Genomic DNA, 72,089 nt, shown 5'->3' on the forward strand with positions numbered 1-72,089 from the left:
TTCATGTTACCTTTCACATTAAAAAAAGCATTCCAGAGCGTTAGGTTGTAACGTGTTTTGGAGCTTTTCATCGTCCAGCCGTGGCATTTCCCCATCAGGTAAATTAGAGCTAGTGTCACCGATTAGCATTGAACCACAACTTCCCAACGTCACGCCGTAGGTCATAATGCGTGCACGAAATCTGGTTCATGCACACGTTATGTAATGTGAAAGAGGCCTAAGGCCTGTGAGGCTTTCAGTTCAGTCTCTATGCCCCAATCTCCAATGCAGTCTTCGCTCTATGTGGCACATTCCCGCTCAGTCTCTGGGGACAAGTTGTGTCTACCCAGCGCACGGTTACACCCAGGCCTTATTGCGCAAGTTATAGAGATGAAAAGAGGGAAGAAAGAAAGAGATACTACCGGAACCCACTAGGCAAAGACAGGGATTATTGGGTAATGTCAAAACGAAGTGTGGGATGCACTGTGGAGGAGCCAGATCAGTTTACAGCAGGAGTAGACAGACAAGAAAAAAGGAGGATAGTTCTTGATGCATTACAACCAGTGTGTGTTGGTAATTCAGCTATGAACATGCTTGCTGAGCTGGGCCAAACATGTCTATATAGTGGAGGAAAGGGAAAATAGCAATAAGCAATTCCTGGTTACATTCTTTCTCAGAGAAAACAGTATGGATTGGTCAATCTAAAGGACCTTAGCTGATTGCTTATTTATTGAACAACTCAGTTGAGAGAAGTCACGGTATTCCTTAATGGACAGATATTTTCCAAGTACAATGATTTTGTTGACAACCATGTGATGATGTCTATGCACCACTTTAGTTGTAATGATTTCTTACAAGACCTAAAAACACTACAAGATAATAATATAACTTCTGATAAGGTCACCTCACAAGGATGAAAATACATTCTAGGTATTTAATTGGGACAAAGCATTGTATTGACTGCTACTACTGGCTATTGTCCTGAACTATAACTTAGGCAGGTGTACTAAACTTTTCCGGTAAATGATGCTGCCCAATACAACCATAGATAATCTATTTAGAGTTGGTTTTCCATAAACTTACAGGTTTATTAATACACATTTATTAATACACATTCAGCCAACATTTTTTTTTAGAACATTTTTTCCTTGAGGCCAGTGACATACTACCGGTACCTGCTGGACGCATATCACTAGGATTCCCCAGTTTACCCATTGTATTCCAGTTGTTACCCACATGTGAGCTGCACCGCTGCCGCCAACTTGTTTTAACTGCCTGCATCTCACATCGACTTACATTACTTCTGCCGTGGATGTTCGGCAGTAGTGTGCTGTTGAGTTTACGGTGGCTCGACAGCGGATCTGGCACTTCCGGTGGAATGTGACGCGGTAAGGGTGCTAGTCCCCATTGCCTTGCATTGCTGTTGTGTTACCCTGTGATAAAACAAGATAACGTAACACAGGTTTGCAAAGCACATGTGAAAGGGGCCTAAAAGAATGTATAGCTCAAGCTTCTTTCCACAACATTTATTGTACAATTGCTCTGTAGATTGCTCTGTAGATTATCAATACTTCTCTCTCACAAACAGAAGACATTTTTCTAAAACATGAAATAAATATCTGAGTCTGCCCAGTATTTATATCTTGAATAAATAATTTAAGGAGCCAACAGACTGTTAATTTAAGTGCAACATAAGAAACACTCTGAAATCGCTTTTTAAGAAACTTAACCTTATAGTTTTAATTGTTGCTACAATGAGCTTGTAAGTAATTATATTCCCTATAGAAGCATTTAAAAATGTATCAACATATAATTACTGTTAATTATGTCGTTATAAAATAAACCTCATAGTCGCTATGGTAAATGCAGCTTCATATTTTAACTCTGTTGCAGAAATAAAGGCTATCATTAAAGTCACATTAAAATAACATTTCTAAATAGCAACATAAATATATATCACTACTGAAATACATCTGAGGAATGTTAAACACAAACAAAAGGCCAAATGTTAATGGAAACTGGACATGCATGAAATCCTTGATTGTAAGCTGAAGAGTCAATGTAAAGGTACCTTTTTATGTTAAATTTTGCCCACCAATTAAATTGTTACATTCTAATTATCTGCTAATCTCAAGGTCAACATGAACAAAAAGGGCATTGATCCCAGTCGACATCTCATTATCATCTATTTTATACAGTCAACTGAAAATGTTGTTTGTTGAAAGTCTCATTTGGCTACATATTTAGCCACCTATTTACTATTTAGATGGATTTAGTAGAAGTGGGATTTAAAAGGAACCCGAGGTGAGAGACCGATGGAAGCTGCCATATTTATTTCCTTTTAAACAATACCAGTTGCTTGGCAGTCTTGCTGATCTTTCCGGTCTAAATCACACTCCTGAAACAACCAAGCAGCTTTTATCTTGTCAGATTTGTCATAGACATCTGATCTGCATGCTTGTTCATGGTCTCTGGCTAAATGTATTAGAGGCAGAAGATCAGCAGGACAGCCAGGAAATGTGCATTATTTAAAAGGAAAAGAACAAACATGCCAGCCTCCATATCTCTCTAACAGTTCTTATTATTTTCAAGTTTAATTGTGTATGTTGGGTGAAGACTCAAGTGGCAAGGTCAGGCTATCTTGCAGTTATTTCCAGTTCTGAAACTCTAGGCTTAGAGTCTAGGAACTCAGATTGACTCTGACCCACAGCCTGAGAGTGGCAAAAATATCAGAAGAGCAACAGCCTCTTCAAAAATATCACAGTTGTCTAAAAAAACTTTTATATCTGATCACTATTGTAATGTTCGGGCCCTTTTCCTAGTAAGAACCCTTGTTGGAAGTAAACATAAGTGGGAGTCAGACTTAGGTTTTATTTTGGATAACATCGGGCCAGAAATCTTGCAAGCAGTACAAACCGTCATTAAATGCTTCCCAGAAATTCTCCCAATTTACCATTATACATAAGTCCCCCTTAGTGCCCAAGAGGCTTTGCCAGATGGGTTACTCGGCTGACTCCTTATGTCCTAGATGCAAATTGCACACAGGCAACTTAGTGCAAATGCTATGGCGGTCCCCTAAGCTCTTCAGTTTCTGGTCTTAAGATCGTCGTGCACACAGGCCCGCGCATGCGCAGAAAACAAGAACTACGAGCCTGACAGCTGGAGACTGGAGAAGGATGGAACTGCAGAGAGGGACCAGAGAGTCTTCTAGGGGCTTGAAGAAGCCCCATGTAAGTAAATCTTCATATTTTATCTTAACCTTGCAATTACTTTAACATTGGTGCCTGAGCCACCTGGTCTCCACAGACAGGTTGTGTTTTTCCCAATGTGCCATGTATAGATTTGCGAACGCCAGGGCAAATCATGTGCCTCTTGCTGTTCCAGTATGTTAAAGTGAGTTCCTTAACCATTTCAGCCCATGGATATTTTTCACCTTATGTATCAGAGCAATTTTCACCTCCCATTCATTCGCCAATAACTTTATTACTAATTATCACAATGAATTGATCTATAGCTTGTTTTTTCTGCCACTAATTAGGCTTTCTTTGGGTGGTACATTTTGCTACCCAAGGTTTTTTTTTAATGGCTTTTAAAGACAAATCACCACTGTAAATGGGGCTATTAATTGGTAATACGTGGTTTTAAAAAGGGATATACGCGTTAAGCAATCAAAGAGGTGAAGGCGAGTTCCAATGGCACTTGGCGGCGAAGGTACCGCTGGAGGAGGATGAGTGGCTGACGCCAAAAAGGCCCCAGAGAGGTTTTTGTAATTTTTTTTTTGTCAATAAAATAGTCCACAGCGCTTATAAAGAATTATGATCTTTATTAATGTAAAATTTATAGTGCCTTGACCCTAGGCTAAAAATAGCACCTTCCCCTTTAAACACAAATTACATGCAACTCTCCACTCACACAGTACACACAGTTTCACTGCAGTGAGCAATCATGCAAAAAATGTAAAAAATGGGATCCCAGTAAAAGGTCAAAAACAGATTAATACCTCCGGTTCATGCACATTTGTCTTTTAAATGCATAAAATCTCACAATGTGAGCATATTCCGTGTCTTTCATGCAAACTTTATCCCCTACAGTCAGTAGGTTGCACTATGTTGGCGGATACTTCCTTATTCTACTGTTGAATGTTAATTTCAAGCACATGCATGCAATAGTTGATTATGGTTTGGTATAAAAAACATTCCGTATACTGCACCAAACACTTCCGTAAGCGGATCCTCAAGTCGCTGGCTTCCTTCCTCCTTCAGCCTCACTGGCCTTGTGATGCAGAGCGGGGGAGTCAGCTGATGGTATTACATACGTGTAGAGTCCGTGTACAAACCGCTGCCGTCCTCTGCAGACGAACGGTCTTACAAGCGGTGATCTCGTTCAACGCTAGTCTGGGCAATCCCACAGTGACGTCACTGGAAGCGTGGTTACGTTAGGACACTGACGTTTCGGGAGGTAACGCCTCCCTTCTTCAGAGCTGTCCATCAAATGCCTCCTCTAGCTTATAAACGATCCTCCTACACTCGGGATCCGCCCACTCCTCTACAGCGGCTGGCTCTTCTGAGTTTCCATATATCTTTTTAATAATTATCTGTATAACACTACGTATTGAGTCTCTTCCACTTGTTATTCTTCAATTTTTCAATCACATCATGCAAAGCATACCACTGTTGTATTCGAATATAATAAAAACACGGATCCTCTCCACATTAAGAAGGGGAAAACTTCTCATAAATTGTACTCAGTCTAATTTAAAAAAGCATAAAATTCAAAATCACAATTCAGTCCTTTCGGAGTCATAGTGTCCAGTGAGTATATCCACAGGGATTCTGTACGTGATAATCTTTTTATATAATCCCCGCCTCTCCAGTCTCTCTCCACCTTTTGTAATCCACAAAATGTCGTGCCCTGTATCGAGCAATTGTGAAATTTTTGGTAGTGTGCAGATAGGGGGTGTTTTTCATTCCCTTTTTCTATATTATAAAGATGTTCACCCAGTCTTTTTTTCAAAGCTCTTTTAGTCCTCCCCACATATTGCTTCCGGCAGGGACAACATATTACATACACTACTCCTTTTGTGGAGCAGGAAAAATTTCCCTTAACAGGGAATATTTCTCCACTAGAGGATGAGGATACCTCCTGTACTACTCTCACACCGCATGTGGCCGCACACATCCCGCACTCTCCACACCTTCTAAACTTATTCCCTCCATTCTTTAATTGTGGATTTGAAACGGTAGGTGCTATTGTTTGACCAATGTTAGAGCTTTTTCTAAAAATAACCTTTGGACACTGTTCAAGATATCCATTCAAGAATTCGTCTCCTCTTAGAACATCCCAGTATTTATTTACTATGGTTTTAATTTTATACGCCTGCTCACAATAGTCAAACAAAAATGCTGGAGAGTTTGCAGACCAATCCTCTCTGCATTTCCTCTCTGCCATTAGTTCTCCTCTATTAATATTCATTGTCTCATCAATAGCTTTCTCCAAGATCTCACCATTATAGCCTTTTTCTTTAAAACGATCACTGAGAATTTCTATTTGATTATCCAAATCCTCAGGTTTAGAACAATTGCGTTTTAAACGCAAAAATTGTCCTTTTGGCACATTAACCAGCCATCTAGCCAAATGGCAACTGTTGATATCAATGAAGCTGTTGCAATCTACTGGCTTAAAAAAGGTCTTTGTATGTAGTACAGCCCCATCTAAAAACACTGTAAGATCCAAAAAATTGACAATGTTTACACTACTTTCCATTGTAAATTTAAGATTATATTCATTCTGGTTTATACCCTGAAAAAAGTTTTCTAAAGAGGTGGAGTCCCCCCGCCATACAAAAAATGCATCATCAATGAAACGGCGCCAGAACACGAGGCCCGCGCCGGAACGCATGGACCACTGGTCAAGGACATATTCCTCCCAATGGGCCATGTACAAATTAGCGAACGCCGGCGCGAACCTCGTGCCCATCGCCGTTCCCGTGCATTGTAAATAATAATTGCCATCAAAATAAAAATAATTTTTTTTTGTTGTTGCAGCAATTAGCAATGACATCGCAGCAGAGTTGTCAGTGGACACGGGCAGTGTGAACGCAGAGTGCAGTGGTGGTAGCGACTGAGTCAGGAGAAGGACTATGCGGGCGGTCAGTTCAGCAGCACAGAAGGACCACGGCAACATACTGGTAGTAGTAGTAGCAGCACAGCGTCATAGTGCTGGCCAAAAAATTAAATGCACCCGGTGACCCGGGCAGTGTGAACGCAGACAGAGTACATTGGTGGAAGCGAGTGAGTCAGGAGGAGGAGGACAATGCGGGCGGTCAATTCAGCAGCACAGAAGGACCATGGCAACATACTGGTGGTAGTAGTAGCAGCACAGCGTCATAGTGCTGGCCAAAAAATTAAATGCACCCGGTGACCCGGGCAGTGATAACGCAGACAGAGTGCATTGGTGGAAGCGATTGAGTCAGGAGGAGGAGGACAATGCGGGCGGTCAGTTCAGCAGCACAGAACAGAAGGACCATGGCAACATACTGGTGGTAGTAGTAGTAGCACAGTGTCATAGTGCTGGCCAAAAAATTAAATGCACCCAGTGACCCGGGCAGTGTGAACGCAGAGTGCAGCAGCGGGAAGCGACTGAGTCAGGAGGAGGAGGACAATGCAGGCGGTCAGTTCAGCAGCAGCAGCACAGAAGGACCATGCCAACATACTGGTGGTAGTAGTAGTAGTAGCACAGTGTTATAGTGCTGGCCAAAAAATTAAATACACCCGGTGACCCGGGCAGTGATAACGCAGACAGAGTGCATTGGTGGTACCGTGGTAGCGACTGAGTCAGGAGGAGGAGGAGGACAAAGCGGGCGTTCAGTTCAGCAGCAGCAGCAGCACAGAAGGACCATGGCAACATACTGGTGGTAGTAGTAGCAGCACAGCGTCATAGTGCTGGCCAAAAAATTAAATGCACCCAGTGACCCGGGCAGTGTGAACGCAGAGTGCAGCAGCGGGAAGCGACTGAGTCAGGAGGAGGAGGACAATGCGGGCGGTCAGTTCAGCAGCAGCAGCACAGAAGGACCATGCCAACATACTGGTGGTAGTAGTAATAGCACAGTGTCATAGTGCTGGCCAAAAAATTAAATGCACCCGGTGACCCGGGCAGTGATAACGCAGACAGAGTGCAATGGTGGTACCGTGGTAGCGACTTAGTCAGGAGGAGGAGGAGGACAAAGCGGGCGTTCAGTTCAGCAGCAGCAGCAGCAGCAGCAGCACAGAAGGACCATGGCAACATACTGGTGGTAGTAGTAGCAGCACAGCGTCATAGTGCTGGCCAAAAAATTGAAGGATGCAGTGGGCACAGTACAAGGTCACTGAAGGATGCAGTGGGCACAGCAGTGGGCACTGGATATACAACTAGGTCACTGAAGGATGCAGTGGGCACAGTACAAGGTCACTGAAGGATGCAGTGGGCACAGCAGTGGGCACTGGATATACAACTAGGTCACTGAAGGATGCAGTGGGCACAGTACAAGGTCACTGAAGGATGCAGTGGGCACTGGATATACAACTAGGTCACTGGAGGATGCAGTGGGCACAGTACAAGGTCACTGAAGGATGCAGTGGGCACAGCAGTGGGCACTGGATATACAACTAGGTCACTGAAGGATGCAGTGGGCACAGTACAAGGTCACTGAAGGATGCAGTGGGCACAGCAGTGGGCACTGGATATACAACTAGGTCACTGAAGGATGCAGTGGGCACAGTACAAGGTCACTGAAGGATGCAGTGGGCACAGCAGTGGGCACTGGATATACAACTAGGTCACTGAAGGATGCAGTGGGCACACAAGGATGTCACACTGTGTAATGAGATGCTTATATGCCAGCGAGCGAGCAGTGGGCACTGGGCACGGCACAAGGTCACTGACAGAATGAGTGAACAGCGCTGGCAGAGAGTGGCGGTGCCGGCGGTGTGACTGGCTGCCTGCAAATAGTACAAGTGAAGTGTATAACTGTCACTGAAATAATATACAAGTGTGTAATGAGATGCTTATATGCCAGCGAGCGAGCAGTGGGCACTGGGCACGGCACAGGGTCACTGACAGAATGAATGAACAGCGCTGGCAGAGAGTGGTGGCGCCGGTGGTGTGACTGGCTGCCTGCAAATAGTACAAGTGTATAACTGTCACTGGAATATACAAGTGAACACTGCAGCTGCACTAACCTGCCTGCCTGCACTACACACAGATAATCCCCACTCCCACTACACTGACTACACTGCAGCACTGAACCTGCCTGCACTACACACAGCTAAATAATCACTAGACTCCCACACTCCCACTACACTACACTGACTACAACTAACTACAGCAATCACTCACTGACTAGCTAACTGTGTACAGTATAAGAGCAGTGTTAGCAAAAAAAACGCTTTGTTTTTAACACAATAAATGCACTTGCTCAAACAATGGCCTGGAGATAATCCTCTCAGCACCACAGTCTAGCAAGGACAGAGCTTTTCCATCATGGCCACCGCTTTATATTCAGGAGGGGAGGGCATAGCTCCCCTCCTGTGATTGGTTGCTAGGGCCTGGCTGGGGCCCTCTGATTGGCCTGCAATGTGTCACTTCCGCATAGTTTGACGCATTTCCGCTAACCACGACTTCAGTGCCGGGTTTCACGACCGTAAATGCGGATTTCTGTCCGCATTCACGCGAAGCCGAAGCAGATTTTCGTGGTTGAAAATCTATTCACGGCTTAGCGGGTCTGAGGCGGAATGCGTCAAAATGGTCGTGAATCCACGCGTAAGCGTGATCACGACCTGGCGGTGAGCACCACTGCTTGCTGATCCCTTGCAGGTTCTTTCTTGCACATTTCTTGCAGATCTCTTGCAGATTCCTTGCAGGTTCTTTCTTGCAGATTCCTGGCAGATCCCTTGCAGGTTCTTTCTTGCAGATTCCTTCCAAGTTATTTCTTGAAGATTCCTTGCAGATTCCTTACATCCTCTTCAGCAGGTAAAAGAAAAATGACAGCGGCTGAGGTGGCACAGTGAATTATTAAGGACAGCAGCACAGAATCAGATGTGCAGGATTCTGGTGATGACAGTAACTATACTGTCACTGATGATGATGATTATTGCTACAGTGATGACACTGATATTGATGAGGCTGATGAAGGTGGGGAAGCTGCTGAAAGTGGGGAGGCTGCTGAAAGTGGGGAGGGTGATGGTGATCACAGAAAATGGGCAAGCTTCTCTCCTACCAGTGACTGCTTGCTGCATAATTTTCCCTTTACTGTGTGTAATGCAGGGGTACAACTGCCTGCAGCTAATTTTCCAGAAACTGTCAGTGGGTTTTTTGAGCTTTTTTTTTACACCAGCCCTATTACAAGAAATTATTAATGAAACAAATGATTATGCAAAAAGGAAGTTAGAAATAAAACCTCCTTCACCCAGATCCATCTGGAGGAGCTGGACTGATGTTACTATGCAGGAAATAAAGGCATACTTTAATTCTTAGGATGGCACTGCAAGAAAGGGGATCTATCCAGGATTTTTTCTCAACTCGGTGGATCAATTACCACCCCTTTTTTGGAGATTTGTTTTCTTGCGAGCGATTTAGTCAGATCCATTGGATGCTACATGTTTCTCCACCCATCAGTGGTCGTGAAGGCCCTCAAACTAGGGGTTGGAAGGTCAGGAACTTGACAGAGCATATGAAAGAAAGATGCAGAAGTCTGTTTGTACCCCATAGGAATGTAGTGATTGATGAAAGCACAATTAGTTTCAAAGGAAGATCAAAGTACAAGATGTACAATCCTCAGAAACCAACCAAGTGGGGGCTACGAGTGTTTTCTATGGCTGATTGTGAGACTGGATACCTCTTGAACCGCTTGCGCTTGAACCGTATTATGGATCTGCAACTACGGAAAGCTTGCCAAGGCCAGGCTTGCCATTTTCAGCTCGCATTGTCCTTCATCTTTGTACAAATCTGAAACAAGCCACTCCTGGACATGGATACCATTTATTTACAGATAGATTTTATACCAGTCACATATTGGCACAAGAGTTACTAAAAGAAAAAAAAAATCACATAACTGGAATGCCATGCCCAATCGTAAAGGTGTACCAAGTGAAATAAAAAAAATTGAAACTGAAGAGTTGTGAAGTTCGTGCTTGGAAACTTGACAGTTAAGAGATGATATTGGCATGGAAGGATAAGCGTATTATACACATGCTTAGCAGTAGCACTTTCTACCCTGCTACCACAATAACACAGCAGAGAAGAATGAAAGGTAGAGTGACTGAAAATGTTGAGAAGCTCACAGCAGTCGTAGAATATACTAAACACATGGGAGCGGTTGACCGATTTGATCATTATACCAGTAGTTACTCTTTTAACAGGAAGTCACTGAAGTGGTGGAGGAAGACCTTTTTTTGATTGTTGGAGCTGGCAGTAGTGAATAGCTTTATAATTTACAACCAGTTGCATCCACATGAACCAAAGGATCATATCAGCTACTGCAAGAACCTAATTCTTGAGTTGGTTCGCGAACAACGAGCCTCTAGTCCTCAGTGGAGATATGGCCTCCCTTCTTCATTGGACGTAGAGGAGCGTCTAAATGGTATCCAGCATTTTATTGCTAATATGCCCAATCGAAACACCAAAGATTACAAAGTGTGCAGTGACAGGAAGACAACAGGTGGCAGGCGAAAAACCACCTATTATTGCGAAACTTGCTCACGCAGGCCAGGATTATACCCAGGAAATTGCTTTAAAATGTACCATACTTTGGCCAACTTCTCTGCTACCAGCCAATAGAAGACACCAAACTGTCCAAATAAGGTATGGAATTAAACATTATAATGTGTTCTTTAAAATAAGATATACCATGTTACTGTGTTAAGTTCCATGTAAGAATGGGAGAGAGAGTAACAGGGAGAGTGCATTTCTGTAAAAAAACTCAGAGTAGAAATGACTCCCTTTAGGAAAAAACTCAGAGTGGAAAGGGTTAAAGCTGCAGTGGCCATTTTTGTGAAAAATGGCCTGGTCTTTGGGGCTGTGGTCCTGAAGTGGTTAAATTATGTCCCTATCACAATCTATGGCGCCAATATTTTATTTGGAAATAAAGGTGCATTTCTTCAGTTTTGCATCCATCACTATTTACAAGCTTATAATTTCAAAAATGTTCATAATATACTCTCTTCACATGCATATTAAAAAAAGTTCAGACCCTTAGGTAACTATTTATGTTTTTTTTTTAATTGTAATAAACTGACTAGCGAGATACAGGTAGTCTCCAGTTAATGAACGATAGGATAACGGTAGTCTCTGGTTATTGAATGAATAGGGAATGTAGGTCCATTCTTAACCTGAATCATTTCTTAAGTCAGAACACTGTCTCCTTTGTGCCTCTTCTATCCACCTCTGTTCTCCCTGTGTCTCTCTTGTCCTCTTCTGTTCCCCCTGTGCCTCTTTTGTCCCCCTTTTTCCCCCTGTGCCAGCTCTTGTGCCCCTCTGTTCCTTCTATGCCTCCTCTGTTCCCACTCTGTCACCTCATCACCACATACATCTCTTGTCTCCCTGTGTCCCCTCTGTTACTCCTGTGCCACCTCTTGTCCCCCTGTGCCAACTCTTTCTCCCCCGTGTGTCTCTTGTCCCCTTGTGTCCTTTTTTTTTCCCTGTGCCAGCTCTTGTGTCACCTTGGCCCCCTTCTGTCATTACATTGGCCCAATCCAGCACCGATCCTCGCCGCTTTCCTGCTTGCCACTAAGCTCCGGTCACTATGGCTACCTGCGCCTCTGACGTCATTACAGGCGCCAGCTGGAAGTAACTATGCTGGCTGTGAAATACACTTGTAAATGTTTTACTGGATAAATTATGAGCTCTTTGATTTTTAAAGTGAGTTTCTTGTATCGTGGTTATGCGGATGCCTTACCTTTTTAGCTTGCATAACAGTGACCTTCTCTCTATCATGTTTTAGACCTTTTGAATTGGTGAACGGGAACTTAGGTTTACACCTAGTGACAGATTTTGCACCAGATACTGTAAATAGAGCTACCCATCTGTTCTTCCCCACTTCTACTCCCTTATGTGAAGGTAGTATGCCCTGCACCTTCCTCACCTTTCAATCAGTTGTATGATCAAGGGCCTAACTCCATTCTTCTCCACTCCTTTGTGTCTTTCAACTTAAACCTTCCCTCCACAATCTAAGCTTTTTAACCCTTACTACGTCTTTTTCGAACCTCTAAACACCAATGACTTATTGTCAAAATAAACTTAACGTTTGACCAGTCCAGTTTATACTCGAATGTCTAACTAAGGCAAATGTATATTTTATTCTGCTTTATATAAAGATATTGATTTACATATGAAAATGGCTATAGGAATAGGCTTGTCTTATCTTGTATGTTTTTCAGCTCCTTTTTTGTTCCCTTTAGAGTCGAGGAAAGCATGTGGCAACAGACAAATACAATTACACACTATATCATCAAGATGATTTAATTAAAATAGAATCACAGTACAATTGTTGGTAATTGTCCTCATGGTGGCTTCCTACTGAATGGATATTCAAGCTTGAGATTGAATGCCATAAAGAGAATAAGTGTAAAAGACTAGGGAGGCATAATTGGTAGCAACTGCAGTAAGTATAAATTTAAATACCAACTGAGTAGAATCAAAAGGCTTTTTTGTAGCTGTCCATTAAAATGGGTTGTTACGGAGAAAATGCTGAGACACAGTCAGCTCCTTCCTCTTAAAGTACGTGATCGCATATCCCATTTTCGCCTCTTTGTGTTACTCCACAAGATCGATATTGTGGCCTGACAGTTAAGCAGATCTTTGCTCTGTATGAAGTCACATGCTTTTCTTTGCTAATTGCATTTCCGAATAAAATATCTTTGGCAATAGCTTCACAATGGTGATTTGATGTAATGCTTTAGACTAATGAACTTAGAAAGTTTTGACTGTGTGTGTTCTGGTGAAAATAAAGTACAATGTCGGTGTCTTATAATGGCTCTCGTATTTTCTCTTGAATAGTGTCATTTTCAAGATCTTCCACTGGAGGGCATATCAATGCAGGAATTTGGTTCACTTTAATGTTTCTATAATATTAGTGCCACATTTATCTCAGTAGGTATATTTTGATGTAGGCCATGATTTTCTCAGAGCGATTCAGTTTGTTCCCTTATAGTCTGAACCACGGGGTGATTCAGTTAAAGCATAGAGGCTGAAGCTGACTTCTGTGACTCAACTACAGCCATGTGATTAAAAATTGAAGACAGCACTTTTAACTGCCGAAGCTGCCTCTCTGACAAAAAAAGGTATTATTTGAACACTTTGGTTAGTAAGATATTTGATTGCATTTTTAAATTTGTACCTGTAGATAAGCTATTAGACTTGAGTCTGAATTCCCCTTCAAATGTTTCTCAAAGTGGCCATGCACCTGATGATCTACCACCAAATCAAACATCAGATAGATCTGATTGAATCTGATCAGAAAGAATCTATTGCCTAACCAAACACTACAGACAGATTTCCAATAGATTTTAGCATGAAACAAATTCGCTTGCAGTGACAATTCAAAAAGATGCTGGACACTGGAGAAGACAAGGGTTTGCACCAGTGTACCAGGTGGGCATGCAACACTCATCACAGACCCGGGGGGGCATACACCTGGGGGGAGGCAGGCCGGAGGTCCCACGGTCATAAATCGAATGGCATTACCACCACATACCCAATCGAGCCCTTGCAACCAAGATTTCCCAGCATGCTCGATCAATCCTTTGAACATATCTTAGCTGGAAATCGATCGAAATGTTCGATCAGGTGGCCATGTCGCGGCATCGATATCTACCTGGTTTGATCATTATGAATGAATCAGCTTAATATGGATGCTGAAAATCGGGTAACTGGGCACTCTTACCATTTTAAATAGACACCTGAAGTGACATAAAAAAATGTAGATACTTATTTTGGAAGTAGGAAGCCTCTGCATAGTTCCTTTCATAGTTCCTTTCAGTACAGCGTTACTCCATATCTATTTGAGTCAGAAAATCAAATAGGTTTCTTCTGACCATAAGCACAAAAGTGGACAGGATCATCTAGACTGGGTATCCCCAGCAGAACAAACCACCACAGCATAAAAAAAGTTCATAAATGGCTTCCTTTTACTGGTGATGTGCAGACCTTACTTGTGCATGCCCAGCCCAGATGAGCTCATCCACAGCTAACAAGATTCTTCTCATTGCAGGTTTGTGGTTGGCTGAGCTAGCTGACTGTGATTGTGAACTCTTCTGCTGCATTTTGTACAAAGAAATGATTCATCTTTCACCTGCACCCATATATGGCCTTTGTTTTGTGCAACCAGGGCACCATGAAAAAATAGGCCATTTTCATGACTTGTATAAGATCCAGTGGAGGGGGCATCTATTTTTGCTCCGATAAGATAATGGAACCCTCTTAATACTGCAGCTCTGTGGATATCAAAGTGCTGTGGTGGGACCTTAGTAGAGCTGTGCATAAATTAATGCCCACAAACCTCAATGAACTGAAGCTTTGTTGTAAAGAAGAGGGAGCCATATTTTCTCCGCAATAACGTTACAGACTGTGAAAGTCATACAGAAAATCATTACTTGTTATTGCTACTATAGGTAGTGTTACAAGCTGTTTTCTCCATTTTTGCATCATGTTTGTTAAATAAAAACTCAATGGAATCTGTATGTTTTCAGAAACAAATTGCTATGTGCAAAGGAATGAGTAGATGAATTTGCTGGTTGTGAGTCTGGCAATTGGCGTACTGCATAATGCCTTATGCTTCCTTACCTTATCACACATCTTTTCATCCTGAGATATCCACATATGACAGATCCACCAATATATTTGAAATAAGTTATTGTCAGTTTGTCATTCACATTCTCTATTCTATTTATGTGCCTATTTGGGATAGTGATTATTGTAATTAGTATTTCTCTTTTATTTATATTATTGTATAATAATTATTATCATTATTTGATTTATTTATTCAGACCGGTGTCTTTCTGCAGAGGTTTGTAACCTTTTTTTCCTTTGCTTGTACTACTAGTTTTTGTTTTTTTTAAATACGAAATGAGATATTTTTGTCCTAGCAATGGCTGTGCATTCTTTCAAGGGTTTTTAAAGTCTTATCAGAATATGTTTTTTTTATGTTGTACTCATTTGAGTCGATGAAGAAAGTCTTTCCATTAACATTTTATTGTCCCTGAAGCCTCCCCTGTTGTGTCTGCAGCCAAATACTGTAATAGAAAATAAGTATATGATGAAAAACTACTGTATATAATCAGAGGATAGCTACACTGAAAACAGGGTGTTTAACCACTTTACCCCCGCCCGTATGAATTTCTCCATCCCTTTTTCCATCCTTTCACCCCCAGGAATGGAGAAATCCGTACTTTCCGCGCTCCCGCCGCTGCCCGCGCTCCCGCTCGCTCTAGCGCGCACTCCCGCTCATTAACACGCCGCCCGGCGCTCACCCGGAGATCAATGAACGGGAAAATCCATTCCCGTTCGTTGATCTGAGACCCGCAATGATCCGCTGCTTTTCCGCTAAGCAGCGCGATCATTGTGAAAAAAAACTTACCCAGCCTCCTAGTACTTCCTCCAAGCGTCCGGAAGGAGGTCGCATTAAACAAAAAGTTACTGTTGCCATCTTGTGGCCAAATAGTACAACTACACCCTAAAGCATTTTTCACATACAAATCATTACTTATACACAAAAAATTAACTCATTACCTCCCACACTCCCCATTTTTTTTTGTAATTAAAAAAAAATTAAAAAATGTACAATTAAAAAAATACATAAATAGTTACCTTAGGGACTGAACTTTTTAAATTTTTATGTCAGGAGGGTACAACACTGTTACTTTATAAACTATGGGCTTGTAATTAGGGATGGACGCAAAACTGAAAAAAATGCACCTTTATTTCCAAATAAAATATTGGCGCCAAACATTGTGATAGGGACATAATTTAAACGGTTTTATAACCGGGACAAATGGGCAAATACATTTCATGGGTTTTAATTACAGTGGCATGCATTATTTAAAAACTATAATGGCCGAAAACTGAAATATAATGAATTTTTTAACACATTTATCCTATTTTCCCATTAAAACATATTTAGAATAAAATAATTCTTGGCATAATGTCCCACCTAAAGAAAGCCTAATTGGTGGCCGAAAAAACAAGATATAGTTCATTTAATTGTGATAAGTAATGATAAAGTTATAGATGAATGAATGGAAGGAGTGCTGAAAGGTGAAAATTGCTCTGGTGCTCAAGGGGCAAAACCTCTCAGTGGTGAAGTGGTTAAATATTTAGCAGTCCAAAGTATATACACACACAAAGATTGTTGGGATTGCATGCCTTGGGCCAACCATTGTTCCAAGCTCGTAAAATGGGATGCCGGTGCTTGGTTATTAATTTCACCACCAGTGCCCCAGTTTGGTTTAACCACTTCACCACTGAGGGGTTTTACCCCGTGAACACCAGAGCATTTTTCACCTTTCAGCGCTCCTTCCATTCATTTGTCTATAACTTTATTATTACTTATCACAATTAAATGAACTAAATCTTGTTTTTTTCCCCACCAATTAGGCTTTCTTTAGGTGGGACATTATGCCAAGAATTATTTTATTCTAAATGTGTTTTAATGGGAAAATAGGAAAAAATGTGGTAAAAAAATTATTTTTTTTCAGTTTTCGGCCATTATAGTTTTTAAATAATGCATGCTACTGTAATTAAAACCCATGAAATGTATTTGCCCATTTGTCCCGGTTATAAATCCGTTTAAATTATGTCCCTATCACAATGTTTGGCGCCAATATTTTATTTGGAAATAAAGGTGCATTTTTTTCAGTTTTGCATCCATCCCTAATTACAAGCCCATAGTTTATAAAGTAACAGTGTTATACCCTCTTGACATAAATATTTAAAAAGTTCAGTCCCTAAGGTAACTATTTATGTTTTTTTTATTGTATTTTTTTTTTTTTAATTACAAAAAAAAATGGGGAGTGTGGGAGGTAATGAGTTAATTTATTGTGTAAAACGAATGTGTTTGTATATGTAACATGCTTTAGGGTGTAGTTTTACTATTTGGCCACAAGATGGCCACAGTGTGTTTGTGTTCATGCGACCTGTAAGCGTCCGGAAGGACGCTTACAGGAAGCAGTACAAGGCTGGGTAAATCACAATGATCGCGCTGTTTCTCAAAGAAGCAGCAGATCATTGCGGGGGCTGAGATCAACAAACGGGAATGGATTTTCCCGTTCATTGATCTCCGGGCGAGCGGGCGGCAGCGTGCACGAGCGGCGGGAGTGCGGACAGCGGCGGTAGCGCGGAAGGTACGGATTTCTCCATCTTTGGTTTTTTAGGGGGGGAAAAAGGGACGGAGAAATTCGTACCGCGGGGGGTAAAGTGGTTAATGTGCAGCTGGTGCGGGAATTCGGCTATGGCTGCAGCGGGGTGTTCAACCCCTTGTTCAGCTGTGGGGACTGGGGAGTTCAGCTCTGGCTGTGGAAGGTGCAGTTGGCATCGGAGGTTTGGCACTTAGCAAGCACCAGGGGCTCAGCTGCAGTGCTAGGCACTCAACTATAGTATAACTGAGAGCCAAGGGGCTACTTTAGGCACTGGGTGTTTGGTTGTTGTGCTGGTGGCTTGGCTATAGTATACTATAGCTGAGCAATGGAGGATACTTTTGGCACAGGGGTTCAGTAGCAGCAGGTGCTGGGGATTCAGTTGTGGACCTGGGGTAACAGGTTAGTGAAAGGTTTAGTTATGGGAAGGTTAGTGTTAGGGTATAGGGTTAGAGGTTAATGTTAGGCATAATTATAGGAGGGTTTGTGGTAGCGGTTAGTGTTAGGTATCATTATAGGATGGTTAGTGTTAGGAGAGAGGGTAAGAGGTTTATGTTAGGCATAGTTATAGTAGGTTTTGTGTTAGCGGTTAGTGTTAGGTATTGTTATAGGATGGTTAGTGTTAGGACATCGGGTTAGTGGTTAGTGTTAGGCATAGTCATAGGAGAGTTTGCGTTATAAGTTAGTATTAGATATCATTATAGGGTGATTAGTGTTAGGGCATAGGGTTAGACATTAGTGTTAGGCATAGTTACAGGAGGGTTTGTGTTAGAAGTTAGTGTTAGGTATCGTTATAGGATGGTTAATGTTAGGAGAGAGGGTTAGAGGTGAGTGTTAGGCACAGTAATAGGAGGGTTTGTGTTAGTGGTTAATATTAGAAAAGTCCAGATGATCCGCACACTCAAAATGAACCAAGTTCAATGTTTTATTTCGACGATTCGTTTCGGGGCCCCGTGGGGTCCCCTTTGTCAAGGTAACAAGCACAGAATGTGTGTGCTTGTTTCTGTGCTTGTTACCTTGTTACCTTGTGCTTGGTTCTGTGCTTGTTACCTTGTTCTGTGCATTCTGTGCTTGTTACCTTGACAAAGGGGACCCCACGGGGCCCCGAAACGAATCGTCGAAATAAAACATTGAACTTGGTTCATTTTGAGTGTGCGGATCATCTGGACTTTTCTTGTATACTACTTCGATCCAGCACCTCGACGGTGGTGTGCAATTCCATACGGATTAGTGGTTAATATTAGGTTATTGTTATAGTGTGGTTAGTGTTAAGAGAGAGGGTTAGAGGTTAGTGTTAGGAATAGCTATGAGATTTTGTGTTAGCAGTTAGTGTTAGGTATTGTTATGGGAGTATACGGTTAGAGGTTAGTGTTAGGTATCATTATAAGAGGATGTTCTTCTAACTGTAATACTGGCACCCAAATTAACATGCACATTTTTTCTATGCGGAGGATGGATGATGGCACTCCTCATGACATAGCAGCCTCCAATGTGCATCGTAATAAACATAAAAAGGTGCTTGGCTGAGATGATCCAGCGCTACAGGTCTATTGGAAATGCATTTAGGTGACTGTATGCACACTAGATTCTTTGAGAGAGACTGCCCCAACCAGCCCACCGGGCAGAGAACACTCTAGCCTGTATGCCACCCTTTAGTAACAGTGCTAGTTTGCATGCATGCCATTCTTCAGGATGTAACTCTTGGACAAAAAAAACATTTTGCAGTGCAGTTTTCACTGAATCATTTACTTTATGATCACACACTCAGTTTATATGACTCAAGATTATTTCAGGGTCACTTTGGAGGCAGTCAAATTCTGCCATAACTTCAGTGAGCCGATTAGACACACAACCTGGAAAATGTTACAGCTTTTTGTAGCTTCCGCAACATTTTTTTAAAGGTTTAAAATTCAAACGGTATTTTTATTTAATGCCCAGTCCAATAAAACGTCCTGGAATTTTCCTTTAAAGGGTTAAACATCTAAAGAAAACTAATAACATGTATCAGCATCTTAATGGGCCATAAAGACTGATTATTTCCTGTTTAATCCATCCGTATTACTGTTGATTTCCCATCTATTTTTCTCAAAGATAACACACAAAAGAAAAAGTCTTCGTTACCTTTTTAAAATGCAAGCAACATCCTTAGTATCATTTTGAAATTGATTTTAAAGTCTAATTAATGTTCATCTTCTCAGGATATATGCAAACATGTATGCAAATAGGCGAGAAAATATGCAAACATATACAATGTTTCTGAATTAAAATGCCCTAAAATTTGTAATGAAATCAATATTTTATTCATATTAAGAGTTCGTATTTCAACTTGTTACAGTAGTGGGTTTTGAAAAGAAAACTTATAATAAAGAAAACTTCTCTAAGCCGCTAGTCCGGTAACTATTGTATATACCCAAATGCCTTATTATGCGTGTATTCCTAAATGTAAATCTGCATGGTTGCGCATGACAATCTTTAATCAGTCCAACGTCTAAAGATCACGAAAATGTTTTGTGGATTTAATTTTCCATGCCACCTACAGAAAAACAAACGGAACCACTCTTGTTTTCATAATATTGAGAGGCCTTTTACTATGGGTTCATGGTTATAAATAATACTCTTGCTTTGCAGTGCTTGGCCCATGGTTCGAATCCCAGCCTGGGCACTATCTCTGGTTTTCTCCCACATTCCAAAAACATACCAATAAGATAATTGGCTTTCCTCCTAACTGGATGCCGACCGTGCTACGCTGATGGGCGTGGCCGCGGCGGTAGCCCCAGGACCGCCTAACGCCAATCGGCGTAAAGTCCTGGGGCAGGGATTTGCAGGAGATTGTGCGCACTTATTTATTCAGAAATAAATACAATAAATATTTGTCAAACAAACAAACAAACAAACAAACAAACATCTAGGGAGAGATCAGACCCCACCAACAGAAAGCACTGTTGGTGGGCAGAAGGGGGGGAATCACGTGTGTGCTGAGTTGTACGGCCCTGCAGCAAGCCCTTAAATCTGCAGTGGCCTATTTTGTAAAAAATGGCCTGGTCTTTAGGGGGGATTAAGCCTGTGGTTAATTGACCCTAGACCTAGGGATTAAATTGTGAGCTACTCTGAGGGATAGTTGGTGACATGACTATATACTCTGTAAAGCGACGCAGTAGACGTGGGCGATATATATAAAAATGCTAAATAATAATAATAATCTAAGTAGTCTGGATTCTCTGTGATGCTCATCATAGTTACCCCTTAAACTTGCAGAGTTATATAGTCTTCCTTGTTGGTAGGAAGCATTTTACCTTAGTACATGGAGTCTGCAGGTAAGATATAACCAATACTTTTTATTGCAGTACTTGTCCCCCAGATATCCCAAACAGTTTTTGTCTTGCTAGTAATAAGTGGATCAGAGTATTTATTAAAGTACAGCTGAACTAGGGTATACAAAGGCTGCCATATTATCCCCTTTTTAAAAATACCAGTTACCTGGCAATCTGCTGATCTCTTTTGCAACAATAGTTGTCTGGATCACACACCTGACCAGTCATACTTCAGTCAGAAACATCTGATCTGCATGCTCATGCTTGTTCAGGGTCTATGCCTAAAAGAATTAGAAGCAGATGATCAGATGCCCTCTCTGTTCCTATGTGCTTTAAATGCCAGTGCCCTAATATGCACTCCAAGAAACCCTATACACAGTTGTCTGGACAGATGCCCTATCATTGCATAAAACAACGGCAGTGACAGTCCGCTGTTTCAGGATTAGCAGCTTGAGAAAGGGTTTTTCCCGAAACAGCGGGCTGACGCTGCTGTTGTCCACTTTGTGTAACTGAACAATATAAGAGCTATTTCACATAGTGTGTTGCCGACCACTGTACATACATTCTATTCAATTTTACAGTGTGAGATTTAGGTCACCTAAAAGAAAGCACAATTTCTCTCAGGTGGCTGCCTGACATTTCCAACTAAGTTACTGAAAAGTTGCTGCTTTTTCCCATACTGAACATGTTCAGCTCTGAGGGGAAAAGAAAAGAGTATGGGCTGCCTGCTGAGCTTTACTTGTCCTTTCCATCAGCCCCCTCTATTCTGTTTACCAGCACTCTATGGCTGGAACAGGCCTTTGATGTTTGTATCAACGTCCCTAACCTTGTTTATTAGGGATCCTAAATCTCTGTAAAGACATTTTCAAATGAGGTTGCAGTTTTGCTAAAGCTTTCCTGTACTGGATAGTTGTAATATTAAAGTGAAATTCCACATTTGCTGATAGAAATGTAATCCCATCATTTCAGATCTGTACATCACAACTTATTTTTTATACATTGTTTCAGATTTGTTACCTTGATGGTAACTGTAGAGACAGCCACATGCATAGCTCTGCCTTCCTGCAAGCAGAATAAGTATTGAGTGTGTCAGTATTCTGATAGTGATGCTGTTCCTCCTCCACAGTTTCCATGCAGTCTGCTGATTACATCTATAGGAAAAAGGGCATATGAATATGGAGCAGTATTTTAATCAGAGCACTAAAATGTACAGATTTCATGCTTGAAAATATTGCTAATTCATCTTCATGTATCTGTAGCTAAAAACAAATGCTTTGAACTAAAGTGTAGCTGATATTTACCTAAAGAGAGGGAAGCCTCAGGATCCCATTGATATTTTCCTCCCTGCTCTGATGCCCCCCCCCCTCATTGAGTATGCCCCCCCCCCCCCCCGGAAGGCATTGTCGCCAATCATATGAGGTCACCTCCTCTTCTATCAGCATGGTCATGCAGTAGGCGGGCGAGCACGCCCCGTGCATGCGCAGCAAGCTGGAGGCACTCATGTATGAGTGGCTCCATGCTACTGCACATGCATAGCCATGCTCCTGCTGCTATTGCATGGCCACACTCGTAACAGGAGAGGAGGGAGCCCCGATGTTGAGGGGGCTGCGCTGAGTAAGAGGGGACATTAGAGCACAGAGGGAAGCCTCAATAGAATCCTGAGGCTTCCCTCTCTTTTGGTAGATATCTCTTTTTGAACCTTGGATTCCCTTTAATGACAAAAATGTATAGATTTAATGCAGGAAAGCACATAGATGATTCCATACAGAGGCAGCATTTCTCCGTGAATTGAATCAAGATGAACAAAGCAAAACACACAAATGTTGTGTTTTATTAAAGAAAGAATTTTTGTTAATACTTTACTACACCAGTAGGTGTCCTTGATGTGAACTTTAAAATACTAATTGGCTCGACAAGGGTAAAACATGCAACTAGGTCCAGCGACTACAGAGAACTCTGAATTTGTCTCTGCAGTTCTCTGTAGTTTTCTTAGTATATAATTTGCAACATCAGTGTTGTCCATGTTTTTATGTTTTTATGAACAATATGTGCATCCTGTTTTTTTCTCCCGAGCCTTCAGAGGCAAACATGAGCTCTTGCGTGTGATGTACACAGTGTCTAATTTAATTAATGGATTGGTTATCCGCTTTGTCCTTTGGGTAATGCATACTATGAGTGAGCCAGCCCTGGTCATGTTTCTCATATAGTCAATCAGTACCAATTTCTTCTGTAAAATGTGGAGTGCTCACCCCGAGCAGATGGCAGAGATAATGTTTAATAAAAAGAGAGGATTAGCCGGAACAGGAATATGATTCAAGAAGAGTATCATTTTATTGAAAGCCTGGCTCCCTAACACATTATTTATTCAGGCTGTGTCAGTATTACAAAACATGTAACTGTCACCTTTCCTGAACTCTGACCTTTGTGTATGGACACATGTTATGTGGGTAAGTATGCATTATTGAAAGGTCTTTTTTTGACTCACCTGGATGGCTTTGTGTTGGGTAAGAATAGTCATATATTAATAATCAAGTCAATATGCAGGTTAAAAAATATGTATCTGCTAGTATATGCTCAGGACGAGCTGTTGTATATTAATACGGCATACAAATATGGCCTCGAAACTAACTATGTCCCATGTGGCATAATCTAATTTGCATGTGTTTTTACGTGTTATGTTTTGTTGTGCATTTTCACACAATATGCCATATGATGGGTTCACCAGTTTTGAGAACTGTTAAAGTGTATACAGATACCTTGACGTTTGTTTAATGTTCACCTCCATTTCAATTGAGAAAATTTGGAGGTCTATGGGAGTCTAATGGGGAATATATATACAGTATATATATATATATATATATATATATATATATATATATATATATATATATATAGATCAGGAAAGGAAAAAAGTCACAATGAAACCAAAGGGTTCCAACAACTAATATATACATACATGATGTAAATACAGTACAAGGTTGCAAACGGATCAGGTTTGATATAACATGCATCTGAATGATTAAAGAATAAGGAAAGGCTATCTATACAATCATCAGCCCCATATACACAAGAAGCAAATTTTCAAGGCTTAGCCCCTAGCTTGATGCGTTTCGTGAAGGACAGCACTTCACTTCCTCAGGAGTAGTTTGTTGATAATCAGAGTATCATATACACTTTGAGTGCCCCAAGAAAGGGAGCCCAAATCATTTTTATATGTACATGAGTCTCATAGTCACTTGGATATCACTTAGTTATATACCGTTCACCTACTAAAGGACAGGTGGTTTAGAGTGAGGTCGGCCCACATGCGGTGGTAGATCCAGCATAGTCCATTTCAATTGACTTATGATCTACAGTAAACTACTGAGATCCTTATCTCAGGACCGGGCCGAGGCAGAGGCGAGAGAGGCTCTAGCCTCAGGGCGCAGTGTGCACAACTCACTCAGCTATCATTCTCCTATTGTGTTTGAAGTAAAGTCTGAAATTCCAAAAGTGAACCCGAGGCAGGGCCAGAGCACAATTGAGTGGCTGCGCGGGCACAGGATGTCTGCGGGGGACCATTAGAAGCCCCGGGTAAGTTCAACTCATTTTACCCCGACCCCCCTACATTATTCTTTTAAATTACGAGCTTGTAAATAGCGATGGACGCAAATTGAAAAAATGCACCTTTATTTCCAAATAAAATATTGATGCCATACATTGTTACCCAGGACAAATGGGCAAATAAAATACGTGGATTTTAATTATGGTAGCATGTATTATTTTAAAGCTATAATGGCTGAAAACTGAGAAATAATGATTTTTTCCATTTTTTTCTTAATATTCCCATTAAAATGCATGTAGAAAAAAATTATTCTTAGCAAAATGTACCACCCAAAGAAAGCCTAATTGGTGGCGGAAAAAACAAGATATAGATCAATTGTGATAAGTAGTGATAACGTTATTGGCGAATGAATGGGAGGTGAACGTTGCTCGGATGCTAAGGTGAAACAACACTGAAGGCTGAAGTGGTTAAGATCTGCACATTAGCTCAGTCTTAAAGGACCAGTATTGCGAAAAAAGTAGGCAGTTAAAATCTGACAGAACCGACAGGTTTTGGGCCAGCCCATCTCCTCATGGGGGATTCTCAGGAACAGTAATTGCAAAGTCTAACTGACAAAATAGTGTGCAAGTGAGTAGGGAGGCTGGCATCTTACTATGTTGGCAGTTAAAATGCTGTTCAGGAAATGCTGTTGAAAACAAAGAAAACCCTGAGCGAGAGTCCTTTAAAGGCTTCTACTAAGAGCCATGTGAGTGTCACTACCTCAAGAAACAGCACATCTTAGTTTATACATAGTTGTAAATACAATGCATTCATTGTGTTCCTTTCATATTCCGAGTTGGTAATGGTATACTTTATGATAGCTTCTAAACTATATTTGAAATATTATTAAAATACAGTACATCAGAGATAAAAAAGACTAAACAATTTATGATGAAGGTAACAAAACAAGAACAATTCAAAAATACACATGACTGCCTTCTTTATGCGGAAAACAAAGTTTCCTTGTTTATTTACAAAAGGAGTTGATTAAATTTCACACTGTGAGGACTATGTCTGTAGAAGATTATTTATAAGTCTTAATAAAACAGCAATAACTTACCATAGTTATGCTGATGTTGTATGTACTAAATATAAAGCAAATGTGATGGAACTGCATAAAGAGCAAAAAGTAGGCCAATAAGCAATGACTAACCTTTGACCCTGGCACCATTTTTTGTGACTGGGGTTTTCCATCATGTGTGGTCAGCTTACCACCTACTGCTTGTGCCCATATATATCATTACGTTATACTCAAGGGACAAAACAGACATATCAGGAACATGAACATATGTAAATACAGAAAAATAAAACAATAGGTTACCATAAGACCTTGCAAAATTGCATACATAAAGGCACCTACTTAAGAAATGGTACACAGTGGCTTTTTATATACACTCCTAGTAAAGATCAATTTTAAAAATACAATGCAGTGAAGCACAACATTCTCCGACACTATGAAGATATTATCAGGCTTTGAACATACAGAAAAAAATAAGGTTCAAAACTCCCCATTTTATGTAAGCTGTAAAAGTTGTTCCCACCAGAAAATTATATGGAAAAAAGTTGTGAAAATCTAAAGTATGCAGTTAATAATTTATATTTACGATTAAACACAAAAACTGGTTGATCAATTATTTTAATCTTTAGTAACTATATGACAGACAGTTTTATAGACAGCAGATACATTACCGAGGAAGTACTGTCAGTAGTTTTAAGTACAACTATCCCCCAGGGACATTTCTGTGCCATCAATGTCTGCCGCTAGAGCCAGCAAGCTCCCAAGCACTTACCCAAAGTCTGCAGCAGCATGCCAGGCTCTACTGCCATTGTTGCTTCTTGTCAATCTGCACCATCTGCTGGGCCCACAGTGACCACCGACCGTTGGTCTCCTCTCCAGGGACTAGCAATAGGGGTTGCAGAGGTTGCGACTGCATCGGGGCCCTTGGGCCAGAGGGGTCCTGAAGGGCCCTCCCTCAGCTGTAGTATTCGCTCTCTATTGGTCCTGTGCGCATAATAATCACTTCTATAGATTCTTTGAATAGTGGTAATCATTAACAAACTGTTCCCCACCCCCTTCTTGCACTTCTTACACTGTATTTGCCTTTGGCAGGTTTTGGTGTGTCATATTAATTGTTATGTATAGAGTGCTTGGGGGCCCCATTGTAAAACTTGCATCGGGGCCCACAGCTCCTTAGCTACTCCACTTCTCCTCTCCTTCTTCTAACATTGAACCCCAGCAAAAATATCTTTGAAGCTCCCACTGGGGCTTTCCATTTGTGAATAAATTGGGAGCCCCGATGAAAGCTTCAAAGATGCTTTTTTTCCTGGGAGGTTTTGTCAGTCTTCTCTTATAGAGCCCCCCATTTCATGTACTATGTGGGTTTGTATGGCGGAGCGCCAAGCACATTGACTAAGTCACCCTGGCTTTTCTAACTGTACTAGTGAGAAGGGGTTAAAAAAATTCAAAGGAGGGCATGCCAATTTTTACTTACCTGTGGCTTCCTCCAGCCCCCTGTGGTTGGTAAGCTCCTTCATCATCCTTTCAGTACCCTCAGTTGTGACACTGTCAGCCATGTAAAATCTGTGAATTGCTTCAGTCACAGACTACTGCACATGCTCAGTCCTGGGCCTGACAGCATGCACCCCCTGATCACAATTCTATGGCCAGGAGCATTCTGCACAGGCACTGTTCAATAAGACTGTAACTGTAGTTGTGCAGAATGCTCCCAGCCACGGAAGCACAATGGAAGAGGCATTCGGCTCCAAACAATGCATGCGTAGTGACCTGCAACACAGCTGGAATGCGCACTTCACACCTGTGCAATGGAGATGACCGGAAGGATATCAAGGGAGTAGACAGACTACAGTGGACTGGAGGAAGCTCCAGGAAAGTAAAAAACCTTTGCTCCAATTCGTCCAAGGTTCACTTTAAATTGCACGTGATATGCCGAGTGTCTGTAGTTAAGCTTTAATAAGTTTATGGAAATGCTTTGTTAGCTGTGATTTCCATGCCAGCACAATAATATTTCTAGACTGCAATGTACTTTTCAAATTTGCCAAGCAAAAATCTCACATTAACTTCCTAAATTAGTTTTTAAATTGTTTCTTGCATATTTTTTTTTCATATCAATGTATGATTAATTGTTACAATGAGCTGCATGCATAAATAATAGAAATCTATATTAATTAATTTTAGCATATCTTAAAATGTTAATGAATTCTGAATTTACCAAAATGTTCCTTTAATACTAATGATCTGCCAGAGTTGTTTGAATGTTGCTTCCTACAAGCCATATGAACAGCATGTGTCACTTGGGTACACTTATGTTACGCAATGTGTTTAAGAACAGAAGAGGTAGAATAGTTAAAAGCTTCAGTTTCTATTTTCATCCAATATTTGGAGATCACATCAGACCAGAACTCTGCGGGGTTGCTGGATAGATGTTCTTAAAACTGTTAGTTTCATTTGTACATAACATATTTCCAAAATGAAGGCTGATCCTCATCCAAACGGCTAAATACACAGTTGAATAATAGAATCTGCTCCCAAAAAATTTGAGGAACACTTTGAAAATAAGAGTATGGCATCAAGTCAATGAAACTTCTGGGATTGATATCTGGTCAGTTCAGTAGCAGAGGGGGTTGTTAATCAGTTTCAGCTGTTTTGGTGTTAAAGTGTTCCTGTAGGGAAAAAAAATGCTCCTATGGTGTATTTTGGATATGTACCTCGAGAGGGGGAAGCCTCTGGATCCTGGAGAGGCTTTCCTGTCCTCTTCCACTGGCCCATTGCAGCGATGGGACCACCAAAATGTGGCTTATTGATGGCTCACGCATGTGCACTAGCACGAACCTGCTTGGGCTCCGACAGAAAAACATGAGCCCGATTGGGTCACTGCTACTGCGCATGAGTAAGCCAGCTGCACCTGCACAGTAGCACAGACCCGATCAGGCTTAGCATTTTCTGTCAAAGCCCAAGCGAGTCGGTGCTGCTGAGCAGGGGCTTTAAGGGTTTCATTACTGGAGCAGCCTGGCTAAGGAGAATGCTCCTAAAGGTAAGTATCCAAAATACACTGAAGCAAACCTCACAGGTTTGCTATAATAAAATTAACTGACTTTTTCCCCTCCTCATCTTTTCTGACAGTTTTTGTCAATTGTTTTGTATCTTTCTACTATCAATATCACTACTGGTAGCATGGAGTGGTACTTGGACCCTATAGGGTTTGCACAGGTAATCCAACTCCTCCAGGATTGCAGATCAATACGTGTGCTTGCCAAGAGTTTCGCTGTGTCTCATATCACAGTCTCAAAAGCACTGAGGATTCCAGAAAACAGGAAGTTGCTCTAGGAATGATGGACATGGGCCACAAAAGGTCACAAAAGGTCTTTAAATTATCAGCAAGACCAATAACTGCTCCTTTGGGCAAGGAAGATCAGGATGAGCACTACCAGGCTAAATGACGGCTCACCCTGCTGCCGCCCAATACTATTTCCCCACTGAGTTGCTACAACTTGGAGGGAGATGTAATTCAGGGTTTGGCGATTGCCGGATCCTCAAATCACTCTTGTGCGGATGCGCCCAGCAGAGTACTAGCGCTGGGCACTGAAATGACCTGCTTAGCTACATAATGCGTGCATGTGGTTTGTAATGTCACTTCCTTTTGTGCGCTCAGTATTCAAATGAGTTGTATGAGTGCAATATTGGTGTGCGGACAACATCTTTGGAAAGATTCAGTGTTTGTCTTTTTGTCACTACTAAGTTAATTTCCACTTCATTGGTCATTTGTTTGCAGCAAATATTGTAGAGAGTGTGTACAACCTTTATGCACCTTTATCTGTGCACCCACATTATACCTGCCAAGGTGTGTAGTTCCCACGTATAGACTCCTTCAGGCTGAAGACCTGATATTTTAGCACAAGGCCGATTACACGTGTAACGTCAGTACACTTAAATGTTGCAGCTCTTTGACTAAGATCTATTTGGTAGTAACTTTTATTATTGCAGAGAGAAAATGGCAAATGCCAACGTAAATGAGATTGGATCTTCTAGAATTAATTCCATTCAGGCTCTGCCATGTTTATGATGAAGAGGCTGAGCAGATGTGGGATAGCAACTAATTTTACTTGTTCAAACTTTCATAAGCCACATTATGATAAACAGTGATGTGATGTGTACATTTACTATGATTAACAACTATGTAATCTTCCAAGTTCTTGATTAGAGGTTCCCATGTACACAAGGGAGTTTCCAAAATCATAATAATTTTTGGGGGGGTTTGTTAGCTCATCATGGAGATTTTGGAATTAGTATACATATTTTACTGTTTTATTTTTCATTTAAGATGAGAAGCATTTTGGATTTGATTTGTTATTATAATTTCGATCCAAACAACATGCAAACTTCTCATGCCGAAACAAAGTTATCACCTAATTATTTTTGATATATAAAGCCAGTCTGTTTCTGCATTCACAATAGTCGAGTCTAGGTAGTGATCAAAGGGGATTCATTTATATTTTTCAAATCCTAGGAAATCTAATTAGGTTTTCTGAGTTTTGTAATTTAAGGATCTAAGCGAGAGATGAGTTTTGTGCTAATTGGCATAGGCACTAAGTTATCTTTCGTTCACACGGAATAACCTGACACGCAAGTAGAGTGAAATTGATGATTCGGACTGTATTGGCTGACTGTTAGGCTATTGCTCTCAGTTTGCTCTCCCCTAATTAATGCTTAAGGTTGCCAACTCAACCACCCCCAGCAGGTCCTGTGGATACTCTTCACACAAGCTCAATCAGTCACTCCGACAGACCCATCTGTGCATATGTGGAGTTATTTTTAAAAAACTTTTTGGATAATTATATTTTAATTCGTCAAAGAGAAAACCATATTTGTTTATTAAGTCAATACAATGTGATATTCTTGACTTTAAGGTTCCTAAGCATACTTTGATAAAAATAATAAAGGAAAATAAAAAGTAGGGCACTAAAAAACACCTCAGATGCTAAAATAATGTGAGTATAAAATGTTTCCTTTTCAAAATGAAATTATTTATCCCGACTGTACACTTTGTGTGGGTTCAGGGCCATATTTGCTTCCTCCATTGCTGCTGCTAATATCATAGCCAGTGAGGGATGTATGTCAAGAGGTAAAGGAGGCAGATTTTTCATGAAATTTACTCCATAAGGTTATCAGCAGCATAAAGGTGTCCATACATCTAGCGATGATGGGCAGATTCGACCAAGAGACAAATCTCTCTCTAATCGAATCTGATTAGAGAGAGATCTGTCGGATGCCCATATACCGCAGGCCGATTCCCCATCAATTTCAGCATGAAATCTCTTGGGAATCGGCTGAGCCGGCCTCATCCACCGCATGCGCCGCTGTTACCCTAATGTGTAAATGTATGCATTTATACATTACCTGTCCCGTGTGGAGGTGTCTGTCCGTCTTTTGAATCTGCCGCTCTTCCATAGCCGCATACATGCCGCCGGCTTGGCGTGTATGGGGCTAACGGAAGAGCGGGGATTCCGAAGATGGACGGACATCGCGACATGGGACAGGTAATGTATAAATGCACACATTACATACACATTTATCCATTAGGGCAACGACGCCGGCCATTTTGTCGCTCATCCAGATATTGCTCGCTATTACTGCTGTGCTCCCGACCGACCACAATGGCCCTACATCTTGCAGCACCTCTGACCGATATATATATATATGTATACCACCAATTTCTGCCTGAAACTGGTTGCATTGTTAGTCGGGAATGCAATTGGTAGATTTTCATCTAACTCCCATTATAATCATCAAATCGGATGGTCGATCGGCCGCCAAGTTGCCTAATGTATGGCCACCTTAGGAGACATATTGGTCCCTATTCAGTTTTCTTTAATTACTGAGGAGCAACAAACCCACACTCACCCCATTTATTACAAATAGACTTGTAACACCTTTAGAGGTTTTTTATTCACTGTTTATGACACAGGTTGCTGTATGCATGTATTTTGTGAGTGCACTGGTTTAATACTAATATGTGCTTGATTTGGCACCCTCAGCACCCGTCTTTGTCTATTTAGGACTTCTGCAAGGATGTGCATGCCTTTTGTTTGCTTGTAAGTATTTAAATGTAAGCTATTGTGGCCTGGCTGGGAGTTGTAGCTCTCCTGTGGCTATGTCATTACAGCCCAATTGTAATAAATGGTGTGAATGTAAATTTGTTACTCGCTGATTAAGTTGAAATGTATGCTTCTCCCAATTTATGTTTCTGAACCACAAATGACTGCCCAAAATAGAAATATGATATAGAAGTGTTTTCTTGCATGCTGAGTGCCATTTGTTAGCATAAGGGTCATTTCTAAAAAGGAAACTGTCATTTGGTGAACTTCCCCAATGCAGTGTTTGGTTAATTAACGTTCACCATTCATAAGAATCAGTTATTAACATCTTTAGAGGTTTTTTTCTAATCACTGTCAGTGGTACATATTGCTGTATGCTTGTATTTCATGAGTACTATGGATTCATACTTATATGTGCTGGATTTGCCACTCCCCTAGCACCTGTTGTTGTTTGTTTAGTGCATCTACAGGGATATTTGGCACACCTTTTGTTTGCTTGCCAGGCTTCCTTGAGTGTCAATTACAGTAATAGGCTTAGAAACTGGTCAAAGAGATTCCTGTATCCCTCTTCACTTCAAGGGAGCTGTGCATGATTGCATTAGCAGCTGTCCATTGCATAAAAGTGCAACAGCTTGCACTTTTCTCTTTCTGTTGCTGCTTGCCTATTGATTGGGTGATAACGGAAGTATTAAGGTGATGAACCACAATATTCAATCCATGAATTTGGTAAATAACCTTTTATAATGGTCATGTAGACCTATTTTTAAGTTATGGTAATTAGGATTTTGTTAAAGTAAACCTTAACTGGAAGATATGGAAGAGAGCTTTGCCAACTCCACTTTAAAAATGCCACTGATGCTCTGTTTTAAATAATTTGAATTATTGCCACTGAACAAATAAGTAGATTAGGTTTCTTCCCGCTGCAATTCCATTGGCTGAATGCTTGTTCTAGTGGCTGAACTAGATTTGTAAGTCATCCATACAACGGGAATTATGAAAGATACACATGGAGCTATACAATAGCGCCCCAACATAGTGTCATGCCAGACTGTGCTAAAGCTATTATACAGGGTATTACAGACATGAATCTGACATTGTCGTAGAATACAGTTAACACAGTTTATGGTACTGCAAAAGTCAAATGCATGACTGTATTTGCAATTGTTAAAGGGTGCCTGAGATGAGAATAAAAATGTTTTATATGTAACTAAGCCTTCCTTCAGCCCCCTTCAGTTTAGTCGGTCCCTTGCCACCCTCCTCCGCCACCTGGATCCTCTGGTAGGCGGCCTGGTAATCTTGCAAGCCAGCACCAGTCTGTATTTTCCAAAAGGGACCTTGCCAAGGAGACCAAGTAGCGCTGTTCTAGGGGAGGCTGTAAGGGCCTATACACACTGCTGCGCTTGCGCTGCGTTTTTAAAATCGCATGCTATTCTTAAATCGCAAGCCTTCATGAGAATCGAAAAAGTGCATCGCACCAGTGTGTACAGGTCTTCACGATTTTCATGATTTTTCAAAAGACCTTGCGATTAAAAAAACGCATGCAATTTGAAAAGCTCAGCACAAGCGCAGCAGTGTGTACAGGCCCTAAGGTGTACTGGCAGAATGTCGTTCATTATATCTAATATTATTTTCCAGAAACTTTCTATGACAGGGCAACTAATGAACGTATGAAAAAAGTTTCCTGTGTCAACAGTGCATTTAGGACGTACGTCTGTGTTTGAGCTGTGTATTTTGTGCATATGCTCAGGTGTTAGATACGCATGTTGCTGAAATGTAAACTGTATCAAGCGATCTTTACCAATATTGGTACCTTGATGAATTAATCTAGAATCTCTTACCAGTCATTATCACATAGATCTGAGATGTCATTGTTCCAAGGACCCTTGCATTTGGATATAGTCTGGGACACAGAATTCAATAATTCAAAATATAGGGCATGGAGAGGTTTTTCTACTGTAAGTCCCACATAGCATTTTAATAAGTCAGTTCCAACTGAATATGTGATTTGATCTCTGAGGTCTCCAAGGTCTATGACACTGCACAAGATGAATGGTTAGTCTTGCTTGAAGCTGCCATCTGCTGACTTCAGGGGTTAATAATGACATATTAATATGTTAGTAACTAACAACAGATACTAGTAGAAATAAAAAGTAATTTTCAAAACCTATAAAAAACAATACCCCCCCCCCAAAAAAAAACAAAAAACAAAAACAAAAAAACAAAAAAAAACAACAGAGGACTGGATCAGTTTTCCAGGACTTTTACTGCTAAGAAGGTGTTAACGTTTTTTATGTCACACGATAACGTCGTTTCTGTAGCACAACTGGACTGCATACATTTTTCATAGAAATATATTGCTCCAATATCTTTCATATGGTACATTAAAATGAAAAGGCTTGAGAGAAAATATTTTATGTGGGTTTTTTCTGAAGGTAATTAGAAAGATGCACAAAAATACGCTTTCAGGTAATGTTAATATTAAATATGTTAATCATAACTTTGCACACACATTTAATAAAAAGTGTAATTTTCCATTTTCTTTCTAGTTGTCTATTAATAAGATACAGGGCTGGTACCAGTGGGAGGCCAAGACTCTGAGCGTTTGGCTACAGGCTATCTTGTAAAGAGAAATTAGAACAAAATTGAGCTGCGAGAGGTTATGTAATTATATTATTATTTTAGAACTTTAGAGTTTAATTACTGTTGTTACTTGTATTAGCTTATGAAAGCGTATGCACTTCGCTTGATCTTTGTGGAGGTGGTAAAATCCATGACTGCATTTATGACATACAGCTCAGTATTTTCCAGTTCTTTGTAAAATATAATTATTGGTTGAGATCAACTCTTAACAAATTGTTATTCCCAGATTGCCTATGGTTAGTGCGTTTTCAGTGTTTTTTTGCACAAAAAAAAAAAAAAAAAAAATTAAATAAATACATTGTGTGTTGTATATTTGTACCCTATTTGATGATTCCATTAAGTAGTATGATCCAAGCAGTTAATTTGGGCACTGGAGGCACCCGGGTAATATAGGCGTGGCTGTCGCTGATGATATTGATAGGCTATTACAGGTAATTTGTAGCCTCAATTTGTATAGTGGGTGGCCCCAGTAGCCACTGTTTTATTGGGCGGAATTACTGATACAGTAAGTGCCGCTAATCACAGCTATTAACATAGACGCCTATAGCAGCAATCATATTACTAAGTGAATAGGGTTAGGCATCAGTGAGGGGGGATCTTTAGGGTTAGACATCGGTGGGGGAGGATAATTAGGGTTAGGCATCAGAGAGAGGTGTTGGTTAGGGTTATGCTTTGTGAAGGAGGGCTCGTGTCAGAGTAAGGGGAGGGGTCTTTGGGGGGTTACTTAGTGTTAAGCACCAGTGGGGGAGTTAATTAGGGTTAAGCATCAGCGAGGGGTGTTGATTATGGTTAGGCATTACGAAGGAAGGCTCATATGAGAGTAAGGTTACTTAGGTTAAGCCATAGTAAAATATCGATCAAGATGACTGATATTTTACTACCTAATTACTAGCTGATTCATAGAAGAATATCAGTAATTTACAGATGTTCTAATTACTAATTCTAGTTCTAATTCTAGTTTCTAATTTTAGTTCTCTGGTAATTCTATTAGGGTTTAAGAACTTGTTTACATATAGTGGGCTTGATTCACTAAACCGTGATAACTCATATCACAGGCGCGCTAGTGTTTTCACGCGCAATCGTGAATTTTTGTACGCAAATGTGAAAATTTGCGATTGCGTGCAAAAACACATGCAAAAATGCTAGCGTGGCCGTGATATGAGTTATAACGGTTTAGTAAATCAAGCCCTGTGTATCTATGAACAGTTTGCATTTCTCATCAATGCAAATGAAATGTAGCTCACAGGATTTCTTCTTTGGTTTTATTGAGCATCCCTTCACACCAGTTAGATACAAAGTTTTGTAAAATGTCCTGCAAGCTGCATTTATCAGTACTGCAATGTAGACCAATTGAGATGTTATGTGTGGTCAAAATCACACCACACAACGGGGTGGATTCACTATAATAAATAGCGTTATTAGAGTTAAAATGCCTTATCAGAGTTGACATGCCTTATCAGGGTTAACATGCCTTATCAGAGTTAGGGTGCCTTATCAGAATAGCATAGCGAGCGCTACGAACTTATGCCTGCTAATTGGCAATGACAAGAGCTCCACTCGTCCTACCCTGAGCCCCTGCGGGTCCAATCACTTTAAAGGACATTATCCCCGCACCTTGATTAGCCTAAGTGACATGACAGCTGCAGGGGACCGACAGAAGCCCCAGATAAGTGTCAGTTTTTTTTTTTTAGTTTTTTTTTTTTAACATGCCACAGAACCCCTTTAACCAGTTCGGCCTATCTGGACGAGCTTCCTCGTCCAGATAGGCACTGCTGCTGCCGCCGCCTCGTGCGCGCGATCGGGCGCGCTGCCGCTGCTCGCCGCTAGCCCCCCGATCAGTGAATGGGAATATAATTCCCATTCACCGATCTATCTTCCCCGCAGAAATACCGACGCTTTCTCTCCAGAGAGCGCGGTATTTCTGCCCCCAGGAAACATTTCCCCTGCTTTTAAGTTCCTAGATGCGAAATCGTTCGCATCTAGGACTTTTTTCACTGTGGCCATCTTGTGACCGAATAGTAAACTGCACCACAATTCATTTTTAATTAAAAAAAAAATATATTTTACATTTATAATTAACAGTTTCCCTCCCACACCAAAAATTACCCACATACACTTTTTTTATTCAAAATAAAAATAAAAAATACAATTAAAAAAAAAACAAAAACAACATAAATAGTTACCCAAGGGTCTGAACTTTTTAAATAAGCATGTCAAGAGAATATGTTATTATATTATTTCAAATTATAAGCTTATAAATAGTGATGGACGCAAATTGAAAAAATGCACCTTTATTTCTAAATGAAATATCGGCACCATAAATTGTGATAGGGACATCGTTTAAATGGTGTAATAAGCGGGACAGATGGGCAAATAAAATACATGAGTTTTAATTACGCTAGCGTATATTAATTTCAAACTATAATGGCCAAAAACTGAGAAATAATGAATTTTTTTCATTTCTTTCTTAATCTTCCTGTTAAAATAGATTTAGAAAAAAATAATTCTTAGCAAAATGTAGCACCCAAAGAAAGCCTAATTAGTGGCGGAAAAAACAAGATATAGATCAATTCATTGTGATAAGTAGCAATAAAGTTATAGGCGAATGAATGGGAGGTGAACGTTGCTCGGATGCATGAGATTTTCGGACTGCGGTGCTGAACCGGTTAAATATTATTTTCTACAGATACTGCCCTGCATGTAATCTCCACTCTACTAGCAACAGCATTCTCTTCTCTTCCTCTTTAGTCTCATTCTCACATAAAATATTTCTCTCAAATCTTCTCACTTCTCTGGAAGTCCCTCCCAGTTATTTATTTGACATCAACCAATGAAAGGGCTTAAAGTGAAATAAAAACAAGGCCTAACCACCCACACAGATCCAGTAAAACATTTATGCCTAGAGTGTATCTTTTGTAATACTATTATTGTTACCATTTTTGTGTATTTATATAGCATCAACATCATCAACATTGCTTAATCGAGGATAGAGTAATCTACTCCCTACCATAGTCAGAAAGTTATCTGTTCCCTTTCATAGTCTAATTTCACAACTGCAGAACAAGACCAATTTTGGGGAACCAATTATCTTATCTGTATGTTTTTGGAATGTGGGAGGAAAACAGAGTGCCTAGTGGAAGCCCATGCAAACGTGGGGGCCTGGGAGTTTAAAAAAACTGCACGAGGCTAGTGTCTTGGGACAGATTTATACTGGGGGCCTAGGCATTGCAAGGCAAGAGTGCTATTGATGATGCTGCCATACTGCCCAAAAACGGGAATGTTTACGGCAGAACTTTACTAAAAAGTAAACTTACATTTTAAATTCATTTTGAAGTGTACCTGAAGGGAAAAAGTGCCCCATGGGGTACTCACCTTGGGAAGTGGAAAGCCTCTGGATCCCAATGAGTCTTCCTCCATTCTCCTCCGCAGGCCTGCTCCGGCGCTAGGTCCACTGAAAAAGAGCTTGTTGACAGCTTGCGCATGCACATTAGCACGGACCTGCTCAGACTCTGGCAGAAAAAGGCAAGCCCCATTGGATCTGTGCTACTGCACATGTGTGAGCTGACAGGCGACACAAGACCGACAAAAATCAGCAATATCTGTCCCCATGTGGGGCCAATAAAAATTGTGGGCAAGCCGGGATTTGGTCTTGCGGATCCCCAGGTGACCAGCCAGGGGCACCTCATGTGCTATTCTTAATAGCTGCTCCCTGTACCTGTGGGGAACAATCAACTGCCGGTCGGCCTCCTCCACTTCAGACGGCTCAGAGGGAATAACCTCTCTGTACAGTCTGCCGTGTTCCCAGTACACCCTCACTTTGTCGCCCTCCACCGGTGCCCTGTCCGCCAGACTCCTGAGCTCTTCCAGGCTGCTATCAAGTCGCACAGCCTCGGAGAACTCAGCGCTGTCGGCCACAGGCACCAGGGAGGTGGCAAACTGAGAGGCCTCTGGGTCCTCAGAGCCAGGCTCTGAAGTGGAAGAGCTGACCCAGTGACATCAGCCCCTTCAGTGGACAATTCGTCTGCTGCAGCCCGGTGAGCACTGCGGGTCACCACTGCAGCTGAAGGAGCGTTCACTGTACACATGTCATCATGCAACACATATTACATCAACATTATCTGCATTCATGGTAACAACGTGTCCTCCTCCAGGCCTGGGCACTGGAGACTCACTAGGGCTGGCTCCTAGTACACAGTCCGTAGCCCCTGGGGCCTCACCAGCACTCCCCGCTTGCACAGCATTATCACACAGTACCTTGCAAGAGTCCGGAACTTCTGCGGGGGATGCAGGCTCCATGGGGTGTGGAGTAGGCTCATACCGGGCCACTAACCGTCCCAGGTCAGTACCCAACAAAACGTTCGTGGGGATGGCATCCGTTACCCCCACTTCTTTCATTCCGCTGCCGGCCCCCCAATCCAGGTGGACCAAGGCGGTGGGTATGGCGGGGGTGACACCCCCAACTCCTTTGACAGCCATAGTCTTGCCAGGAATGTACTCCTCAGGGTTCACAAGCTGGGGGTGCACTAGAGTCACCTCTGCTCCAGTGTCTCTTAGACCGGTGGTAACCGTATCCCCAACCGTGACAGGTTGCAGATTCTCTGCATAGCTACCTGCATTCCTGGTGGCACACAACGCATTTCGGGCCCCGCCAGAGTTTGGGGCATCCTTCTTCTTTTCTGGGCACGTAGCACTGATGTGACCCGGTTTGTTACAGGCAAAACATCTCCGAGTGTCAACGGTGGCTGTTCTACCTCCAGGCGGCTGCGGGACTTGGCTTCGCTGGGTGCTCAGAGGAGAAGGTCTCGCAGGCTTTTCTCCCTTCCAGCTGGGCGCCGTAGTCCTCCGAAAGTCAGATGCTCGATTGGACGTGTAGGCATCAGCAACTTTTGCGACCTCATCCACGGTCTTCGGCTCTCGGTCCCGTACAAACTGCCGGACCTCAACAGGACAAGTGTGGAGGAACTGGTCTTTTATTATCAGTTCCTGCAGGGCATCAAAGGTTTCAACCGACAGTCCTTTTAACCACTGCTGGAAGGCAGTGCGCAGGTTGCAAGCATGATCCAGGTAGCTGTCATTAGGACCTCGCTGCACTGTCCTGAAACGTTTTCGATACACCTCTGGCGTGAGGTGGTATCGCGCAATGATGGCTTTCTTAATTGCCTCAAAGTCTGTTTCTTCCTCCTGGGGGAGACTCACAAATGCCTCCAGGGCCTTGCCTCTCAGCCCTGGTGTGAGGTATCTTGCCCACTGCTCACGGGGCACCCCATACTGCCGACAAGTCCTTTCAAACCCCTGTAGGAAAGTGTCTATGTCAGAGTCCTTGTCCATAGCGGGGAACTTATCCAGGGGGATTCTGTGGACTCGCTCACCTTCGCGTTCTGCGGGTCCAGCAGACCGGTTCTGCTGCTGAAGTTTAGCCAGCTCCAGCTGGTGTTGCCGTTCAGCACTTTCCCTCTCGGCCTGGAGTCGCTGGGCAGCTTGTTCCCTCTGGGCTTGTCGTATTTCCCTTTCTGCTTGCCGATGTTCCAGAATCAGCTTTAGGCGCAGTTCGGGCTCAGCCGAACCTAGTAGCTGTAGGTCGGCTTCCAGAGATGTCATCTCCGTGTTCGGTGGATCATCCAGGACATTGTCTCCACTCGCATCCTGTGGCGGGAGCGATTCCTCCTCTGGCGTGTCGTGAGCTGCATCCGCTGACGTTGAAGCACGGGCTCGTTCTGCCTCATCATGCTCCTCGAGCGCACGAACTAACTGCTCCTTAGTCTGGCCGCTCACCGTCTCGATGCCTTTGTGCTCACACAGGTTGAGTAGTATCTCTTTGTTTTGCCTTGCATAGCTGGATGCTTTCTGAGCCATCATGTTGCAAAAAAGAAAAAGGGGGGAGGGGAAAGCAAACACCAAGTGTGTATCTTTGAACAAAAAAAAAAAAACGTATATAGATTCTGCACTGAGTAGACTTCTGTAGGCTAGTTGCTTCTAGCAAGCTTCCAGCCTTTAGTACTCAGAATAGCGAGCTAAACTGCGTACTAATGTACTAAACGATGCCACCACTGCCAGCCAATTATGTCAGGAACCGGCCCACGGCACGCCTGCGTATACGGTTCCCGACTGCGGGTTTGACCAGACTGAGAGGGGAAGCAGCCTTAGTCAAGCTAAAACAAGGCTGGGACCCCTCAGAACACCTCTCACTGCCACCACTAGCGGTTCACTAGACACTTCCACTCTGCTGTCGAGTCCTCAGCGCGCACTCCGCGTTTTCGTATTTGGGTCAGCGTTGCGCTTAGGCCAAATACGGGAACGCCACGCACCCACACACACACACAGTTGCAATCTACACTGTCGTGAAGCAAAGACCCACTAACAGTCGTTCCGAACTATACTGTTAGCCACTCTGCTGTCGCTACTCGCACTGGCGTTGTTCGTACGTTGGGTCAGCTGCGCGCTTAGGCCAACGTATGACAAACGCCCCCACACACAATGCAATTACAATTTCATACGGTAGTGTTGCTCAAGCGTACAATTAGGCATGAACTTATACACGGTTACACTTCAGTCTCTTCTAGGCTATGAGTGTTAGTTTAGTACGGCAGAAGTCAAACTTATTAAATAATAATTTAATATTCTAGAAAAACATAGAACAATGCAGAACTTAATATATACAAAAAGATTACAAAAAGACAAAGTAAAAAAGTTACACAATTAAGAGTTACAAAGATAACACACACACGGATATTTGCGTAAAAATAAACGGGGGAAAAAAGAACGTTACCAGCTTAGGTTAGAACGTTGTTTGACGGGAGGACGCCGTTTCGACCAGGAGTCGCGATCCTCCCTAGCTATTCGCTACCTCCGAGAGAAGATACCGGTGGCTGTCCTGGGCCAGCTTAAATAGTCCGAAGTGTCCCCTGGGGCATTTAATGTCCTGCCCCCAGGAACTAATGCAGTTTCCCCGTTTGTGACATCACCGAACGCTTGTCATAATCTTTCTTGTGATATGCAAACTTCAAAGGGGTTCCTGTGTTAGCTTCTTGAAGTTTGCAGAATTCAATAGGTGAGATTGTATCCTATCAGACATCAAAAAGCTTCCTCCACATTATTTCCTTGGTTAAAGTGTATTTTCGCACATACATGAAAAGATGGCCTTTTGGTTACAGGTAGCAGTTTGCCTGTATTTGCCTGTAGACAGACGCAGACAGTCACACCTGGGACAGTAGATCAAAAGTGACTGCTAGTGGCTTAATGAGCTGCTTCCTTGCCTATTGAAGGTGACTGGTCGTATTCACTGAAGACCTCTTTAGATGCAAATGTAGGTCTAGTGACCCACCCACACAAATACATGAACAGTCCATGAATCTAGCCTGCATCTCTACACCTTTGACATACCACAGCAGATATAAAAATGGGAAAATGAAAATATATTACTGTATTATCCTTAACAGCATCAGCACCCCAATATATCGCCACATGAGCCGTCTGCATCTGCACAGAAACACCTACCTGATCGGGCTTGGCTTTTTCCTCTTGAGCCTGAGTGGGTTGTGGTATTGCACAATCGCAATGCAGCCATGCTTCGGGAGTCTTTTTGCTGCATCAGCATGGCTGAGGAGAGCGTATAGAGATTCGATTAGGACCCAGAGGCTTCCCCCTTCTGAGATAAGCTTCAAAAATACAGTAGAACATATTTAAAAATCATTAAGAAGACCTGTTGATATGTGACAGCTCAAAAACTGAAAGAGTTATCTTAGACAAACAACTGAACTATTTACATGTGACTTACAGTATCTTACCTGTCAAAGGATTTGTGATGCCTGTCACACAATATATTTTCCGTCAGATTGACGGTCAAATAGATATTTTTGACAGGTCTGATCTGATTTTCAATTGTTTTTCTGATTGATTTTCCAATCACTTCTATATAAAATCAATCAGAGGAACGATTGGAAATCAGATCGGATCTGTCTGAAATAATTGATTCGGCCAAAATTGCATCATTTGTACTAGGCTTTATTTTTGTCTCCTCAGCCACAGACTTTATTAAGGAATCAACTTCAGTATGTTTGATCGAAAGTCGATCGACTAGTGATCCAAACACTACAAATGATATCCTATGCAATTCACCTTCACATTTGATCTGACCGATGTTGTGTCTCCATGCTCTGAATGCAAAAATCGATTCAGAGTCGACCGAATGACATGTGAAAAGCAGCCAATTCCTGTGAGATTGTTCGCTATATCTTGCATCCTGATTGATCGACTAAGCGGGTTGATTCAACATGATATCGGCCACTTTTCATAGATTGGGAATTCTGGAACACACTCGATTCTCTCTCGATTCTATAAAATGATTGAATCAAATAATCGATCTTACAGCCAAATCGCTAGATGTATGTCTACCTTAAGTCAGATAACCTGCATTTTTCGTCTTAGTAGCTTTCCCTGCTCATTTATTAGAGAAGGAATTAGCATCGTTCTACTGTTCGTTCACTGTTCAAAAAGTAGTACGTCATAAGAAATAAAGCATACAAATGTCAACTTGCAGTTTATGGAATATGGCAGCTCTGGGAATTACAAATGTCGCTGGACAGAATCACCCCCTTTTTAGACAAACAAAACATTTCACCTTTATCCACTTCATTCCTAACAGAAGTTTGCCTTCCTAAAACAGAAGGCATTTACAATGATTCAGGTTGGAGTGAGCTCTGAGATGTCTCCCAGTGCATCACTGCTGACTATGCATCTCTTTGATGTCCCTGAAAGCTAAACACACCTCCAGATCCGCTGCAATGCAATGATGTGTTATCTTGTTAATATTACAGTCACACTTATTCAACATGCATACACACTGTTTCAGATGGCTTGATCCTCATCAGTATATGGCATGGATTAATGTGACTCTATGGGGTAGGATTTGAAACACCCAGAGTTACAGAGTATCTAGCAAGCTCATGGTGAACCACAACTTCCAGGAGTGTGTAAGGGGCTAGAAGAGACCGAAAAGCCCTCTTCCTAAGATGGTATGACATACAGAAGTTTGCCTTCTTAAAACAGAAGGTATTTACAATTATTCAGGTTGGAGTGAGATTTGAGTGTAGAGTAAAGCCGATATATGTCTCACCCTGCTCTTGCACAAGTGGTGTTAATTACTATTCCCCCTCCAGGTAGCCATGGATGGTGGGGAATGATGTAATTCAGCTTCCAGCTATTTCTTGCAGCTGAATTACAGTGTTATAAAAAGTAATTTGAGCTCCGTCTTTTGACGGCGCCCATATTGCTCACTGGGCGCCGCTATAGCCGTAATTCCAAATACGACCTATGGTGGCACTGGCTGCACTCTAACCTCCTGCTCTGTTTTAACATTACTCGTTTCTAGAAACCTTAACCACTTGAGGACTCAGCCTTTACCCCCCCTTAAGGACCAGCGCTGTTTTTTCCATTCAGACCACTGCAGCTTTAACGGTTTATTGCTCGCTCATACAACCTACCACCTAAATGAATTTTGGCTCCTTTTCTTCTCACTAATACAGCTTTCTTTTGATGCTATTTGATTGCTGCTGCGAGTTTTACTTTTTATTATATTCATCAAAAAAGACATGAATTTTGGCAAAAAAATGATTTTTTTAACTTTCTGTGCTGACATTTTTCAAATAAAGTAAAATTTCTGTATACATGCAGCGCGAAAAATGTGGACAAACATGTTTTTGATGAAAAAAAACCCATTCAGTGTATATTTATTGGTTTGGGTAAAAGTTATAGCGTTTACAAACTATGGTGCAAAAAGTGAATTTTCCCATTTTTAAGCATCTCTGACTTTCCTGACTACCTGTCATGTTTCATGAGGTGCTAAAATTCCAGGATAGTATAAATACCCCACAAATAACCCCATTTTGGAAAGAAGACATCCCAAAGTATTCACTGAGAGGCATAGTGAGTTCATAGAAGATTTTATTTTTTGTCACAAGTTAGCGGAAAATGACAGTTTGTCACAAAAAAAAAAAAAAAAAAAAGGTTTCCATTTCTGCTAACTTGTAACAAAAAAAAATGAAATCTGCCATGGACTCAACATGCCCCTCAATGAATACCTTGAAGTGTCTATTTTTCAAAATGGGGTCATTTATGGGGTGTGTTTACTGTCCTGGCATTTTGGGGGGTGCGGAATTGTAAGCACCCCTGTAAAGCCTAAAAGTAGTCATTGCACTGTGGGCCTCTTAGCGCAGTTTGGCTGCAAAAAAGTGTCACACATATGGTATCGCTATACTCGGGAGAAGTAGTACAATGTGTTTTGGGGTGTATTTTTACACATACCCATGCTGGGTGGGAGAAATATCTCTGCAAATGACAATTTTTTGATTTTTTTACACACAATTGTCCATTTACAGAGTTATTTCTCCCACTCAGCATGGGTATGTATAAAAATACACCCCAAAACACATTGTACTACTTCTCCTGAGTACGGCGATACCACATGTGTGGCACTTTTTTGCACCCTAACTGCGCTAAGGGGCCCAAAGTCCAATGAGTACCTTTAGGATTTCACAGGTCATTTTGAGACATTTGGTTTCAAGACTACTCCTCACGGTTTAGGGCCCCTAAAATGCCAGGGCAGTATAGGAACCCCACAAATGACCCCATTTTACAAAGAAGACACCCCAAGGTACTCAATTAGGAGTATGGTGAGTTCATAGAAGATTTTACTTTTTGTCACAAGTTAGCGGAAAATGATTGTTATTGGGTTTTTTTTACCAAGTGTCATTTTCCGCTAACTTGTGACAAAAAATAAAATCTTCTATGAACTCACCATACTCCTAACGGAATACCTTGGGATGTCCTCTTTGTAAAATGGGGTCATTTGTGGGGTTCCTATACTGCTCTGGCATTTTAGGGGCCCTAAACCGTGAGGAGTAGTCTTGAAACCAAATGTTTCAAAATGACCTGTGAAATGCTAAAGGTACTCATTGGACTCTGGGCCCCTTAGCGCAGTTAGGGTGCAAAAAAGTGCCACACATGTGGTATCGCCGTACTCGGGAGAAGTAGTACAATGTGTTTTGGGGTGTATTTTTACACATACCCATATTGGGTGGGAGAAATACCTCTGTAAATGACAATTTTTTGATTTCTTTACACACAATTGTCAATTTACAGAGATATTTCTCCCACCCAATATGGGTATGTGTAAAAATACACCCCAAAACACATAATACTACTTCTCCTGAGTACGGCGGTACCACATGTGTGGCACTTTTTTGCATCCTAACTGCGCTAAGGGGCCCAGAGTCCAATGAGTACCGTTAGCATTTCACAGGTCATTTTGAGAAATTTGGTTTCAAGACTACTCCTCACGGTTTAGGGCCCCTAAAATGCCAGGGCAGTATAGGAACCCCACAAATGACCCCATTTTAGAAAGAAGACACCCCAAGGTACTCAATTAGGAGTATGGTGAGTTCATAGAAGATTTTACTTTTTGTCACAAGTTAGCGGAAAATGATTGTTATTGTTTTTTTTTACCAAGTGTCATTTTCCGCTAACTTGTGACAAAAAATAAAATCTTCTATGAACTCACCATACTCCTAACGGAATACCTTGGGATGTCCTCTTTGTAAAATGGGGTCATTTGTGGGGTTCCTATACTGCTCTGGCATTTTAGGGGCCCTAAACCGTGAGGAGTAGTCTTGAAACCAAATGTTTCAAAATGACCTGTGAAATGCTAAAGGTACTCATTGGACTCTGGGCCCCTTAGCGCAGTTAGGGTGCAAAAAAGTGCCACACATGTGGTATCGCCGTACTCGGGAGAAGTAGTACAATGTGTTTTGGGGTGTATTTTTACACATACCCATATTGGGTGGGAGAAATACCTCTGTAAATGACAATTTTTTGATTTCTTTACACACAATTGTCAATTTACAGAGATATTTCTCCCACCCAATATGGGTATGTGTAAAAATACACCCCAAAACACATAATACTACTTCTCCTGAGTACGGCGGTACCACATGTGTGGCACTTTTTTGCATCCTAACTGCGCTAAGGGGCCCAGAGTCCAATGAGTACCGTTAGCATTTCACAGGTCATTTTGAGAAATTTGGTTTCAAGACTACTCCTCACGGTTTAGGGCCCCTAAAATGCCAGGGCAGTATAGGAACCCCACAAATGACCCCATTTTAGAAAGAAGACACCCCAAGGTACTCAATTAGGAGTATGGTGAGTTCATAGAAGATTTTACTTTTTGTCACAAGTTAGCGGAAAATGATTGTTATTGGTTTTTTTTACCAAGTGTCATTTTCCGCTAACTTGTGACAAAAAATAAAATCTTCTATGAACTCACCATACTCCTAACGGAATACCTTGGGATGTCCTCTTTGTAAAATGGGGTCATTTGTGGGGTTCCTATACTGCTCTGGCATTTTAGGGGCCCTAAACCGTGAGGAGTAGTCTTGAAACCAAATGTTTCAAAATGACCTGTGAAATGCTAAAGGTACTCATTGGACTCTGGGCCCCTTAGCGCAGTTAGGGTGCAAAAAAGTGCCACACATGTGGTATCGCCGTACTCGGGAGAAGTAGTACAATGTGTTTTGGGGTGTATTTTTACACATACCCATATTGGGTGGGAGAAATACCTCTGTAAATGACAATTTTTTGATTTCTTTACACACAATTGTCAATTTGCAGAGATATTTCTCCCACCCAATATGGGTATGTGTAAAAATACACCCCAAAACACATAATACTACTTCTCCTGAGTACGGCGGTACCACATGTGTGGCACTTTTTTGCATCCTAACTGCGCTAAGGGGCCCAGAGTCCAATGAGTACCGTTAGCATTTCACAGGTCATTTTGAGAAGTTTGGTTTCAAGACTACTCCTCACGGTTTAGGGCCCCTAAAATGCCAGAGCAGTATAGGAACCCCACAAATGACCCCATTTTACAAAGAGGACATCCCAAGGTATTCCGTTAGGAGTATGGTGAGTTCATAGAAGATTTTATTTTTTGTCACAAGTTAGCGGAAAATGACACTTGGTAAAAAAACCCATTAACAATCATTTTCCGCTAACTTGTGACAAAAAGTAAAATCTTCTATGAACTCACCATACTCCTAATTGAGTACCTTGGGGTGTCTTCTTTCTAAAATGGGGTCATTTGTGGGGTTCCTATACTGCTCTGGCATTTTAGGGGCCCTAAACCGTGAGGAGTAGTCTTGAAACCAAATGTTTCAAAATGACCTGTGAAATGCTAAAGGTACTCATTGGACTCTGGGCCCCTTAGCGCAGTTAGGGTGCAAAAAAGTGCCACACATGTGGTATCGCCGTACTCGGGAGAAGTAGTACAATGTGTTTTGGGGTGTATTTTTACACATACCCATATTGGGTGGGAGAAATATCTCTGTAAATGACAATTTTTTGATTTCTTTACACACAATTGTCCATTTACAGAGATATTTCTCCCACCCAATATGGGTATGTGTAAAAATACACCCCAAAACACATTGTACTACTTCTCCCGAGTACAGCGATACCACATTTGTGGCACTTTTTTGCACCCTAACTGCGCTAAGGGGCCCAGAGTCCAATGAGTACCGTTACCATTTCACAGGTCATTTTGAGAAATTTGGTTTCAAGACTACTCCTCACGGTTTAGGGCCCCTAAAATGCCAGAGCAGTATAGGAACCCCACAAATGACCCCATTTTACAAAGAGGACATCCCAAGGTATTCCGTTAGGAGTATGGTGAGTTCATAGAAGATTTTATTTTTTGTCACAAGTTAGCGGAAAATGACACTTGGTAAAAAAACCCATTAACAATCATTTTCCGCTAACTTGTGACAAAAAGTAAAATCTTCTATGAACTCACCATACTCCTAATTGAGTACCTTGGGGTGTCTTCTTTCTAAAATGGGGTCATTTGTGGGGTTCCTATACTGCTCTGGCATTTTAGGGGCCCTAAACCGTGAGGAGTAGTCTTGAAACCAAATTTCTCAAAATGACCTGTGAAATGCTAACGGTACTCATTGGACTCTGGGCCCCTTAGCGCAGTTAGGGTGCAAAAAAGGGCCACACATGTGGTATTGCCGTACTCGGGAGAAGTAGTACAATGTGTTTTGGGGTGTATTTTTACACATACCCATATTGGGTGGGAGAAATATCTCTGTAAATGGACAAATGTGTGTAAAAAAAATCAAAAAATTGTCATTTACAGAGTGATTTCTTCTACCCATCATGGGTATGTGTAAAAATACACCCTAAAACACATTGGTCTACTTCTCCCGGGTACGGCGATAGCACGTGTGGCACTTTTTTGCAGCCTAACTGCGCTAAGGGGCCCAACGTGCAATGACTACCTTTGGGCTTTACAGGGGTGCTCACAATTTAGCCCCCCCCCCCACATGACAGGACAGTTAACAAACCCCACAAATGACCCCATTTTAAAAATAAGACACCACAAAGTATTCCATGAGGGGCATGGTGAGTTTATAAAAAAAATTCTTTTTTGTCACAAGTTAGCAGAAAAGGATACTTTGTGAAAAAAAACAAAAAACAACAATTTATGCTAACTTGTGACAAAAAACAAAATCTTCTATGAACTCACCATGCACCTCACGGAATACTTTGGGGTGTCCTCTTTCCAAAATGGGGTCATTTGTGGGGTCTGTCCTGGCATTTTAGGGCCTCTGCAATCATTACATGTATGGCCAGTATTTCTGCTATACTCCTTATATTGGGCATACAGGTAGTGCATTCTGGGCTGAAAGGAAAAATGAATGGCAAACATCCCTTCATTCGCATCGATCAATGTGGATGAACAAATATCTGCCAAAAAATGTGAAACAAAAAGAAAAGAAAGAGAGACATAGGAGCTGCCACCCCAAAAATCCAAACCCACCAGCTCGTATGCCCAGGCAATCCTGATTTATTCATCCACATTGATCGATGTGAATGGAGAAATCATTGCTTGAGTTCTTTTTTGATACAAAGTGCTTGCCAAAGCATATGAACCCCAACACCACACCTTGGCCCATATGCCTCGGCAAACGTATCTTTTTTACTGTGGAGGAGAAATCTCGTCCTACAGCGCTGCATGCACCGATTTTGTGTAACCTGACAGAAGCGCAATGCTTCTGTCAGGATGCACCATCAGTGCTGCAGCTGATTGGTCGGTCGGTCGGTCGGTCGGTCTGGATAGAAAAAAGAGAGAAGAAAAACGAAAAAAACAAAACAAAAAGGAGGGGAAGGCGTCCGCCTGGACATAGGAGCTGCCACCCCAAAAATCCAAACCCACCAGCTCGTATGCCCAGGCAATCCTGATTTATTCATCCACATTGATCGATGTGAATGGAGAAATCATTGCTTGAGTTCTTTTTTGATACAAAGTGCTTGCCAAAGCATATGAATCCCCAACACCACACCTTGGCCCATATGCCTCGGCAAACGTATCTTTTTTACTGTGGAGGAGAAATCTCGTCCTACAGCGCTGCATGCACCGATTTTGTGTAACCTGACAGAAGCGCAATGCTTCTGTCAGGATGCACCATCAGTGCTGCAGCTGATTGGTCGGTCGGTCGGTCGGTCTGGATAGAAAAAAGAGAGAAGAAAAACGAAAAAAAACAAAACAAAAAGGAGGGGAAGGCGTCCGCCTGGACATAGGAGCTGCCACCCCAAAAATCCAAACCCACCAGCTCGTATGCCCAGGCAATCCTGATTTATTCATCCACATTGATCGATGTGAATGGAGAAATCATTGCTTGAGTTCTTTTTTGATACAAAGTGCTTGCCAAAGCATATGAATCCCCAACACCACACCTTGGCCCATATGCCTCGGCAAACGTATCTTTTTTACTGTGGAGGAGAAATCTCGTCCTACAGCGCTGCATGCACCGATTTTGTGTAACCTGACAGAAGCGCAATGCTTCTGTCAGGATGCATCATCAGTGCTGCAGCTGATTGGTCGGTTGGAAAAAAAGAGAGAAGAAAAAAAAAAAAAAAAAAAAAAAAAGCAAGCAAGCAGCAAAGCGCTTCAATAACATTAACTTTTTAAACTTTATTAAATATGTTCAAACCAAACAATAACATTGGTAACCAAATATTAACTTTTTTGCTTACCTGTTTTTTTTGTTTTTGTTTTTTTTTACCTGCGAGCTGAGGATAAACTTCTCCTCCCCCATGGGTCAATGTGCAAAGTGCAAATCGCACAGATATGTGGCGAAGTACATTATGCATTCTGTCCCAAGTGAAAGGAGAGGTTTCTGGCAGGCCAGTGTATTTGGATCTCTCAAAACCTGATGTTTGGGTTCACACTGCATACTGGCCTATCCGGTCGGTCGAGCCCGCCGCACCGTCTCGCCCAAAATAGATCTTCAGGGAATACCACAAGAGTAGCATTCGGCCTAGTAATTAACTGCGTCGCCGTAGACTAACATGACTTCCGGGCCGACCCAAATTGCCGCAGAAGCCACGCAGTAACGTAGGCATGCACTAGCGTTAAGTCAAGCACTTCCGGCGTAGGGGGGGACCGCAAAGTGTGACTTTTGCTAGGCAATTTGCCCTAACGCATCGCGCCAGTGTGAAATAGCACTGAGAGACCCTTGTGTGCCTACTGCTGTGTCTGTAGTTCCCTAGGTTCTAAAAGTGTGCCTTCTCATGGTACCTCTCATAACACTCCCCTAGGCATAGGCCAGGCTGGTCAGGACAGCGGGGACAGTAAACGGGGGTGTCATGCCTTATTCCAGCCTTGCTGCAGACACGACATCTTTTTCTGGGGTTGCGTTGAGTTGGGGTACTGGGAATCGGGTAGGCGTAATGCCTTCCATGCAGCCGGCTAGTTGCATTTGGGGGTTGGGCTCTGTCACCTTCTGGATAGAGGAGTGCCGAAACAATGTCTTCCTGGAATTGAAGGAAAGATCCAGTTCTCCCAGCCTTACTGTAGAGAACAAAGCTGTTGTACATCGCCAATTGAATTAAATACACAGACACTTTCTTATACCAGCGTCTGGTTTTCCGGGAAATTAAATAGGGCCCTAACATCTGGTCATTGAAGTCCACCCCTCCCATGTTGGCATTATAGCTGTGGACGGCGAGGGGCTTTTCAATGACCTCTGTTGCCCGTGTAATTTGTACTGTCGTGTCTGTGTGAATGGTAGACAGAAGGTAAACGTCCCTCTTGTCCTTCCATTTCACCGAGAGCAAGTCATCGGTACACAAGGCGGCCCTCTCCCCCCGTTGAAGTCTGGTGTTAACGAGCTGTTGGGGGAAGCCCCGGCGACTAGGCCGCACGGTGCCACAGCATCGGATTCCTTCTAACTTTAAGTGCTGAAAGAGGGCCACACTTGTGTAAAAGTTGTCCACATAAAGATGGTACCCCTTCTGGAACAAGGGTGACACCAAGTCCCACACAATCTTTCCACTGCTCCCCAGGTAGTCAGGACATCCGACCGGCTCCAATTTTGAGTCTTTTCCCTCATAGACCCTAAAACGAGATGTATAGCCTGTGGCCCTATCACAGAGCTTATACAGTTTCACCCCATACCGGGCGCGCTTGCTTGGGATGTACTGTTTGATGCCAAGGCGCCCGGTAAAATGTACGAGGGACTCATCTACACAGATGTTCTGTTCAGGGGTATAAGCATCTGCAAATGTGGATGACAGGTGGTCTATGAGGGGCCGAATTTTGTGGAGCCGGTCATAAGCTGGGTGGTCTCTTTCATGACAGGTGTCGTTGTCATTGAAATGCAGGAAGCGCAGGATGATCTCAAATCGCGTCCTGGACATGGCAGCAGAGAACACGGGCATGTTATGTATTTGGCGTGTAGACCAATAAGAGCGCAATACATTTTTTTTAGTAATACCCATGTTGAGGAGAAGGCCCAAAAAAATTTTAAGTTCGGAAACTTGGAGTGGTTTCCACCGAAAAGGCTGGGCGTGGCAGCTTTTCGGATGGGCGGTTATAAATTGTGTGGCATATAGGTTGGTCTCAGCCACAATTAAGTCAAGGAGATCCTGGGTGAGGAACAGTTCAAAAAAGTCTAGGGCCGATCCTAGTTCAAATGTCTCCACCTGGACTCCAGACTGGGCGGTGAAAGGGGGCAGTATGGGTGCGGCGGGATCAGGGGAATGCCAATCAGGGTTTGCCAGCACCTCTGGAAAACCAATGGGAGTACGGGCCCGTCTACTTGGTGGCTGCGGATCGGATCTTAATTCACGTACCACCGAACCAGTTTCTACTTCCAGGATGGTGTCCGCCACTTCATCAGGGTCTTCTGCGGAAGTACTGGTGTTGATAGGCCCAGGAGATGCTGCGCTGCTGGTGCATGCCTCACCAAGAAAAATCAGATCAGCGCCACTCTGCTGCCCTTGAGACTGATCTTCCGCCACCTGCAGTCCAGTGACATGGGGTGTGGTACGCCTGGCTCTAGCCGGGACCTCAACCTCGTCATCGGAACTATCGGTCTGAGAGCCACTGCTGTCTACAGGATCGTACTCTGAACCCGAAGATTCGTCGAATAAGTCGACCCAATCATCCTCATCCGACTGGTCCATGTACCTGTAGATGTCTTCATTGGAAAACCTCTTTTTTGCCATGGTGGCCTGCTAAATTTAGGAGGTATTCCTCTGAGACTACCCAGGAAAAGAGCACCTACCTAGCGAAAGGGAGTACTTGAGAGGTAGAAAGCTGTGGTCACTGAGTTTAGATAAAAAAAATCAAAACTGATGTTTACAGTGCCACAGCTTGTGTACAGTGTTTTTTGCAGTGATCAGAAAAAAGAAATTTCTGTCACTGCGGTGGGGCGGGCTGAACGCAGTGCAGGCGAACGATCAGGTCTGATCGGGCAAACACTGCGTTTTTTTGTGGATCCTAGAGACCCTAATATAGATCTGACTGTGATCACTAATAATCACTTACAGATACTATATAGTACCAATGCTGATTAGCGACAGTGATGACGCTAATTAGTGACTGTGGTGCAGTGGGCTGAGCACTAACTGACACTAACAACCCTTTTGCTTAGATAACTGGCCTAACTGTTTGTTACCACTAGTGATACTAAAAATTTTTTTAGATCACTAGGACAGTGATAGTGATGGTGATGGTGAGGGGGGGGGGGGGGGGGGGGGGTTGGGGATCAGAGAGCAATCACAAATAATCAAAAACAATCACGAGACAATTACAACACAATTACAGCAATCGGCGCAATCAAAGCCAATCACGGACCAATTGAATCCAATAACGTGACAATCAAAAACCAATTACGTGACAATTGAAGCCAATCACACGACAATCGATACTAATCACAGGGCAAAACAGCCAATCAGTGGGCAATTGGCACAATCAAAACCAATTACGGACAATTGAAGCCAATCACGCGACAATCGAAGCCCAATTACGTGACAATCGAAGCCAATCACACGACAATCGATGCCAATCACAGTGCAATTGAGACAATTGTAGCCAAACAAAGCACAATCAAGCCTTACAGACAGGAGATAAGATACACAATGGCAGGGGGGAGAATATACGCAATCAATGAACTAGGACGGTGTGGGGAGGATCGGAAGGGGTGGGGGGTGATCAGATACCCCTAAGGGGTAGTTGGGGGTCTAATCTGATGGATAGGAGTGACAGGTGGTGATAGATGGGTTATTGACGGGTGATAAGTGGGTGTTTACAGGGAAAAACAGATGTAAACAATGGACTGCTGATGTGATCAGGGGGGGGGGGTGTCTCGGAGGGATCTGAAAGGGTGGGTGGGTGATCAGAAGCCCCTAATGGGCAGTTGGGGGTCTGATCTGATGGGGGGCAGTGGCAGGTGGTGACAAGGGATGATTGACAGGTGACGGATAGGTGATTGACAGCTGATCAGCGGGCAATTACAGGGAAGATCGATGCAGTATACGGGGGGGGGGGGGGAGATCTGAAGGGGTGGGGGGTGATCAGATACCCCTAAGGGGCAGTTGGGGGTCTGATCTAATGGGGGGCAGTGACAGGTGGTGACAAGGGATGATTGACAGGTGACTGATAGGTGATTGGCAGCTGATCACTGGGGAGATAGACAGATGCAGGGGAGATAGATAGGTTCAGTATACAGAGGGGGGGGGGGGGGGGGTCGGGGGGAGATCTGGAGGTGTGGGGGTGATCAGATACCCCTAAGGGGTAGTTGGGGGTCTGCTCTGATGGATAGAAGTGACAGGTGGTGACAGGGATTTATTGATGGGTGATATGGGGGGTGGTTAGGTCTGATCTGCGGGCTGCAGGGGGGTACAGGGGGGTGTCTGATGGGTGCTGCGGGTGATCGGGGGGTCTGTGGGGCTCCTAAAGTGTGTGTGTGTGCACTCTTACTGTGCCTGCTCTCCTCGCTGGTGGTCGATCGCTAAGTGTGACCACCAGCGGGAGGCAGGCAGTATAATACAGTTTGTTACGTAAACAAACTGTATTATACTCATTCTATTGGGCAATTTGAATGTTTACAGCCCGCCGGCGCTGCTGATTGGCCGGCGGGCTGAAGTCACATGGGGGCCGAAGAGTGTGACGTAGCGATCGCGCGGCTACAGCCGCGCGATCGCTCGTTAATCAGGCTGCAGCCGGCGACGCAGTACTGCGTCGCTGGTCCTGCAGCTGCCACTTTGCCGACGCACGGTATAAGCGTGCGGTCGGCAAGTGGTTAAACAATGAACTTGGACTTGAGTGTACATAGGAGAAAGAAAACATCAATTATTTTTTCCCCAAAAATTCAATAACACACAAAATGCCTGTAATTTCCCTAAAACATGTTCCTAATAATCCCCTAATAATATGTAAAATAATAATAATAGTAAAATAATAGTAAAACACACTCCCTCTCAAGATCTCAATCTCCCTGTTATTGCCTGCAAAAATTTGCACACTTTCGATAAACCTGTACATTCAATGTGATCATGACACTATAAACATAATGCAAAAAAAAACATTCACAGTGCTAATGATCAACCATGCAGCCTAATAAATGAGTCTATGAAGACCTTATTTAACCATCAATCAGGGATTGCAAAAATGGGACAAAGCGTGTGTACACATGGTAGCGCCTCCTAATCAAAAAACAGATTAACTAATACTTCAAAGTCAATCCACAAGTAAGTAATCCTATTGTGATTACTGAAAAAGGACCACACAGGTATAACTTCAACCAATCAGAGAATGCAGAGTTTTACCCCTGAATATGGAAAAACTCTACAGCCTGTGATTGGTCCAATGCTTCTGACTCAGAAGTATTTGGCCAATCATAGAATTCAGTAGCATATCATGGATGTCTACATAATAGCAGACATCCGCAAAATATAATGGATTCCACAAAATAACTTTTTTCAGAAAGAATTACATAATTTTATGAACAAAAATGACAACAACAAAAAAAAACCTTTCCGTGTAAATCAGTATCAGAAATTTGGATTTCCGCACAAATCCGCATAAAAAATATTTTTGCCAATATGAATTTCTGCGGAAACTGAAATTGCAGTTTCCGACCAGCCCTACTCAATAAAATCCCATTTAAGCCAACAGCAAGCAAGAAAATACTCAGAATAATCTTAATAGTACCTTTTCACCTTCTTTTTGGTACTTTTTAATTGCAGAATGCTGAAAAGTTATATTACAGAGAAGATGGAAAATGACCTTCTTGGAGAACACTTAAGAGAAAAAGTGAATTGAATAACGAACAATGTTGGTAACCGAAAGTCCAAATTTTAGTCCAATAAAAATTTCTAGATTGGATTTGAATTTTTCTCTTTAACCTTCCTGGCGGTAAGCCGCGCAGGAGGTTTTCTCAGGCCCTACTGGGCCAATTTGCTTAATTTTTTTTTGCTGCACGCAGCTAGCACTTTGCTAGCTGCGTCAGCACACTGATCGCCGCCGCCCCGTGCTCGATCGCCGCCATCCGTCGCACCGCATGCCCCCCCCCCCCCAGACCCCGTGCGCTGCCTGGCCAGTCAGTGCCAGGCAGCGCTGAGGGGTGGATCGGGACTCCCAATGACGTCACGACGTCGCTGATATCATCCCACCCGTCGCCATGGCGACGGGGGAAGCCCTCCAGGAAATCCCGTTCTTTGAACGGGATTTCCTGATCGAAGCGGGCGGGGGTATGCCGCTGAGCAGCGGCTATCATGTAGCGAGCCCTGGGCTCGCTACATGATTTTAAAAAAACAAAACAAAACTGCTGCGCTGCGTCCTGGCGGAATTCATTAGACCGCCAGGAGGGTTAAATTGATTTAGGATCCTCATGTATATTGACAGAGTGTGAAGAATTTTGCCAAAATACATGGAGAAACTTTGCAATGTACAGATGGGTACAATGTATAGAAACGAACCCACACAGACTTAAGGCTATAATGGTTGCCAAAAATGTATGTACTATGTCCTGGCCCAAAAGAGAATGGGTTTATATTTAAAATTGTATCTTGTTTTTTTTTTGTTTATGGTTAATCAACTTTTTCACTATTCTTGATGATCATTGTTAAAAAAAATGAAAAAGGATTTTAATGTTTTTTTTCAATGTTCTATGAAATTTACGCGTGTAAAGTCATAGGGGTCATCACTTTTGTAGCATGGTAACAGTTTGTCTGGAGTTCTGATTTAACTGCGTCCATTTAATTTTCATAACCGTCTTTCTTAGAAAACAAAGGTCTCATGGCATGGTAGTAAACAGCTTGACATAACAGCGTGCTTTATTTAATGTATTTAATCTTGTGTGATGCACAAAGTAAAATAATAAAAGTCAGGCAATCATTTTCATAAAACGTCTGCTTCTTGGAAAGTAAATTATGATGTCTGGTCATGTAATTGCTATTAAAATAAGCCATTTGTTTTTATTCCAGCGGAGGATAATTTGAGCTTTCTGTTAGGAAAGACTTTTTTACTTTCCATCAAGTGCTCAGCGACATTTTCAGACCGCGTGCCGACTAACCTTTCCTGACAGAGTAGTCCGTGCTGATGCTATAAAGAAGGCTGTAGCTTCAGATGAAAAACAAATCACTGCTTTTAAACGCTTAATTTAAGTAAACGGCAAGTTCCATTTAGACCTGAGAAAGCTGGGCATATAATAAAAGAATACATAAATGTTTAAGTGCAAAAAGCACTTAACCAGCCATCTATGGACATTGTCTAAGACTTACAAAAACGCTGTAATCATTTTGCTTCTGATGAAGAATGATTAACCTTATTAGAACTAAGCACATTTGGATCATCTAAGCAGTAATCAAATAAGTTAATAAATCACTAGAAAAAGCAGTAACTTTTAAAGGCAGAGTCCTGGGAAGAACATCCCATTACCTCTTTTCACCAATGGTCAGTAAAGTTAACAATACTGCAACACATTCCCTGCGCTTCAAGAATGATACATGATTTCACCATTTCCTGTGTGCTCACATGCAGTGCTGCTCATCAGGATACCGGATATCCGAATAGACTCGGATATCCGAACTTTTTAGGCCTATCCGATCGGATCCGGATTCCGGATAGCTGGACGGAAATCCGGATAGCTCTATGCGGATAGTTGGTCGCATAACCCGGATATCCGCGGATACCGATCGGATATCCGAATCCGGGTACTGTAACCATGGACATGATGTCCATGACGTCATTCAGCCAATCAGAGCGCTCCCAGCCTAAGCCCAAGCACCCAATCACAGAGGGGAACCTTGGCCAGTCCCTCCTGTATATAAGGAGGGGGGCATGTTAAGAATCTCGTCCTTGCTTTGTGACTGCCACTGAGATAGTTTGTCCAGTGTGTTTGGCTGAAGCAAGTACATTATCCCAGTGATAACCCAGCGTTTTAACACTAAAACACCTTCTGGTTTTACTGTTTTACTGTGTTGTAGTTAGCTTAGCTAGTCTGTGTAATTTGTTAGTGTCAGTCAGTCTTGTCAGTCAGTCTTTCAGCTGCAGCAGCTGCCTGTGCCTGCTACTAGGTCCTGTGTCTTTGTGTGTGCTGTGTCTGTGTGCACACACTCCAGGCTCCTTGCTGCTGGCTGGGCTGCTATTACTACTGCTACTAGGTCCTGTGTCTTTGTGTGTGCTGTGTCTGTGTGCACACACTCCAGGCTCCTTGCTGCTGGCTGGGCTGCTATTACTACTGCTACTGTGGTTTTATATTGTGTAGTTGCAGACAGTGCTAGTACTACAGATTATTGCTGCTGTGCTGCTGCTGAGTGAGCAGTGTCAGTGTGTTTAGTTGTTGTACTCCTGTCTGTCAATCTGCTGATCATTTCCAAGCCCGCCGCCAATAATAAAAGTGCACCAAGTACCCCACACACATCATCTGTGACGTCGACTCATCAGTGACAGTGAGTCTTGTACTATGTCTGGCACTGGCAGTGTGAGACGGGGGAGGGGCAAGGCCAGAAGGAGAGTGAGCAACATTGCGGCCTCTGGCAGCAGTTCTGCCGCATCAGTCATTCCGCCGCTACCCACTGGCAGTCACGCTGCAGAGACGCAGCAGCGTGTTGCGTCAATTTTCAAGCAGGGTCAGCGGCGCAGATTGGAGGAGAAGGACGCCGCGTCTGTGATGCAGCAGATGGCGCATGACGAGGAGCAAGCCAGTGACAGTGAGGCCACCACCACCAGCCCTAGCCCTAGAGAAAATATTCTCAGCAAAATTGGCTTTACAGAAGAGTCTGAGATGCTGACAGTAATTGTTGGGGGGGAGCCCGTCCATGATGTGTCAGCAGAAGAGGAGTTTGAGGCGGGCTCATCATCCCAGCAGTTTTACGAAGGGGAGTTTGATGATGAGGTGAAGGACCCGGACTACCAGCGACCGGAGGGGCATGTCAGCTCTGACTCTGAGGAGGAGGAGTCAGTGTGTATGGCACGCAGGTTGAGCATTGCAGGGATTGGCAGGAGCAGCAGTGGGCATGGAGTACGTGACCCGCAGGCTGCTGCTCCATCTGTCAGTGGCACGACTACCACCAGCCGCACCACTCAACCCCAGGCCCCAACCACCACCGGGAGAAAATCCACAGCAGCATCCCGTTCTGAGCCACGTAAGGGAAAACTCCAATCCCCAATATGGCAGTTTTTCCATCTGCCCTCACTGGATAGCAAATTTGTAACGTGCAAATTATGCCATGTGAAGCTGAGCAGAGGGTCTCACCCCTCCAGTTATGGCACCTCCAGCTTCATCAACCATCTGGGCAATAAGCACAAACCTGAGCATCAGGAATTCAAGCTGCTGAAGGAAGCTGGCGCTGGCCCTTGCAGAGGTCAGAGCACTATAACCAGCTTTGCCACTCCTGCTGACACTGAGGCCTGTTCAGGCAGCCAGTCCTCCTCAGTGGTCTCCTCTGTTCCCTCCTCAGCTTCCCGTGCAAGCCTAAAACGCCCCCACCACCAGACCCTGCTGAGTGACTCTTTTGTGGTCAGGGCTCAGCCTCCCGGCAGCCGTCGCATACGCCAGCTGAACGGCTTGCTTACACGGGCCATGTCCTCCCAGCTCCTCCCGTACTCGTTTGTGCAGGAGGGGAGCCGGATGCGTGCGCTCCTGCAGTGCGCAGCGCCGGATTGGCCAATCCCCAGCCGGCACTACTTCGCACGCAAGGCCATCCCAGCACTGCACTGCTTTGTAAAGGCCAACGTGGAGCGTGGGCTGGATCATGCGCTTGGTGCGCGCGTCCATGTGACAATGGACTCATGGAGCAGCCGGTTCGGGACAGGCCGCTATTTGTCCTTCACCGCGCACTGGGTCAGTTTGGTGGAAGGGGGTGAAGAGGAGACAGCAGCATCATCACCACGGTGGGTGGTGCCACCCCGCAGCAGGGTCAGGGGAAGTGCAGCAGCTTCCAGCTCTGATCCGGTTCCATCCGCCGCCAAACAACCCCGCCTCAGCAGCAGCGTGAAGGCCCACCACTGCCAAGCGCTGCTGCAGATGGTCACGGTGGGCAAGAACAAGCTGACGGCAGACCACGTCTTGGCCAAGCTCCGAGAGCAAGAGAGGAGTTGGCTGACCCCCAGAGGCCTCAGAGTCGGAGAGGTGGTGGCCGACAATGGTGCAAACTTGGTTGCCGCCATCCAGCGGGGAAACCTCACCCACATCCCCTGTCTGGCCCACGTCCTGAACCTAGTGGTGCAGAAATTCCTGCACACCTACCAGGGGATGGACACTCTTTTGGGAGCGGCAAGGAAAACGGTGGGTCATTTTCGCCGCTCGGGTGGTGCCACAGCGACCCTTACAGCCGTGCAGATGGAGCTGAACCTCCCACAGCACCGCCTCATTATAGACGTTCCAACACGCTGGAATTCCACCCTGGCGATGTTGGAACGTCTGGTTGAACAGAGGCGGGCTGTCAACCTGTACCTGGCCAGAGCCTCCATGGATGCCAACTTGTTGGGGACCGGCACCACCCACCTCCCAGACATCATCCGCCCTGCTGAGTGGGGAAAAATGCAGCTGGTGTGCTCTGTGCTGGCACCCTTCCTGGAGGCCACCAACATGGTCAGCCGGGACCATGCGTCGCTGTGTGAGTGGTTGACCATTGTGTGCATGCTGGACAAGGCCCTCGATGCTCTGCTGGAAGTGGGAGAGGAAGCCTTGATCCAGCAGCAGGAGCAGCAGCAGCACACTTCACAGTCCACCTCTGTGCAGCAGGAGGAGGATTCGGAGGAGTTGGAGGAGGACTTGGAGGAGTTGGAGGTCCCTGACCTTGAAGAGGAGGGGGCACAGCGGAGTGCAGCTGCAGTAGTGCGGGGGTGGAGAGAGCAAGATGAGGCTCCGGAATCAGAGGAGGACGACAGCACTGTCAGCGGTGCAGAAGATGATAGGTCAGCAGAGATGGCAGCCCTCTTCCCCATGGCAGTGCACATGCTGCAGTGCCTGCGCAAAGACCCAAGGGTGAAGGAGATGAGTGCTCGGGAGGACATCTGGATCACCCTGATGCTGGACCCACGGCTGAAGGGGAAGCTGGCTCAGTTCCTGCCTGTAGGAGGAGACCCTGTGCGCCGAATCAGGGACTTGCAGCGGATTCTGGTTCGGCGCTTGGAGGAAGCCTTCCCCCGGACTCCCACCCCCCCTGCTGTCTCAGTCCAGCCAGCACAGCAGCAGGTGCCTGCATCCAGCATCAGCAGGCGCCCAACAAACCTGCTGTCTCTGACAAAGGCGCTCTATGCCACACCAGTACCGCTGCCTACAGAGGAGGTGCCTGCAGCAGCATCCGGCTCTCAAAGCCAGAACCAGCACCTGACCCGGATGGTGGCCGACTATATGGGGTCCTATAGCGGGCTTGACACCGACACCCCTGTGGACCCCTTGGAGTACTGGGTGAAGCACCTGGATATCTGGGGCGAGCTGGCGCAATACGCCCTGGAAGTGCTGTCCTGCCCGCCTTCCAGCGTTATGTCGGAAAGGTGCTTCAGTGCGGCCGGTGGCGTGGTCACTGAGAAGCGCTCTTGTCTGTCAGGCCAGTCTGTGGACAGACTGACTTTTTTAAAGATGAACGAGGCTTGGGCAATTGGTGAGTTCCTGGCCCCTGTTGTTGGCAAGAGGGGGAAATGAAGTGGCTGAGTGGTTATCACTATGCCTGCTTGCTGCTTAACCACCCTTTACCACCACAACCTCCTGACTCCATCTTCATGAAGCCAGGTTCTTATTTTTTGAACTGTGCCGTGGTACCTGCCATGGTCAACTATGTAAACACAATAGCTGTGTAATTTTTTTGGAGGTGTCTGTGCTGTGCGAGTTGTGGGGAGGCCCCAACTGCATCAGTACGACCGCTTCCTGGAACCTCTCCTAATTTTTTACTGTGCCGTGGTACCTACAACAGTGCCATGGTCAACTATGTAAACACAATAGCTGTGTAATTTTTTTGGAGGTGTCTGTGCTGTCCGAGTTGTGGGGCCCCAACTGCGGCAGTACGACCGACCGCTTCCTGGAACCTCTCCTAATTTTTTACTGTGCCGTGGTACCTACAACAGTGCCATGGTCAACTATGTAAACACAATAGCTGTGTAATTTTTTTGGAGGTGTCTGTGCTGTCCGAGTTGTGGGGCCCCAACTGCGGCAGTACGACCGACCGCTTCCTGGAACCTCTCCTAATTTTTTACTGTGCCGTGGTACCTACAACAGTGCCATGGTCAACTATCTAAACACAATAGCTGTGTAATTTTTTTTGGAGGTGTCTGCTGTCCGAGTTGTGGGGAGGCCCCAACTGCGTCAGTACGACTGCTTCCTGATACCACTCTGATGTTGATTGACAGCCATTTTTTTTAGGGGGGGGGGGATTTTAAGTCCACTCCCCACATCATCAGTGTTTCCATTTTCAAAATTATGATGCTACATGCCTCATATACCCTAAAAAACCTTTTTAAAGCAATTTAAAGGCCACTTCCGGGATTAAACACGGATATCCGAATCCGATCGGATACTAGGGTCGGATATCCGAATCGGATTCGGATCGGAAAATTTTGAATTCGGATATCCGACCCGGATCGGATAGCGGGGTATCTGGATCCGAATCGGATCCGGATTTTGAAAAGGGGTATCCGAGCAGCACTGCTCACATGCCTCTAGAGGGCCACATGGCATCTGAGATTTGGGCACCGCCATAAGCCGTAATATGAATTATGACTATATCGGCGCTCGCTATAAACGGCTTAATTTAGATGGCAGCAATGGTTTTGTAAATAGTGGGAAAATTTGTGTGGGCAGGATGACCTGTTTATGGACTTTTCCTGGCAGATACATTTCCTGGCCCCTTTATTATATGGATGCCTATGCAGGACCTTTGGAGCCTTGCTGCTAATGATGAGTGTGAATTTTCACCAAAGTAATTTTCATGGCAAGATTTCCATTTCTGCTTGACTCAAAAGTTTTGAGAAAATATAATGGATTTTCAAAGATCCATATTTTCACAAAAACAAGAACCTTTTGAAAATGTTTACTCATGTTCATTGACTTTAATGCACATGGGGAAAATGGGTTTTCACTTGCCCTTATTTTTTGGGAACATTGTCATGTGTGTGAAAATGTGTTTTTTTTTCACATGTTCATAGGCTTCAATGCAATTGGTGAATACAAGTTTTCCAATAGTCATAGGCTTCAATGCATTTGGTGAAAATGAGTTTTCTTGTGCTCATATGTTTTTGTAAATATTCTCATCTGTGTGTTAAACTTTATGAAAATGATGGCAAAAAATATAGCTGTATTTGCTCACCTCTGCTCACTGCAGCTTTCAACTGGTGGGGTGAGGGAATTCCATAGAGCAGGGCCTACTGTGGAGAAGTTCTGGAGCCTTACAAGTGAGCAAGTGATGTAGAATGTTGGAGGAGTGGAGAGAGGGGGTTGGGAAGCAGGGCAGCCATCAGGGGGGGGGGGGGGACAACTGACACTGCAGTTAGGGGCCCAGGGCTTCTGGGGGCCCTGCCCCTCCAAATCGATGTAAGGGCCGCATGTGCTGGCTGCGGGCCTGTGGCTCACGAACCAGCACACCGCGTTCCAGCACTGAGAGGAGAGTGACATCAGCCCTTGAACGTGGGGAGCAGATGGGGCACCATCTAGCTACAGGCTGCCTATACTGGGCCACCACCTATACCTGGCTACCTATACTGGGTCTGGAACCACCTATACCTAACTACTTATTCTGGGGCACCACCTATACTTGGCTACCTTTACTGAGGGCACCACCTGTACCTGGCTACCTATACTGGATCACCACCTATACTTGGCTACTTATACTGGGGTGCCTATAGCTTGCTACCTATACTGGGGGCACCTGAACCTAGCTAACCTATACTGGTGCACCACCCATACCAGACTACCTATACTGGGGGCAACTATACCAGGCTACCTATAGTTGAATACCTATACTGGGGTACCTGTATCTTGCTGGCCTATATTGGGGCACCAGCTATACCAGGCTACCTATACTGGGGGCATCTACACCAGGCTACCTATACTGGGGTACCACCTATAGCTGGCTACTTATACTGGGGGAACCTATACCTGGCTACCTATACTGGGTGCACCTATGCCTTGATACCTATACTAGGGGCACCTAAACCTGGCTAGGGCAGGGGGACGAGCTGAGACAGAAGGGGACAAGAGGTAACACAGGGATAAAAGATGCACAGGGGGAACAGAGGTGGACAAAAGAGGCACAGGGAGAAAAGAGATGAGACAGGAACATGAAGTCACACAGAGGGACACAAAAGAGGCACAAACTGAGGTGAGACAGAGGGAGACTAAAGAGGCACAGGAAGAAAAGAGGAGGACAAAACAGAACAGATAAAGGATAAGAACGGACCTACAAGTCCCTATCTCATTTGTTACATGGGGACTACCTGTATTTTTCTAGTATTTGGCTACACCTACAACATGCCATGGTCACGCTCACTTTATGCTGCCTCATGCTGTGCATGCCGCTTTCTTCAGTGTCGGAGCCATGCACATTATCTGCCCCAGCGCACTTCGCACACGGACACAGGGGTGGGATGGCTAGTGGGTGGGCACAGCAACCATTGGGTGGGCCCATGGAGGTGGGGCCAGGCCAGATGATGTGTGAGGGGCCCCAAAATTTCTGATGGCGGCCCTGTTGGGAAGTATCTCTGGAAGGTATAGTGGGTGGACTTGTATGCCAGGCAGAGCAGTTTAAATTTAATTCTGAGAGGGACAAGGAGCCAGTGAAAGGACTTGCGAAGTGGGCAGCAGAAGAGAAGCGACGGGAGGAGTCTGGTCTAGGTACTGTAAGTCCCGAAATGGTGAAAACTGCCCTGGTTCATGAGAAGAAAAACCGCTCAGTAGTAAACTGGTTAATATGAATGAAACTGCATGAACATAGCTGATTTACATTAAGTGTGGTATGGCCAATGCAGCACTGATCACCAGCATAGTACATTTGATTGCCCTTTTATGAATACAGAGTTATAAAAAATGGGGATCAGGTTCTTTATAAATGGTCCTCCTAATCATATCAAGACTTTTGCAATAATATGTTTATGGCAATTTTAAAGATGATTCTCTGTAACTGATTTCTGTGACATCTCCAGGGGCAATAACATGGATGTTTCTAGTGAGAAGAAATTGGTTATCATTGTTCATAAAGCTGAGGGAGGGTAGATAATATCTACTTCACCAGGGGTGCCCACACTTTTTCGTCTCATGAGCTACTTTTAGATTTGCCCCGTTCAAGAGATCTACCAACATTTGAAACGCTAAACTTAACATTTTTAATGTCGGTATATAACTATAATAACAGCTGGTGAATTCTTTCCCCAAACCCCCCTCTTGGCCACCACTACAAAGACAAATGTATATATTGGTATACAATGCATACATTGGCATTAATACAAACAGTACCTACTGCCCACCTAGAAATAAAGCCACATACTCACCTGCAGCCTCCTGGTCCTGTCCTCCTGGGACACAAGTTGTCAAAGTACCCCAGGAACTGAGGGGCGTGGCCACATCGCTGTGCACATTGCTTACTGTGCACAGCCTGGAGGGGAGTAGAGGCTGTCTCTCATTCAGCTGTGCTTCTTCCCTTCAGCTGTGCCTTTCCCCTCCTCTTGCTCGCTTTTGCCGATTGGCCGTGTGTTTCTCTGCATAGGGCAGCAGAGCAGCACAATTTGATGGAATGCGGCAACACAGCAGAATTGGACAGATTGTGGACATGCCATGAGTCAGCATGCGGCCAAGATCTACCGGTAGATCGTGATCTATGTATTGGGCACCACTGTACAACAGCATTGTCCAAACTTGCGCCACAGTGGAGGATCATTACATGAATTTATTAAAGCAGATCACAAGCAAGGCACAAACGTTATTTCAAATGATATGTAAAAACTACTGTATCTTAGCCATTATACTTTGCTTTATTTACTGCACCCTGTTTTAAGATGTCAATTTCAAATTACTATCCTGAAAACCATTATCTTTAATTCTGATATGTATAACATGTAGAAAAACAAGAGATGTGAATGTTTTGGAATCAAAGTAATATAGTTATAGCCCTTCGCAAACAGAAGGTTATGTTCATACATAAGAATGTAAGTGCCTTACAAGGTCATTTGTCTTATCATCTGCGGCTATTGAATAGAATGACCAGTGCTTACAATACATCATTAATGCTTGAAGCACAAATGATCATTAGCAGACTCCAGTTATTGTCACATCTGCAGAAATGTCTCCACATTGCTTGATAAATGATCAACGACAAATCTGAGTTAGAAGCAATATTCCGAGCATTAAATGGAACAATAAACCAAATAAATGTATACGTGTTTTCTGCGCTTTTAAGTTTAGTCAAATATAATTTGATTATATGCCCTTGGCTTCTAGATAAGACTTCAAAACAACATTGCTTCGGATCATTAATAACTTTACAAATCACACACATTTTATTAGAGCTTTTACATCAATAACCCTGTTAAAGGTGTAGCAAACCTTACATAGTACCAAACGTTTTTCATTCATTTCTGGACACACCACTAGTCCTGGGTCGGGATGCTCATTCGGATTTTGCGGAATTTAAATTTCCGACTTTCCAATCGGAAATCTGAATTTCCGATCGGAACTCGGAATTCGGGAAACAGAACTTGGAAATCAGATTTCTGCAGAAATACTGCATTACTGCAATTCGGTAATTTTAGTCCAATTACAGAACTCGAAATCAATGGACCAATCAGAGAATGCGAAACAACTCGGAAGTATTTGGCCAATCAGATAATGCAAAGAATGACAAAAAAAACACTACTCGGAAATCTGATATCTGAACTCGAAAATCGGATTTATGTAGAAATACTGCATTACCACAACTCGGTAATTTTAGCCCAATCACAGAACTCTAAAGCATTGGACCAATCAGAGAATGCAGAGTCAACTCGGAAGTATTTGGCCAATTAGAGAATGCAAAAAATGACCCAAAAAACACTACTCGGAAATTGGAAACCGATCGGAAATCCGTGAAATCGGTAATCGGCATTGGCGGAAGTCGGAGTTTCTGCGGAATCGGAAATTGACATTTCCAGACATCCCTAGTCCTGGGGCATATATGAAGAATCTTTTTGTTTTTTAGCGAGGGGGTGAGAGGTGGCCACCAAATTGAAATGCTTCCCTACCTCGCAGCTAACAGTCATATTGAGCTGGTAAGTAGAGTTGAGAAGGGCTCTTAAGTTTGCAGGTTTTCTATCTTCTTGTTAACAGCTGTGACTGGGGGGCAAGACTAGCACAGCTTTCAGGAGGACCTTCGTGCTCTCTATTGTTTGCTTGGTTTCCTTAAATTGTATCTGAGAATAGTAAAATAAAAAGATTATACATACCTGGGGCGTCCTCCAGCCCCCTTCAGGCTGATCGCTCCCTTGATGTCTTCCCAGGCCGCCTGGCTGCTCGACTAGGCGTCTAGTAATTCCGCCAATTGGTGCCAGTAGGTGCAGGCACTGTCCAGTTGCACATGCTCCACCAGCACAGAAGTATTGTGCAGGCGCAGAACTATCCCGGCAACAGGAGCGTAATGGGGACACGTGTGCAGCCGGGCTGCACATGCACAGTATGCTCCACCCCCAACAGGCAGAATTACCGGTCCACCTAGTGGAGAATCCAGTCAGCCTGGGAAGATGAGGAGGGATCGATCAGCCTAAAGGGGGCTGGAGGAAGCCCCAGATATGCATATTTTTCTTTTTTTTAATCTATCTCAGGCTTCCTTGAAAGCTAACATACTTCAGGTTTGATACTTACCTTAGTAGTAGGAAGTCTCTGTATAGCCTTCCCATTCCTCCACCTGGCTTGTCATTCCAGCCCTGCCCTACTGTGTAGCTATTTGACCTGAGTAGTTTAAAGGAGGAGTGTATCCCGACTGCACATCTGAATCTGGGATGCGCTTGTACTCGTTGCTGCTGGGGTTATTGGAGTAGTTCCAAAGAGCTATTTGGCCAAATAACTTCATCATAGGACAGCACTGGAACAACCGACCAGTTGGGGGAATAAGAAGGCTACATGCTATGCAGAGTCTTCCCTGTACTAAGGTATGTAACTATCAAACCCAAAGTGAATTTTCTCACCACAGGTTTGATTTATGGTCCATACACTTTCACAATCACCCATAATGATTGTGTTGTATTGTTAAGGTGACACTATACAGATATTTAACTTGGATAGAGCCCAATGGAAAGGCGAGAAGGGGTGATGGATTGGTGCATGATAGAACTTTTAGCGGAGCATGCATAAGAACAATGAACTTGTTTGACTTAGAGATCCAGTGTGTCGGATCTGTGTGTCGGATCTCTAAGTGATGTAGTGAGATACCTTTACACTAGAGTCTCATCTGAGTCCCCACTAGCAAAAGTAAGAATTTTCAGAGTTCTGGAAGCCACATCAAATAATGGGCTGGTGCTGAAGCTGATTCACAAGATATAATCAATCAGATGGATAGCCTGCAAATAACTGCAGTAGGAGTATGCCAACCAGTCCTGGGTTCAAATCTCGGCTTTTCCTAGTCAGTAAGCCAGCACCTATTCAGTAAGGAGTTTTCGGGCGAGACTCCCTAACACTGCTACTGCCTACTGAGTGTGCTCTAGTGGCTGCCTCGCAAGCGCTTTGAGTCTGCCAGGAGAAAGGTGCTATACAAATACTGGAATTATTATTGACTGGTGGGCATACTCCTACTGCAGTTATTTGCAGGATATCCATCTGGTTTATTATATCTTGAGACTAACTGAGTGCTGACATATTTTTTTTTTTTTTACAATATATTCACTAATACTTATGGCTTAGCGAATAAGTGAAGCATTTTGCACTGTATTTCACTAGAGGTTGAAGGAGCGCAACATCTTCTAATAATCTACAGTATATAGTACTGCATTATGTTGCACCATGATAAAGCTCACATTTACATGAATGAAGCCTGAATGCAGGGTGAGATAAGGCGAAGAAGGTGGTTTCGGCGCTCAGCACCAAGTATTGAAACTAGGCACCGCTATAGCAGTAATACTATAGTGCGTGGGCGCATAAGGTTATTTCTGGGTTCCGGCAATCGCCAGACCTCAAATTACTTCTCCTTCCAAATTTCTATGACTCAAAATAAGGTACAAAAACCGGAATATTTATGTGCTGTTTTTTCAGCCTTGCTGTTTTTTTCAATTCCTTGTTTTCCCACACTGCAATTGGTTAGATGATATGATAGTTTGGGTATTCTTTCATAACTTTATACATTTGGGATGAAATATTCAAAATAGTCCATCTTCAAGTGGATGTCAGTGAAATAATGGCTTCATTATTATCTTTTGCATTTGATGTAATTCTACTTTGAGTTACGCATTGCTGCCCTAGATTGACACCATATTGCTCTGTACAGAGTGACAGATGGAAAATTACAGGAAAAAAAGACCTGTGCTGATTTCTGATTTCACACAGGGTGGGGCTCTGGGAAGGAGTGATAGTAGGATGCACTGTGTGAGGAACGCTTCACTGACAGTCATATTGATCAACCTATTTCCTGGCATTGGCAGGGACATTAAGCAACCCTCATTATGTGGATTCCCACTGCTTTTATATTTTTTTATTTTCTATTTCCCTCTTTCTCCAGTGAGCTAGGGTAGCAGATGGTCTGTTAGATTAAAATGTAAACATTAGCTACTATTGCAGGAAGTTCCCCCACCTTGGCATACCACAGCAAATAGTGATGGAGTAATGCAACCCAAAGACCCAGAATGTAGGAAACTAAGGGGCACTAATGTAAACAACAGTTTTTTTGTTTGTTAAATAAATCATATGTGTGAGAGGTCCAAGCAGAGCTGAATAAAGACCACGCAGGGCCCCAAGGAGAGCAATAAGTAGATGCCCGGCCAATTGATTGTTATTTCATTAGAATTTGATTGGATTGTGATTGACTCCTATCACGGGAAGCTTAATTTTGATAGGTTTCAGCAAAACTCTATCAAGCTTTCATCAAACTGCAAGCGCTGTACTGCTGGATGCAAGAAAAAGTTATGGACCATTAATCCCCCATCGCTCTTGTTTTGCCCCATCCCACAGAGATTGATAAACAGCACAAAATCTATTGAAAGCCAATTGATTGAATATGTATGAGCAATAGATTACTGGCAGATTAAATCAGGGATCAAAATTAATGTGTGTATAGCCAGCTTTAGATAATTTTTTGCCAACTCGGGTGATAACATTAAAGCTGGCCACTAACGGTCCAATTTCTAGCGAAAATTGTTCGAGCGATCAGAAATTCTGATCGGACGAAAAATCGTTCACTACACCATCAACTAACCAATCATTGCTTCCTATCTATCACGACCACCAAGAAAATCCAAATTTTCGTTCGACGAAAATTCATTCGGGTGACATTTTTTTTCACTCGTTCATAATCGATTGTGTCCACCAATGGAGATTATTTACAACCAATCCGATCAGAATTTCTGATCGTTCGAACGATTTTTCGCTGGAAATTGGACCGTAAAGCTGGCCACTAACGGTCCAATTTCTAGCGAAAAATCGTTAGAGCGATCAGAAATTCTGATCGGACGAAAAATCGTTCACTACACCATCAACTAACCAATCATTGCTTCCTATCTATCACGACCACCAAGAAAATCCAAATTTTCGTTCGACGAAAATTCATTCGGCCGACATTTTTTTCACTCGTTCATAATCGATTGTGTCCACCAATGGAGATTATTTACAACCAATCCGATCAGAATTTCTGATCGCTCAAACGATTTTTCGCTAGAAATTGGACCGTTAGTGGCCAGCTTAAGTGGCCAGCTTAAGGCTAAGTTCAGTAATGACCAGAAAAAAACTGTGAACATCACAAACAGAACTCATAGACTTTTAAGTGTGTGTGTGTGTGTGTGTGTGTGTGTGTGTGTGTGCGCTGCAGTGTGTGTGTGTGTGCGCTGCAGTGTGTGTGTGTGTGTGTGTGTGTGTGTGTGTGTGTGTGTGTGTGTGTGTGTGTGTGTGTGTGTGTGTGTGAGGGGGGAGGTGTGGTGCTAACCCTGTATGTGTATCTTTTTTTTTATCTCTGTAGTAGAGCATTGCTGCAGAGATCTAGGCTTTTACAGACTGAAAGAGTTATTTAAGGACTACATGAACAGAGGCAGTACATCTTTATGGGCCCCCTTGATCTTGCTGGCTGGTAATCCAGCACTGGGCCAAGTGTTAAAAAAAGAAAATGGTAAGTGAAAAGGAGAGTCACTTTATCCACAGGTGTGGCAGGCAAGATGTTGCAGCAGAGCTGCTCACTCACTTGCGATGGGGTCAACTAGAGCAGCTGCCGCTCTGGCTGGGATTTTTTGTGGATGAGGCAGGAACCTTGGTACATTTCTACCTTGCACAGCTCCCTCGTGCAGTTTCTCAGGCCCTACCAAATACACGTGAGTGAGTGAGTCTGCCCTCCCCCTCGACTGTACTGCACATGTCAGAAATATGAACATGCATAGTACAGCATGCAGCACCTGTTAACCTCCCACACCTTGACATAATATTTCTGCTATTACAAAATAGAGCATCTAAGGCTTGATTCGTGATTGCTAAGGTGCTGAAACAGCACAAGTAAACTCCTCCTATGCTACCGGCAACGTAGCGTGCATTGCTTTGCTTAGCAATGGCTGATCTCTTCAATTGTCACGTGGTACTGATGTATCACTACTGTGATACTTGACTAACGTGGCCACTACTATGTTAATTAATGTTAACCTATCTGCAGAAGCAAGTAATGCATTACAATCTGCTGCTGCTCTGCATTAAGTGCAGGAGAGGGCCCTCCCCAAACGTAAGCATTATTTTGTCCCCGGTGATTTGGGCACAAGGTGAGCCAAATGACGGCTCACCCTGCTGCCTCTCAAATTACCAGTGGTGTTAAATACTAGTCTCCCTCCGAATTGTAGCAAAATTGTAGGGAGGAAGAAGTAATTTGGGGTCCACCGACCAAATTACCCTTCCGTGCGGTGCACCGTGCACACTATAGAATTACTGCTATAGCGGTGCCCTGCTTCGGCACTTGGTGCCAAAATAACCTGCTTGCTCCCAGGCTCCCATGGTGGCTGGGGTTTCCAGGACTATTCTAATTCCCCTGAAGACCAGGAAGTTGAAGAAATGTAAACTAAAGATTTGAGATGGCAGCTGCTGGATGAAAATATGGACAAGCCTC

At 43.3% G+C, this 72,089-nt stretch overlaps 1 protein-coding gene across 1 annotated transcript; it reads right to left on the reverse strand.

Annotated features, from left to right (window-relative positions):
• Positions 1 to 35,247: 35,247 nt before the first annotated feature.
• On the reverse strand, positions 35,248 to 39,842 carry LOC137522067 (uncharacterized; the record flags this gene model as incomplete). Its single annotated transcript, XM_068242092.1, has 3 exons — positions 35,248 to 35,341; positions 37,380 to 37,516; positions 38,334 to 39,842. Coding segments are annotated over 3 exons (1,740 nt in total), but the record flags the coding sequence as incomplete, so codon positions are not given.
• Between the last annotated feature and the right edge of the window lie 32,247 nt (positions 39,843 to 72,089).

Source organism: Hyperolius riggenbachi, chromosome 6 (assembly GCF_040937935.1).
Source record: "Hyperolius riggenbachi isolate aHypRig1 chromosome 6, aHypRig1.pri, whole genome shotgun sequence".
In the NCBI taxonomy this organism is placed as follows: Eukaryota; Metazoa; Chordata; class Amphibia; order Anura; family Hyperoliidae; genus Hyperolius; species Hyperolius riggenbachi.